Here is a 71,553-nt window from a genome sequence, read left to right on the forward strand (position 1 = left end):
CCATGGTCACAGAACCGAGGACTGTCGCCCGTTGAGAGAAGAGGTAGCCCGGTTACTAAAGAACGGTCATCTCCGAGATCTGCTGAGTGAACGAGCCAAAAGTCATTACAAGGAAAGGGAAGCGCATCAAAGGGCCGAGCCGATGGAACCCCAGCATACAATCAACATGATAGTTGGGGGTGTCGATGACCCTCGGGGGCCGGTAATGAAACGGACCAAAATTTCTATTGTTCGTAAAAAGCGCACCCGAGATCACTTATCCGGGGGCTCTATCTCCTTCGATAACGAGGATGCAGAGGGCATCATTCAACCTCACAATGATGCGCTGATAATTTCTATACTTGTCTTTAAAACTAAGGTTAAACATATTTTGATTGACCCAGTTAGCTCGGCCAACATCATCCGGCGGAGAGTGGTCGAACAGCTAGGGATGCTCGATCAGATCGTACCGGTAACCCGGGTACTCAGCGGGTTCAATATGGCAAGCGTAACCACAAAAGGGGAGATCTCATTGCCTGTAAACGTCGATGGCACCATTCAACAGACGGTGTTCTACGTGATCGAAGGGGACATGAAGTATAACGCATTGCTGGACAGACCTTGGATACACAGTATGAGGGTCGTGCCCTCAAGGCTGCACCAGTTGCTGAAATTCCCCACCCCGGAAGGGGTTAAAACCATCCGTGGTGAACAGCCCGCTGCAAGGGAAATGTTCGCAGTAGAGGAAGCGACGCCTCAGCCCGTAGAATCGGTTCAGAAGGAAAAAGGTGTAACCGGAGGAGAGCGCGCCCAATAGCAATCAAAGTACATCGGGTCGGATCCAGTGCATGAAGAAGATGATTTCGAGGTACCAAGATCGTTCGTCATGCCGGATGACTCGGATGCAAGAAAGTTGACTATAGAGGAGCTGGAGCAGATCATCCTGTTCGAGTACCTACCGGACAGAAAGGTATACCTGGGCACGGGGCTTACCCCGGAACTCAGGAGCAAGTTAATTAAATTTCTTCGAGCTAACGCCGATTGCTTCGCATGGTCGCATATAGATATGACAGGTATATCACCAGAAGTGGCAGCTCACAAGCTCAGCTTGGACGGGAAGTTCCCCCCGGTGAAGCAAAAAAGAAGGCCCATGGCAGAGGCAAAACACGCCTTCGTAAAAGACGAGGTAACAAAGCTTTTAAAAATAGGTTCTATCCTGGAGGTGAAATACCCGGATTGGCTTGCTAATGTGGTAGTGGTACCCAAAAAAGGTAATAAATTTCGAATGTGTGTCGATTATAAAGATTTAAATAAGGCGTGCCCGAAGGATTTATTTTCGTTGCCACACATCGATAGAATGATCGATGCGACGGTCGGGCATGAAATGTTAAGTTTTCTCGATGCCAACTCCGGGTATAACCAAATTCGGATGCACCCAGAGGATCAAGAGAAAACATCCTTCATCACCCGATATGGGTCTTACTGTTATAATGTCATGCCTTTCGAACTAAAAAATGCCAGAGCAACTTACCAACGCCTAGTTAATGGAATGTTCGAAGAACAAATAGGAAAAACAATAGAAGTTTAAATTGACGATATGGTTGTTTAAGTCCCTGGACACTGAGGACCATTTTAAGCATTTGCAGGAGACCTTCAACGTGCTCCGCAAGTATAACCCGGAAAAGTGCGCCTTCGGCATGCGGTCCGGTAAATTTTTGGGTTTCATAGTGTCAAACCGGGGTATTGAAATCAACCCGGACAAAATCAAGGTCATTGAGGATATCGAGGTAGTGAATAACGTCAAAGGAGTACAGAGGCTCACCGGAAGGATAGCGGCGTTGAGTCGCTTCATATCGAGGTCCTCGGACAAGAGTCATCGTTTCTTCTCCTTACTGAGGAAGAAGAACGACTTCGTTTGGACACCGGAGTGCCAAGAAGCTCTACAGGAATTGAAAAGGTGCTTGTCTAGCCCCCCATTGCTGCACACACCGAAGGCAGACGAGCCGCCCTTTCTCTACCTTGCTGTCTCCGAGATAACTGTAAGCGGCATCTTGGTCCGAGAAGAATCAGGTACACAATTCCCTATCTATTACGTGAGTAGAATTTTGGGGGATGCGGAAACCCGTTATCCCCATTTGGAAAAATTGGCATTGGCATTGGTGAGCACTTCTAGAAAACTCAAACCTTATTTTCAATGCCACCCAATATGCGTAGTAACTACTTACCCTCTTAAAAACATCATGCATAAATCGGAATTATCAGGCAGATTTAACGAAATGGGTTGTAGAAATTAGCGGCTATGATATTGAGTACAAACCTCGAACGGCCATCAAGTCCCAGATCCTGGCCGACTTCGCGGCAAACTTTGCCCCGGCTATGGTTCCCGAGGTCGAGAAAGAACTTGTGATGACCTCGGGAAAGGTCCCGGGCGTTTGGTCTCTACACACGGATGGAGCCTCAAACCTTAAAGGTTTCGGGCTAGGGATCGTCCTTAGGACCCCGGCCGGGGATGTAATTCGACAGTCCATTAGAACTGCTAAACTGACTAACAACGAAGCCGAGTATGAGGCTATGATTGCAGGTTTGGAGTTGGCTCAAAGTATGGGGGCCGAGATCATCGAAGCACAGTGCGATTCACTTTTGGTCGCAAACAGGTGAACGGTGTCTTCGAGGTCAAGGACGAACGGATGCAGAGGTACCTCGAGAAAACCCAAGTGGTACTTCATCAATTTAAGGAATGGACCATGCAGCACATACCGAGGGAGCATAACAACGAGGCCGATGCATTAGCAAATTTGGGGTCCTCGGTCGACTGAGAGGAAATCAACCCCGGGGCAACGGTGCACCTGTCAAACACGGCCATAGAAAACAGACACGCCGAGATAAATACAATGGGTTTAAATTGGGATTGGCGCAACAGGTACATCGATTACTTGCGTGACGGTAAGCTCCCAAGCGACCCTAAAGAATCACGGTCGCTGAGGACCAAGGCTGCCCGTTTATGCTTAGTAGACGGCCAATTGTATCGACGGTCCTTCCTCAGCCCCCTGCTAAATATTTGGGCCCCGGTGAAACGGAATATGTGATGAGAGAGGTACATGAAGGAACTTGTGGCAACCACTCCGGTGCGGAAGCTCTGGTCCGAAAGATCATCAAGGTCGGTTATTACTGGAACCGGATAGACGAAGACTCTAAAAATTTTATCCGAAAATGTGACGGGTGTCAGAAACATGCTCCGATGATTCACCAGCCCGGAGAGTTGCTGCATTCAGTGGTCTCGCCTTGGCCTTTCATGAAGTAGGGAATGGACATTGTGGGCGCGTTACCCTGGGCACCAGGTAAGGCCCGTTTTATTTTATTTATGACTGACTATTTCTCTAAATGGGTTGAAGCACAGGCCTTTGAAAAAATCAGAGAAAATGAAGTCATCGACTTCATATGGGATCACATCATCTGCCGTTTCGGCATCCCTGCCGAGATAACATGTGATAATGGTCCTCAGTTCGTGGGTGGCAAGGTCAACGATTTTCTCGAGGGATTGAAGATCAAAAAAATCATGTCAACCCCGTATCACCCGTGTGCAAACGGACAGGCAGAATCCACAAACAAGACGATAATCCAAAATCTGAGAAAAAGACTTGAAGCATCGAAGCACCATTGGAGAGAAATATTGCCGGAGGTCCTGTGGGCTTACAGAACCACGGCCAAATCAAGCATAGGGAACACCCCTTTCTCATTGGTTTACGGGGCCGAAGCCCTTATCCCTGTGGAAGTTGGCGAACCAACTCTCCGGTTCAGGTATACCACTGAGGAATCAAACGAGGAAGCCATGGCCGTAAAACTCGACCTTACGGATGAACTACGCGAAAGCGCATTAGTCCGTATTGCAGCCCAGAAACAAAGAATGGAGAGATACTACAATCGAAGAGCCAATTTTTGACACTTCCAAGTCGGGGACTTGGTGTTTCGAAAAGTTACCTTGCACACCAAGAATCCCAACGAGGGGAAATTAGGTCTAAATTGGGAAGGCCCATATAGGATAACTGGGATAACGGGCAAAGGGTCGTACCAGTTGGAGTCCATGGACGGGCAACGGTTGCGTAATAACTGGAATGTGGCTCATCTGAAAAGATATTATTGCTAAGGTATGTACCTCCCCTGTTCTCCTATTAACCTTTCTCTTTTACAGGAAATCGAGAACGGGATAAAGTTAGAGTTTAGGCCTGAAAACACGTGTTGCACTTTTTTCCTTAGTACGGTTTTGTCCCAAAATGGGTTTTCCGACAAGGTTTTTAATGAGGCAACAAGTACAACATGTTACCTGACAAAAATAAGGGACGAGCGCCCAGATCGAGGCCACGCCCTCCGACTGGGGACTTAATAGCACTCACCCGACCTTGGAGCCCGGATAAGTGCTAGGGGAGTACTATGCCCACATCGAAGATCACCTCGGGTAAAAGAAGACGAAGAAACTCAACACTTGCTACGGCAAAACTAAGGCCCGGTCATCGGCCATAGCCCTCGATGTAAGGACCAAACGATCATAATGAATCGTGTCCCATTTAGCATTTGCTACGGCAAAACTAAGGCCCGGCCATCGGCCATAGCCCTCGATCTAAGGACCAAACGATCATAATGAATCGTGTCCCATTTTATACTTGCTACGGCAAAGGCAAAAGGAATTAAAATTCTCATATGGACAAACATTTTTGCAAACACAAAGTTATCAAAAGTTTGGATAACGAAATCTCGGGTGTCTTTCTATTAAATGGACTTTACCCCGATAATAACCGCCGTATTTCGGCATTGCCTCATTCACACACTCTATACCGGGTACTGTGGTCGAAATTCGACAAAGGCAACAAGGTCACAATGATCCGAGCCAAAATTTGATAAACTTCCCCAAACGGGGACTGCTACGTCGAAAATTGGGCCAAGGTCGAAAAAATACCGACCCTAAAGGAAATGCCTATCGTAATTCAGAGACGTCTGAACTTATGAAACATCGGATAAGTCCTACGGGCACGATGATTTAACGAATACGAGTCTACTTGTTCTAACGAAGCATCGGATAAGTCCTACGGGCACGGTGAACTAACGACTACGAGTCGACTTGTCCTAAACCGGACCAACGATTGTGGCAAAAATAATAGCAAACATTCAAACGAAGAGATAGAAAAAAGATGCACTTTTCATTTATAAAAAGGATATTTTTACATAAAAAACAAGAGTCCTACAAAGGCAAAAGAAGTAAAGAGACAAAAGCCAAATATAGGCCAAAAACTACCCGGAACGGCTAGAGCCGGAATGTTCGGACACCGTCCGCTCAAAATCATCAGAATCATAACCGAGGGCATCCTTAGCCTCTCTCTCGATTCTCTTGGTCTCGGCAATGAGGGCTGGAAGATCAGAAAAGCCATGCTCGGCTTGCTCAAGAGTGATCCTCCGAGACTTCCATTTCTCGTACTCAGCGACAATAGTGATCTGAGCCTCGGCGACCTCCACGCTCCTCAGAGCTTCATCCAATTCGGCCTCGGCTTGGGATAGAATTTCCTCAAGGGAATACCGAGCCTCTTTAACAACATTCTGCATTTGGAGGGCCGACTCCAACTCGGTCTTAAGAGCGTCATTGGCATCGACCGTTTCCCTAAGCTCGGTCTTCAAATCATCACACATCCAGGACCTCGTCTCCGCCTTCTCTTCAAAAACCCTTGCAAGCTCTTCGTATCAGGCGCACTCTGATTCGAGTAGCCGATTCCTCTCAGCCAATCCCGAAGCATCGGACTTCACCAGATCTAGCTCCCCCCGGAGTTCGGTGAATGTGATTTCGAGCTCGCCAAGCCTCGAAGAAATTTGAGCATTTTCTCGGCTAAGGCCGATCTTGTCAGCTTCAAGACTCCGATTATATTCGGTCATAGCGGCCAGCTCGGTCTTTAATTGACGGTTTTCGGTATTAGCCGCGTCGAGCTCAGGGCGGAGATTGGAAAGGGCGATCGCTCGGGACAACTCCTCCTTCTCCCGAAGAAGATGCACATACTTCTCCGTTTCACGGCCTTAGGCATCCAATTGGCCCTTAAGATCGTCCATCTCTTGGTGGGCACAAATGAAGGCTTCGTTGGCGAGCACCACACTCTGCAAAATAAAGCAAGTTTAAAGTTAACGGCAAAATTGAACGGAGCAAGGTTAGGGTTGTCAGCAAAGCTATACAAAGACGGCCAAGAATCTTACCCGGTTGGCCGCGTGCATACTCTCGTTGATAAGGCACTGCCAAGAGACCCCGGTCATCTTCCGCTTGTCCGAATTCGAAACAAGAGGCCTCAGATAGCTGGCCATACCCACGGGGCGGGAAAGAAAATTGCAGTCTTCGGGGACAGTAACCACAGCCGATCTTGTTCTCCTCGGCTCCACGCTTGGGGCCGGAAAGATATGCACCAAGCCATCCCTGGTCCCAGATTCGGAGGTCCGGCTGGCCGACCTCGTGGCCCGAGGGATCGTAAGATGTTCGAATCCTACGGCTTCACCGGTAGCAGGAAGAGTGCCCGAGAACATATCCTCGAATTCGTCAGGCCTCGGAACCGGAGTCGAAGAACTTGGAACAGCATCAGTATCCTCAGTAAAGCTCGGGGGCCCCATGGTAGCAGCAGGCTCGTGCTCGAGCGCCGGATGAATATCAGTGGGGACTTTGACTTCGGGGACCGGCTCAGTCCTTTGGCCGGTTCCAGCAGCGGCCGCCTCCCCGGGCCTTCTTGTCCTTTGAAGAGGAATCTCTTCAGAGGAAGTTTCACCTGAAATGTCGACGAAATCAATCGACCTTAAAGGAGCTGGAGAAAGGATTCCTTCAGTACCTGTGTGAGTAGCCGGAACTAAAATTCCTTCACCGGCGGGAGGAAGAGGTACAACGGCGACAGACTCCTCTGGGATCGGGGCCACGGAAGGTTCGGCATCGACTCTCCGAACTATGATGTCGGGCTCTGTTTCGTCCCGTAAGGTCCGAGTGACGCTTCTTGCCCTTTTCTTCTTCGAATGTTGCCCTTTATCCGTGGGTTTTTCCTCTTAGCAACAGCAAGGGCTCGAGATGCCCCCGCTGAATCAAACTCGGGTGCTAACGTTGTGGGTTCAGTTTTTGACCCCGGCCTGGGATCCACCGAGTGTTTAGGAAAACCTGAAAATTAAAGATACAATGAGTACGGATAGCAGAGGACGTAATGAATATGGGCAGAAACAAAGTACTACCGTGGTTTTGGGCAACCCATCGGTCGCGTGATAGGTGGGCCCACGTCCGGTTGTCATGGTCATACTGGCTGAGCAGGGCTGTGACCCATTCGTTCAGATTACGAACAACCGGAGGCATGTACCCATTGGCTGACAAAAATGAGGAGAACGGTGAGAAAGTGAGATAGGAATTTGACGAAAGCAATCACTTGAAAGTTCGGAACTTACGCTTGTTGTTCCATGTCTCCGGGAAGGGCAAGTGACTGGCCGGAATAATGTCCTCGGTCTTCACCCGGACGTATCGCTCCAGCCAACCCCTATCTCTGTCTTCATCCATTTTTTGGAATAAGAGGTTTCGGCTACGCTTGGCCAGTTTTATTACGCCACCCCGGAATAGCCTCGGGGAGTATAGGCGTATCAGATGGGCCAGCGTGAACTCCTTCTCGGCGTTGTTGGCCAACAACCGAAGACACGTTACGACCGTTCAAACAATCGGGCCGATCTGAGCCAACGTCACGCCATAAGTCCGGCACATGTCGCGAATGACCGGATCCACCGGAGGGTCGAGTTTGAGAGTGAAAGGATATGTGTACACGTACAAAAATCCTTCCCGATGGTCAGTAACAGATTCATCTGGTTCGGGGGCGAAAACCCAAACTGAACGGGTGTCCCACCCGCAGTCAGCCCCGACTATGTCGAGCCTCTCCTCAGTAATAGATGAGGGGTATCACCTCACATCAAATCCCCTATCGACCACCGAGGAAGGTTTTTCAACCTTGAGATCCTTGTTGAAGTTGGGCTTGGCAGGTATAAAATCCGAGGCAGTGGGCTCAAAAGCGTTTTTTGTTTTGACCGGAGATGCAGGCTCGGTCTCGGAGATGAAACCGATGGAACATCGTGGGAAGTGGTTTCAGACATTTTGGAAAATAAGAAAGGAAGAGGATTCAGCAGAAAAACTCAAGAAGATTGAGAGAACTGGTGATTCGAGAAGTGGCAAAGTGCAAAGCAACACTTAAACAAGAACAATTAGCAGGAATGATGACAAAGTTGCCCCTTTTCACGTAGTGTATGCAACAAGTCAGCGACGGATTGGCTGTAGAAGACAACTAGATATGGTGATGAAGAGGAAATGCAATGAAGAGTGAAAAATGAAGAAGAAATGGATCGTGAAAGCGTTGGAGTGAAGGGGAAAGGAGCCTTATATAGGCATTGGGCTGTGACGGTAACGGTTCCCCAGCCAACTAAGGGATGCCACGTGTCCCCCGTAATTAATGAGAAACGACTCGAAGCGACGTGCGTGCGGCGGTTGTCAGAACCGGTCATTCGGGATAAGACACGTGGCCGATAAAGGAGGAACGTGACGCAACCGTTCCCGCCAAAATGAGAAGATAACGACGAAGCCAATTGAGTCACCGGTTTCATGATTCATCCACTTCCCGTTACTCCGATAGATCATTGGTCCGGAAAGTGTGGGAACTATCTATATACGGTAAAAACCGGATATAAGTCAAACCGGAGGAACGAGGAACCGAAGGGAGAAGAGGACGAGAGCATACATGAGGATTTTAGTTCCGAACCAGAGGAACGCTTGGACCGGAGCTAAGCAAAGGCGTTATTTGGTCCGGTTTCTTCATCACCAAACCGGTCGAGGTCGTTGGTCCGATTATCCGTGGTCATAGGTCCGGTAAAGCCGTTGCGCGTGAGCCACGCGTCAGTAGCGTCCTGTCATGGTCAACTACCAACCATACGTGTGTCAGACCGTACGGCCAACCTAATCCCACCAAATCCGTTCAGAGTTGTCCTTGTTACTATTTGTTAATGACTTATATTGTACAAAGCCCATAGAGGGAGCATTATAAATAAAGCAGATCTCCCTCCTTGGGAGGGGTTGGATTATTCATCTTCAAGAGCACTTGTAACATCAAAGCATATATATATTCTTTCTCTCTCCAAGATTTGATTTGGTCACAGTGATCATTTGCGTTTTCACTGTATTTCCTCAAACAAGTGTTGCATGCCATTTAATAAGCATTAATACTCTTCATCAATTGCATTGCTACATAACGTCTATACACCCTATTCCCTACGATATACATTGAGATCCAAGCACATATCCTACACCCGCGTACAAATTCAATTGGTTTTCCAAATTCGGAGTAAACAGTGTCATCAAATACGTCACAACTAACGAGATAACATCTCTATATATACACAACACCATTCATTTGAATGGCCTCAGTTGTCTTCAACACATTATAATGTATAATTTCACAAACTGAAACAAAAAAAAAAAAAAAAAAAAAACCGTCTCTTACTGATTTTTTCATAGCTTAATTACATCAAATCAGGATTACGTTGTCATCTTTTTCCTCATTAAAAGTGAAACCGCTTGATGATTATGATGATCAATTGGACAATACTGAGACGGTTGATAATAGTCAAATATTATCAATTTGACTAGTTCAAAAACTAATTACTAATCAAATATTATCAATTTAGGGAACAGTTCATCCAATAAAAAAGGTAATGAGATTTGCATGCTCGATTCAAAATATTAACCAAAAAAAAAAAATCTAGTTCAAAAACTAATTACTAGTCAAATATTATCAATTTAGGGAACAGTTCATCCAATAGAAACGGTAATGAGATCTCGATTCAAAATGTTAACAAAAAAAAAATCTAGTTCAAAAACTAATTACTAGTCAAATATTATCAATTTAGGGAACAGTTCATCCAATAGAAACGGTAATGAGATTTGCATGCTCGATTCAAAATGTTAACAAAAAAAATCTAGTTCAAAAACTAATTACTAGTCAACTATTATCAATTTAGGGAACAGTTCATCCAATAGAAACTGTAATGAGATTTGCATGCTCGATTCAAAATATTAACAAAAAAAAAAATCTAGTTCAAAAACTAATTACTAGTCAAATATTATCAATTTAGGGAACAGTTCATCCAATAGAAACGGTAATGAGATTTGCATGCTCGATTCAAAATGTTGACAAAAAAAAAAATCTAGTTCAAAAACTAATTACTAGTCAAATATTATCAATTTAGGGAACAGTTCATCCAATAGAAACGGTAATGAGATTTGCATGCTCGATTCAAAAAACCTTGGAATTAATTTGCATACTGATAATGTAGAAAATTTTACAAAGTCATATCATTTACTATGATAATTCTCCCTTTGTCTTTTTAGCTTGTCCTCTCATTTTAAAATTTAAAAAGATATGTTAAAAAACTCAAAAATCACATAATTCTCTTAATTACACCTCTTAATTCTCTTGAAATTTCTTTTTTCTTTTTCCAATTCTGAGTTGTTTTATGATTTTATGGTACAATTTAAATATACTAACAGTTGTTTTGACTGCCAAACTGTACGTGAGAATTAATATATATATATATATATCCTCTTAATTCTCTTAAATATTCTCTTCTTTCTTTATTTTTTTCTTTTTCCAATTTTGAGCTGATGTTTTGGTAAAATTTGAATAAACTTATATAGTTAATATTATGCGCGGATACGTATACTAGCATATAAAATAGGAGAGGTGCAACCAACGTGATTAAGCTAAGTGACAAGCTAATAACAAGTCACTTGGCTATTTTAGAACAATCAAATACTCCTATAAGTTATGTAATAATATTAAATTTAAATTAAAAAAATATTTCGAGCTAAAAATATATATCACCTAAAGTTGATTAGTGATGAATTTAAATTGTAGTTAAATCTTTCAAAGCATTCCGAAATTAAGCTCTTTTTGACTGGAGCTCTATTTTCAAGAATTCGCTTTAATTATACGAAGTTGTTTATTCATAATATAATTTATTGTATATTTTTTTTTAATTTCAAATGCTAATAAATCTTGTACTCTAAGAAGTTACTAGTTAAAAGTACAAAGACAAACATTTCGAGTGAAGTATGAAAAATAACTCATCCCCTATTTTTTTTTAATCACTAGTGTACTCAGCCGCGCATCGCGCGGTATCATAAATCATTTTAATACAATTAAATTTTTAGTAATTATATTTCTGTTTCATTTTCTCTTAATTTTAATAAAATTCTTTAGCAGAAAAAAGAAATGTGAGAAATGTCGAATTTTTCTATTTAATTTAAACTATTAATAAGTGAAACTTTCCATGGACGACGAAGGGTACACTTGGTATTTCACATTAATTTACCTGGTACGGGGTACTCTTGTAAGTCCCCACTTGTGTCCTCAGTACTGAAGTTTTCCGTATCATTCCTTTGTTTTCTTCTTTTGGCATTTTCCCTGCTTTCCCTTTCGGTTTTCCCATATTTCTTCACCCCCAATTAATCTATTATTTCCCCCAATTTCACTCTACTTTAAAATCTATTGCTCTCTGCTATTCTTTCACTTTATCTTGTCCTTATCGCATTGTGGTTCAATTTGCTTTCCTGTGGTTGCTTCGACTATTTTAAATTTGTTGTAAGTTTCTTTCTAAACTGTCTCTCTTACTTGGTGCATGTATTGATTTGGACATGCATGTATCTATAATTCACTGTTGTTGACAGTGGCGGACCCAGGATTTTGAGTTCGGGGTGCTTGATAATAATAGAGAAGAAAAAATAATCTAGCATTTAAAAAAAAAAAATTCCTAGTGAGATTTGAACTCTTGACCGTTTAGTAACAAAGCCTCTAGCACCCTCCCCTAACCAAATTACCTATTAGACTTATCACTTCATGGGTGCTCTATTAACTATTTATATTTGTTTCTTTTATATTTTTTATACAACTATACATTCCGTGACTGAGTTCAATGGGGGCTGGAGCACCCAAAATTTGCTAGTGGGTCCGCCCCTGGTTGTTGGCTAATGTTAGCATATGATTCTGAAACGTTTCTTCATCTTCCAAAGTTATTAATGATTTGTTCTCTATTCTTGGTGTCTTGATTTTAATTTTAGTGTCTTTGATATATTTTGGCTACACATTTCCTTTTTTCGTAGGATGTGTAAATGCATGTGATATCTGTTCCATAGTTTTTGTTTAATCTGTAATTTCTTGGTCAGTTCCTTTACACTTCTCTTCTAAATCTACATGTATGATTACAGCATAGGAGTACCCTGATGCTCATAAAGTGTTTGATATAATCTTTTGTAGGAAATAAGATTTTCCATGACATGCTCCTTCCGAAACAAACATTATTTAATTTCTAGATTTGAGTTTGTTGGGTTTTTTTATATTGGTGAATGGGAAATGATGGGATGAAAAGTAAAGGGAATATAAAAGGTCCTTTTTTGCTTTGGAAAATGTAAAAGGTTCCTTGTGCTTTGGTTAAAGCATCTGTCCCACATAGGAAAAAGAGAGAAAAAGAGAGGTGTACATATTACATTACACCTTCTCTAGTTGCTAAAAGGGTTGAGGGGGAAAGGACCCCACGCGCCGTCGTCGTCGCTCGCTCGGCTTTGGATTTGGATTTGGAATCAAATGATCTGATTGATTGATAATCTTTTTGGACCAAAATTATTATTTATTAATTAATTAATTATTTCCAGATTCTGACCCGTTAGTGACCCGGATCCGCGTGTCTGACCCGCGACCCGTTTCTCCCCGGATTAATTTAAATTTCCCTCCGTTTTTTTAAAACGTATATTTTCTGAAAGGTTGCAAACCTTTCTGAAAAGGTGCAAACCTTTTCCCAACCAGTGCGTTAATGGCTATAAATTCCAGTTAATATTCAGATTATTACTTACGAATTTTTCTGAAATCCTCTATTCTTCTACTCTTCTTACAAGTTTTCTTTTCTGTGTGATATACTGCCATTGAGTGGTTCGCCGCTACCAGAATTTGGAGTACTACTATTTTGGTAAGATAATCGTTCTATTCTGGGAGGGGATATTCCATCAACCTCGAGTACTGTGAGGGGAATAATTTCCTTAAGGACACACTTTGAACTAAGTGGGCTCGATTATGTTCTGAATATATTTTTTTTTCTAACACTGTTTCTGTTCATTTGTCCATTTTCTGTAATTTACTGGTTTTTAGTTTTTACAGATTGTGTAATCTGCTTTTACTAAGTGTTTTATAGATTCAGAAACTTTATTTAGACTTATACAGATTATTTTTAAACAACAGAGTTTCATTAATCCTTGCAATTTAACATTCCTCTAACAGGTTGCAGCATTGAAGCAGCTAACGAAATGGACCTGATCAATTCTTATACTGGAGATATAAGACTAATGATATAATAGCTTTATTATTACTTATGCAACAGTTGCAGATGAATCCAATAAGTAAAATGATTTATAAATATTCTTTCCTTTCCTTGAGGGTCGTGTGAAACAGTGAAAGCACTGCAACCTTTAAGAGTCCGCCTGGTAAGGAATAAAGTATAAAGCCATTGCTCTCCACATGTAACATGTCAATCATGTTATAACGTAAATATCAAACTACATTCGACTTCCTATTAAGTCTTCTCATTTTTAATTTAACTATTTGCAAGAGGATTATTTGAAAGGAGATAAAGAAATTTAAATCATATAAAGAAATTTAAATCGTAACCAGATTGTTGCTGTAGCAAGTGATCGAGTCAAAAGGAAAATACAAGCTCCGTGTAATATTCCTCCTTTTTATATTTCAGGTAGGCAATTTTTTCTTTTTTCAATGTCTGAAGACCTCTATGTTTTGCATGTCTCCCTTTTACTTTTGGTTTATGCTGTTGAGTAGTATTTGCATTTTGTGTAAGTTCACAGTAATGTAGTTTATGAGCAATAGTAGCCTGGTGAAAGACATTTAGTCCTTATAATTTTTTCCCTGTAAAAATATGAAATATAAGACTGTAACTCAAAGGCGGACCAGGATTTGAGAATAGTGGGGGTACTACTATTCTGTGGCTACAAAATGTCGGGAAAAACATTTTGTGTGGATACTGAAGTGGGGAATCGACTTCTAGCACTGGTAAATCAAACTTGAGTTGATTGTGGGGCAAGGGAAGATCAATTCTTACAGTGTTTCTCTTATCTTTAACAGGCATGAGAGGTCTCTCATGCATGTTAGTTTTGCAGTTTTGGACCTAAGGTGCACTTTTCCATTCTAATTTTCTGCAAATACTTGATAATATTGTGTAACACATCAAACTCTCTTTATTTAGCACCAAAGTCATTTTAATGCTTAAGCAAGATATCTTGCTTGGGTTCTTCCTGTAATTGGCAGGTTTTAATACCTTTCTCAAGGAGTTTAGAAAGAAATTAAAGAGGAAGCTCAGTATAATGCATGCAGGTAAATGATAGATCTTCCAAGTGAAGGCTCTGTCTCATGGAAGATGAGAGTATTTGCTAGTCAAATAACAATACTGTTCTGAAGATGCCCGATAATTGGCGACTCTTTGGTCTTGAACCTTTCTGGTAGTGTTACCATAAATTTACTCTCTTTAAGAAGAGATGTGAAAGCTTGCTTTTGGTTTGACATTTCTATGTTACTGTATTTGAGACATGAAAATCTAAAAGAAAAAGAAAGGGGGGTACATAGTTAGCTTGGTTAAGGCGTGTCTTAATGCTCGAACAATAATTCTGGTGAATGCATTACTGTAGATGAAAAAATGATTTATTTATTGACAAAAAGTTTAGAGAATGCTAGCTGTGCAGTTGGACAACGAATGTTGGAACTCCTCTGAGTACTATTTTACTTTTAGCTCAAGTATAATTGGTAAATATAAAATCTGTTTTGAGACTTGCACTTATATTATATGAATCAAAATCAAATCTTACCTTTCATGTCCAATGTAGTGAAAAATACAAGAAATGGTGTTGATGTGTTCATATGTAGCAGTTAGACGAGATTTCAATCAATGAAGCTGATTTTGGTTGCTGAAGGCCTTTTTGGGTTAGCTCTGTTGGAAGATCATATTAAAAATGTTAATGTTAATTTGAAGGAATAAAAATCTGGAGCCTACATTAACGTGTAGATCTTACTGTTGGGCCCGTGCAACGGTGAGAAATGTTGAATTTAAATATAATTTTTGTATACAAAAACCAAAAAAGATGCTTGATTATTCCATCAATTAATATTCAGAAGACAATTATATCAAGGAACAAATGTTATAATCCGAAAATTTATAGAAGATATGTAAGACTTGCAATTTTCCATTAGTAGTTCTTGCGATGAATTAACATCGTCAAGTTTTCTAATTTAAAATGTTCTTAATATCTTAAGTTTTTTTTGTTCTTATTTTTAACATTTAAATTCGTAAGTTCAATGAAGTCACCTATGACCTCCCGAAGCGCGGGCGAATAGCCTAGTATATATATTAAAGCTAGGCATAGGAGAGGTGGAGTGGCACCTCTATGATCAAGAAAGCCATTTATTATTTTTTTCATTTTTTTGCCTTTAATGTTCATTTTTCCTGTCAAATAATGGAGGTGGACTAAGTAAAAATGGAAGGTTTTAGGTGATGAGGCTCCTAGCCCAAAAAAAAAAAAAAAAATAGAAATGAGCGAGATCTAGTGGTCCATGAAAACCTAAAATGGTTTCTTCTCTTGAAAAACTATAAATAAAAAACTTCAAATACGTTTTATTGTTTAACGCGTAACAAAGTCAACATTAAATCTAGTGATTTTCTCTACACTAAGCACCTTTTTTGTATAAGTCTAAACTGCTTTTGTTTAAGAAGTAACGTATTTCATAGAACTAAATTAACTACTTTATAATACTGTATGTATGTTATATTGTGGTCTAAATGCCACACAAGTATAAGGAGTTGGACATTAGTTTCCTCAACCAAAGTTCCTGGCTTTGGAACATAAGTGTGATTCCACCGCACAGCAATTCAATGAAGACATTTCATATGAATAGCAGGGAACCGGCACAAGTAACCCGAAGTTGTCCAGGGGTTAACTCTCATGAAATGAACCCGTTGAACACGAAACCAGAATTTCTGGCAGCTGACATGTATATATTTCACTTCTCCACCACATCATCACTCAGCAGGGTGCTTGTCTCACTTCGGAATAGTCCAAGGTTAATAGGACCCTATAAGCACAGGTGTGTAACTGAAATTTCGGGACAAGTTTGATTGGGTTACTGATGCCATTTCCTGAATCACACTTATGTCACCCCATGCTCCAATACACTAAAAGGAAAGAATTGCAGTTGCAACTGCTCTCTCTATTCCAATTCATATGGCATTTTTCATATATTTTGGAACGTTCCAAAATTTTGATCTCATTCTATTTCTCTAGAACTTTCAATAAACCGAATTCAGTAAACTATTTCAAATTTCAAAATTTATATTAGACTAGCTCTTCAATTATTGCTGTAGCATTTTCTTCTACTTATATAAGTCCCACGTCTTTAAACTCCATGATTACACAAATAGCACCAGATGTTTTTATGATTTCATATACAATGCAATGCTTGAGAAACTCCTATAATGAACATCCCAATTGCTAGAAAAATAAGTCCACGAAAATATTCATATGTATTGAACAGAATGTTTATCGCTATATACCTTCTTAAATCATTCACTGTTAAGGTTCTATCACTGCAATTTAAATTGATTCCTCAGTATAGACATCCATCCTAAGAACCATCTAACAGCACAGACTCACTTCCGAGAGACTGACGATAAACTAATTATTGGTCCCAATGCCATAGAAACTTGAGATACTTGATAGAGAAATGAAAATTGTGGATATCAGTTGTAGGGAAAATCCCCTAAACATGATTATACTTCGGTAACAAAATGATACAATCAATAAATACCAATTAAACACCCAAGCCAAAATGTAGTGTCAAAATCTATTGGTAGGGTTATGTGATTAAATTTAATACCATTTAATTAGGGGCAGTTTAGTTAAATTATATTTTTTTCTAGGAGTTAGTATTTTTTTAATGAGTGTATAGATGGCTAAGTAAACACTCTTTTTTATTCAAAGGGAGTACTTATGTTTAAGCTAAAATGACAAAAATAAATCAAAAGTCATAGGTTAGAATTTCTAACTTAAGCTCATCCAAACGGGCTCATAGTATGTTTTACCGTAGTTAATTCCTTGTTAAAAAATGGTTAATACAATGTTTCATTTTTATAGGCATATGTCATAACCATAATATAGTAAATAGACACTTGTTTTTTTGTGCAACTAAACCATCCAACTTTGAGAATGCATATCTAGACACCTCAAATCGTTCTGTGACACATAAATTCTAAAGGTGTCTAGATCATTTTGCAAGTGGAGTGTTCAACTGATACAGTGGAGCCAAATTGAGGTGTTTAACTTATGATTTTATAAATTGAGGTGTTTACAGGGGTGGCTCAACATAGCCTGGGGTCTAAAGCTAAGTTTTAACTAGGGGCATCAAAACTTATTTGACAAAATTTATGTAAACTTCTATATGAAGTTATTTTTCCAAAATTTTGAGATACAAACTTACTAATTATTTCTAATGAATTCGTTTTAATATTTCATTGCATCGGGCGATATGTTCAACCCATTAAATATACCTTTGTTAGGACTTAGAAAGTGAACTCGTTATAAATAGAAAAAATAAATAGATGTATATAGAGGAGGAAAAATCAAAACTAAAGGAAGAAGTAAATGCACAAAAAATGTATATTTTCTGCGTTCATTTTAGTTGTCATGTTTGTGTTTGTTTTATGCCTCTAAAGAAAACATTAATTACAACGATAGTTTGACTACAATACCCTTATTTTGTCCTTTGATCTCAATATAATACTACTCTTCTTTTCACCATTTTAATCTCTCTTCACATTTATTAGAGTAAGGGTAAAAGTGAAAACATAATAATTACTTGTGTCTTGATTTTAAAATATTAAGTATTTTAAACCAATTATTTTTAGTAATCATGACAAATAAATTGAACCGGAAGGAATAGCAATTTGCTCACTTATTTGAACTTCAACCAACTTCAAGAAAAAATATGAACAACTTCAAAACGTTTTATTAATATTAAATATTTACATATATTCTAATGCATATCATTATATCATATATAGTTGATTGTAAATTTTGGGGCCCTCAAAATGTGGAGGCCTAAAGCCATGGCTGTAGTTGCCTTGCCATCTAGCCGGCTCTGGATGTTTAGAGACCAAGTTTAAGTGTTTATGCATTATGATTTTTTTTTATAATTGTGTGTCCAGGTCAATTATGTACACCTCGAATAATACAATACGACATTATTAAATGATTAAATAAGATTAAATTTATGTAAAGTACAAATCTTTTTTTTAATAGTTGTGAGTGTTTGGGCTATGCATGTACTGAGTAACTCTGCCATGAGCAAATATGTATTTGAAGGCATCATTGGAGAGGAGATCTGTGATTTTGTTGGGGTAGGGATTTATGGGAGGAGAAGTAAAGGGTTGCTTGGGGATACAGTGTATCGCGTACGGCATGTGGAAGGAGTTTTGATTGAAGAAATAAATAACTGGGAAGTTAATGAAGGGGGGAGGTGCCATATATTTGTGAGTTGTTCCTTGTCAAAAAATGGTTAATACAATGCGTCATTTATGTATTAAAAGATATTACACCTCAACTATCAACGGTTCCCTTTTCCAACTTGAAAACACTAAAACCATCAGGTAAGAAAGGGAACAATAGATAATTAAAGTGTGTTTTAATACATACACGGTAATAGTTCAGGTTGAAAAAGAATATTGGCTCCATCATACAAATGGGAATCAAGACCTCCAACGAATCTTCTCACTCTTGCCCTCATATCGGGTAACATGTGTGGGGCATGCTTCGCCAGGCTAACGAACTCCAAATAGTATTCTTGAACTGGCCTGCCATTTTGTTTGAGCTTCAGGAATTGTTCAGCCTTAGCCTCTCTGACCTCTACTGGCATAAAGTGGTCTAGGAATGCACTAGCAAACTCATCCCATGTGGCATCAGGCGCATTCTCACCTCGGGACAATTCCCAAGATTCATACCACGTGTTAGCAATGCTCTGAAGCTGATGAGCTCCAAAAGTAGCTGCTTCGGTTTCGGTAACTGTCATAATCCTGAAAATCTTTTGGAGAGCATCAATGTAGTCCTGAGGGTCTTCATCTTTCTTCGTCCCCGTGAATACTGGGGGATTCATTCTGAGAAAATCCTTCGTCTTAGAAGACTCTCCATTACCTCCTGAACTTGACCCAGATTCCTGACGTTGGGCCTGAGCTGCTACCAGCTGGGTGAGCATGTTGATAGCACTCCTAACATCCCTGTCTGAAGCACTAGGAGGTGTAACGGTAGGGGCGGTTGGAGTTGTTGCCTGAGTCGGAACAGTATCTTCGTGAGCTACTTCAGCGGCAGCCCTTTGGCTGGTGGCTGTGTTTTTCTTCTTGTAAGTTCTTTTGTAAGGCATTTTCTGAAAACACGTACACGCACGAATTAGGAAGCCATCCTAAAAATACTGCTCTAACTGCACGATCTAGAATATGAAAGAAATGAGACAATCCTGAATGTCTTGGTGGTCAACTGTTTATATGTGTGGGGCCCTCACACATATAAAAGAGACCCCACTGGACACGGTTTCATAGACTCCCTAAAGACACTTGAACCTAAGCTCTGATACCAAGCTTTGTCACGCCCCGAACCATGGCCTGGACGTAACACGTCACTCGGTGCCTGACTGCATGTGACCGAGCGAACCACATGGCTTGCTGAACTATCATGAGGCATACATGAGCGGAAATATAACTTGAATGCATAATGAGCCTTTATAAAACATGGTAAGTCATAATACTTAATAAAATACTTGTTTAAACATGAGTGAGCCAAAATGGCTATACGACTCCAAATGTCTGACATGACATAACTGACTTGTCTAGTCTATGAAACCTCTATCATGATCTGACTCGAAAACATACTTACTGGGACAAGGCCCCCAGCATACCTTTAATGCATAACTAATCATAAAACAAAAGTTTACTAAACCCCGAATGAGATGGGGCTCACCAATAAGCTGATACGAATGTTGTCCTACTGAGTAGACGGGTCGTCCTGTATATCAGTACCTGCATCGTGAAATGCAGGCCCCCGGGCAATAAAAGGGGACGCCAGCACATTGAATGTACTGGTATGTAAAACAACTGAATGAAATAACATGGGACATGAAATAACATGATAAGAACTGAAACTGAAAACCTGGACATGAACATGAGCATGAGTACATAAACATGAAATTGAAACAGAAACTGAGTACTGGAACTGAACATGAACATGAGTACTGTAAGCATGAGATAATCTGTAATACCGACATGATCCACCACGGGGAGAAACGTGGAGTCTGATCTCTGCCCGATCAGCTAAGCTATCTTGTACCTTGCCGGGGCACGAGACATGAATCTGACATAAATGGATCCAAATCCCTCAATGGGGAAAATATGAAGGAATCGTCCTATCTGGGCGGAGCGATCCTTATCCTACGTTGGCATACGTAGTTTCAGGCTATCTGAGCCTTCTCGGTATTAATACAACTCCCGAACATGAAAATAAAATAGTTGGCTAAGAAGCCCATGACTTTCGTGAATTAACTTGTACTTGTCTTATAATCATGATTTCACGAAATAACTTGTAAACATGGTTTCATGAAATAGTTTGTAAACATGTTCTTGATTTATGGGTAATACAATAGTTCATAATCATATATTTGTAATTGACTTGAAAACATGCTTGTAACTTGCAAAATAAAATCATAAAGTTTCATATGAACATGATGAGAACGCATGAGGAAGAATTCATGATTCATGGATTAAGCTAGGGTTCCTAATAACCGTAATGGAAGATTAGGAATACAACAACAATATAGATACAAAATTCATGTACATAAATACTTAAATACGAGCTACCAATATGTTGGGTTTAATGCCCTAAGATTTGAACTTCATGGATATCAAGGAAACGAAGCATGGGGAAGAACATAGAGATTCCCTCATGTGGATGAAAGTTCTACATACCTTAGTTGTTCCAAAACTTGAATTAAAGACTTGGATTTTGAAGAAGATTTCCTAAATCTTGATTCTTGAATCTTGAGATGGGTTTTCTTGAAAACCCTAGATTAGGAATGATGATTTCTTGTTTAGATTACAAGGATATATGTTAGAATTGAGTTGGAATAATTAGAATGGACTTACCTTGGTGTTCTTGATGTTGGAGGAGAGTAGGAGGTCGTTCTAGGGTTTGAGGGAGTGAAAAATAATGGGTTGAACTGATATGGACAGATATATAGTGTTCTGTGAAAGTGCAAATTACGACCTGAACAGTGCTGGTCGTAAATTCAGTTTACGGGCCGTAAATTGATTTACGGTCCGTATTTTGATTTACGGACTGCACTGTCTATCTTCAGTAAAATGGTCATAACTCTTTGCACAGATGTCCGTTTGACCCCCGTAAGATACCGTTGGAAAGGTATTTCAATGCTCTACAACTTTCATCAAGGAAGTTTTCCCAAATTCCAAATACGGTTTTAAATACGGGCCGTAAAGTGAAATACGGTCCGTATTTAATCCTATGACCTAAAAATGTCAAATTCCAGAATGTTCAGAAATTCTTGGTTTCAGTTCACGACTTGGTTTACGGCCCGTAAACTGAAATACGACCACTGTTCATGGACGTAAACCACCATATCACAACTGAACGGAAAAATTTCAATTCCCACATTCTTTATCTGATTTTCTAAGTCTAGGATCGTGGTCAAAACTTTCGTTAAAGGTACGGGGTGTTACATTTGTCATGAGGATGAATAACTCTATTGTGAGAAATAAATCACCTAGTGGATAACTGTGTAGAAGAAAAGATCATCTAATATTTTTGGGTAGGTTAGAATTTGAACCTAAAACTTCAGAATTCTATACTCAATTCATTCACTGTTTCGTTCATTCTTTTATCACTTAATATATATTTTTACTTTAATTCAAAATTTGTAAAGTTAAATTATTTAATTTGCAATAAAAGGCAAATGCATTAAGTATTTATCCTATTTATTTGTTGCTTTAGCTAAACAAAATTTGGTCCATGATACTTCTTGTTTTAGGAATGCAAAATAATATTACGCAATCATTTTTCTTATAAATTCAGCTGTGGCTCCAAGAAGGCTTATAACTATTAGTTGTGCAATGAATAAATAAGAGTGATTTAATCAATCAAGAGCATTTAGATACCACAAGAGGATGAGGATACAGAAAACCATATATTGACTAATCAAATAGATATTCAGCCACCAAAAGAATGCTAGAAGAGAAGAACAGAGGCCCTGAACATAGTTGAACAGAACTACAAAAAATTTCCTCACACGTCACTTGAGCAGTGCATAGATAAGCAGAAGTATCAGTAAAATTTCCTACACGATACTCTTATCTTACATCTATAAACAAAATTTTGATGCAAACATCACACAAACAAAGCATATAGATCCAAGACAATGTCTAGCACCAGCCAATCAAATCCTCAAATAGACCTTGTCCGATGAATGCACTACACCCCACAATTCTCCAGTGTAAACTTTTGTCCACGGCCTCCAGATTAAGCACCTAAATCAGGAGAATTTGAAGAGGATGACTGTCTCACAAAATGTAGAGCTAAATTTTAAATGGTTGATATTGAATTGGGTTTTAAAAGCCTGTCCATATTATAAAAGAAAATGTCAGAAGAACATTCATAGAGTGCTTATGCATTTCTGAAACTCCTGTCCTTCTCATAGTCAAAGGCCACGATTTAAGATTGTCATTTTTCAGTTGCATTACATATGCAGATATAGCAAACTGTTAATCAATTCAGAATTTTACTTTAGTTAGATATAGTTTAACTTCAGCGAAAAGAATTTCACTTCATTGTTCATCAACATAATTAAAGCCCATGACCAAAAAACAAAAAACATAATTAAAGGTAGAACAGGCAGCTTCCTTACCTTTTGCTATTTCTTCTGGAGAAAGAGCACTTTGGATGTATCACGATTTGCAACAATAAATAATGATGCTCCTGATATCCTCTGACAAGTAGACACGAAAGAGTTAAGGACACTGAACTTATGCATACTGTAAAATCATTTCCAACGGTAAATCTGAACTTTGCACCTTTTTTATTTGAACACAAATTTGTTGTACGGATACACAATCTCGTAAGAAATGATATTTCATCCATATGACAATAATTGTAATCAGTATTTTCAGCACTAATCAAGTGACAGGTTCACTTAAGGAGGCGTTCGAAACGTTGAATAACTTCTCAAGAGAAAGGAAAAGGGAAACAAAGCAATAGACCAACTAAAAATATCAGCTTTAAAGCACATGATCTGCAAATTCAATAAAGGACCAACATCAAGCAAGAAATATTTCAAGTTTTCAACAATAATTGTTAACATGAAGATCATAGTGGATTTAGGCATAATATTTTGAAGGTATTGATTGCTTAATGCTAAGGGCAGCCTGCAAAAGACTATCTGAAAACTCATCCCTTTCTTGACTCATATTTGCACTAATATATGAAATGGCGTAGATTTGCAGCATGGAACATAAATATGTATTGTGTTGTGTGTACCATCTTGCTCAGCCCATTCTGTATCATTACTTATAAAAGTACGCCACCAAACAAGTTTTAAGGAGTAAAAGTTAGCATCCTTACTTTGACACAAAAGTTGTTAATACTGTATGTAAAATTTATCGTCTCCCTCTTCCTCTGCCCATTCCACGACCTCTTCCCCTTCCTCTCCCCCGGCCTCGGGAACCCGATCCCTGAAAACATGATCTCTCAGGCTTCAGTTTCAAGGACTAGATCCCTCTTCTCTTTTCAGTTCGTGTTTCCCTCTCGCCTTCATCTTCCACATACTTCGCTGAGCTTATGGAAACAAAGGAAACTTCTCTTGAACCTCCGGGCCCCACCCTGATATTGTTCATATCACGAGAAGCTCGGTCATTCGACAAAGCTGCAACCCTTTCACCCAGTGGAAGAGCATCTTCCTTTGTAAGTGAAACATGGTTCCTGAATGCATCTGCATGCCTCTCATCCTTGACTTCATGCCTTCTGAAATTTTAAAGAATAGTGAGACATACAGCTATATTAATTACATAATTTACAGCAGTTAAAAAAAAGGTGTCTAGTCTCATAAGAAAATTTATTTCATATTACTGTTTCAATCCTCGGAAAGAAAGAAAAATAGATATGTGAAATCAACTTGATCTGCACAATTTGTATAAACCCATGCTAAAACTTGTCTATGTAAGAAACACCAGAGGTTGAACATGCCGATTATCATGAGCCAACTGCTATATCTTGAACTTCACTTGTAACGTGGTGCATAACAGCTTGTAGTCTAAACATGGCATGAATTAGGAGGGGCATTCTTTGACTTCTTACCTCGGAACTTTGGACTTCTTTCTAGAATTGTTTTCATTTACTTGTTCATCTTCAGATGCATCAGAATCACTAGGCTCCTCACCGCCCATCACAGGTTCAAAATGTTCCTCCACTAAAGATGGTTGCTTTAAGGAAGGCATAGGATGCAATGCCCGATACTCGTGAGAATTTTCATCAATTTCGAAGTCCTGTAGGAAAACCAAAGAACATCAAAAAGTTGAAGGATGTTGGAATCTGGCAGAAACTTTTATTGAAAAGAATGCAATTGTTTTATTAGAAGAGGGACATCTAAAAAGTACTTCAGATAAATTCAGGAAATACATTCTTTGTTGGGAATGCTTGATCATCATTACAAGAAATTATTCTGATGATGATATTAATTTTTAACCAAATTATTCTGATGATATTCTGGACTGGTTCTTAAACATCAGGAAGTGAATATGATTCTTAGAAAAATTTTGCATACCCCAATTTCAAATATGCTCTTGAAACGTTCATCTTTCATTATGTCACTGGTCAGTCCTTTCTTCTTCTTTGATGTCTTCTTCGCATCAACGCCATCAACATCCTCCTTCAAATTGTCAGCTTCTTCATCCTCAAGACTGTTAGCCAGAGTGCGATTAACTTTAGGAAGCTTCCTCTTAATCTGCAAAGAGATACAGAATGTAAGATAGAGTTCTGAAAAAAAGTAGAAATTTTCTTTCAAAGAGACATACATGTGGAGTTCTAGTTATGTTAGAAACCTGTCTACCCCTTTTCATTCAGTTCAATGAGCACATAACTTTGATTGCAGCGAAACAGTAAAAGTAAATGTCACAAGCAGAAACTACTACTGATATACTTGTAGACTGTAGTGCCTTATTGACAGACATGTAACAGCTGTCTGATTTTGAATCTTTAATAATATGATGCAGAAAGGATAACCTTTCCAATCATCTGCTGACACAATCTTCAAGAGTAAAACTCAAAATTCTCTGGCATCCGGTATTTACTGCTGATTGGCATATGAATTATCGTGGCAACTTCAAAGATCCTAACTAGAGCACAAGAAAATCCCACAGCATCGCACAAAAGAATCCATAGCCCAAACCCCGAACTTAACTTGTCTCTCTTACAAAGATGGCTGGTGAATCCATTAGGACTTCTAGCTGTCTTAGTTCCCATTAGAAGAATTTCCACCGATACAAGCAAAAAATCATAATAAATTTAGTTCGCCAAATTACACAGCCACATATTGGATGATCCACTAGTTTTGAATATTAATCTTGTCCAGATACCAGCATACAAATCCAGATGCCTCACAGAACTTTTAACCTGCTGTTTCCATTTTTTTTCCCCTTTTATTCTTTCGCAAAAGTAGCTCTTAATGTCTCTTATTTAAAGTAAAAAGTCACAAGCCCATTAGAACATAGAAGTAGTCTTCTCTTTTCTTCCCGTCTATATAGCATCCTCCCAATCCCCAACCTCACCCAAACCGACGGCTGTTACGGCCCATGCCGTCTTCGACCACAAGACCTATCTCATCCTAACAATGACTTGTTCTCTCGCCTCTCTTCCCTATTCCAGTCATTGCATTAACCCCTTCCTTTATGATTTTTGTTAGCTCTCAGATTCAGCGATCTTTTCCTTTTTTTTTTTTTTCCTTCTTCTCTTGTAACAAATTATAAAAGGGAAGGGATGGAAAACACAGTGGGAATTTGAGCCTAACACCACTCACTAAGTGAGCTATAACACCAATCCCAAAGCCATCCATCTTCAACGAAACAAGACTCAAGTTGGGCATAATCTTTAAAAACCTTGAGCAACTTGAGTCATATTATCTTACCTTTTCTTTCTGACGGGTTTCATGGTCAACTAGTGAAAGTCTATATTTTTCTTGGCAAGGTTTTCAGGATCTACCTCAACTTTTAGTTGAATTTAGGTGATGCAAATTTGTTTCTGATGCTAGCCTATCGAGGCTTTTGAGTCGATGAGTGTGGTAAACCAATACACCCATAACTTTCGTGACATTGGGTGCGAATCATATTAATTTTTAGAAATTTTTCAGCTATATGCTTAAGGAAGTGGGTCCTCACACCGGCTGCGAAAAGCTACATCCCCTCGTGAGTAAACCATATCATTTTAGCTCAAAACCGAGCTGAACTATGAGTAATATGGAGAGCCTGGTTTCGTAAGGCTAGCATCAAAACAAATTGCAACACCTAAAAACTAAAAGTTGAAGTAGATCCTGAAAACCCTGCCAAGAAAAATAGACTTTCACTAGTTGATCATGAAACCCTTGAGAAAGACCGGGTAAGAGTGTGACTCAAGTTGCTCAAAGTTCTATTATAGAGAAACTGAAATTCCCTTTCACCGAACTGATTAGTAATCCAATCGACAAACACACTTGCTGCTTCCTATGTTAGTGTTTTCTCTCTTTCTTGAGTTAGTTTCATGCAAGTTAAATAACAAAAATCTCCAGCTTCGGAGACAATTAGACTATACTTGTAAAAGGAGACTGCTACTTTTAGGCCATTGAATATTTCTTCACTGTTGCAACTTACGTTTTGCACCGCCTACCTGTTACCAACTTACGTTTTGCACCGCCTACCTGTTACCAATATTTCTAAGTAAAAAGGTTCAAACTTTAGTCCTTTCAAGCGTTCATTATGGATTGTTTTATCGCAAGTATCTTCGAGTTTGAAACTAGTTTTGGTTATTTCCCCTAGAAATGTAATTTTGTTGCGTTTGTTATCTCACAGTCTCATGTTGTCCAATCTTGTTTAGGACTGCGGTGAAGTAACTGCCAAGGGTGTCACTTCTCTTATGAATTGTCAAGCACTTGAAGATCTTTTACTACGTCATAATGTGAGTCTTCTACTACTGGATGTCCTTCACTTCTGTAGATCAAATAAAAATCAAATGGAGGATACATAATACTGGACAATAAATTGCAATGGGCACATTAATATAATACAAACTTCATCTGATTCCTCTTTTCTTTTTTGTTCTATACATGAGGATTTCTAGGAAGTTTGAGAGAATCCAATCACACTATTTAAGACCGTACAAATTCGGGGAATTATTTAGTGTGGCTGAATTGACGTCGGTGCCATGATTTTATTATTATGTGAAGTACCTACAGATGCTCTCTTTGAAAGGGTTTTGAAGACGAAGTCATTCATAAATTAAATGTTGTTACTAAACTGAAGCTCTTTTGAATGATAGGACCTTGGAATTGACAGAAATTTTATTATCCATGCCGCTTCAAGGGTAAGCATAGATAATTTTTGTTTATCTCTTCAAGACGTGAACCCTGATGTTTCTCGATAATACTTTTTAATGCAATTAGATGCCACTGCTTCGGAAGGTAGCAGTTGATGTTTGCGATGCAAAGGATGGTGACTTTGATCTTCCGGATGTAAGACCTCTGATGCGCTCTTCTATTGCTTTCTTTAATGTGCAGATTCAGACCCCACTTGTTCAACTTTCTCTTTTTTAATGTTATCTTTGCAGCTGCAATAGTTGTATTACTGTTTAGCTTCTTGCATAAAACTATGAGTAAAGTGAACTATGAGTAAAGTTTCAAGTGAATCTTCTTTTCTGTGTCGACAGTAGTGCTTGGGTGTCGCTCTATGTATTCTATCACCTCATATTCTGGTATTTGCCTCCATATAAGTATTGCCAAGAAGTCATTAATAATCTGGACAACCTCTATATTGTCGTCCTGATATTTGTATATCTGGTTCAGTTTCCTGATAGGAACTTCTTACGCATAGTGAAGATAGCAAGATGCAATTTAAAAAGGCGAACTTTAGATTCCTCGAAATCTGGGCCTTGTACAACTCCTGTGCACGCGGAGACTTTGATACTGACATGGGACAGTAAGAAACTCTCAAGGACTGTTGTCAAGGAAAGATTATAGCATTTGACAGTGAAAAATGTTAATGGTGACTTGAATATACGCACATTTACTGGTACAATGATGCAATGTTTTCCAAATTGAAGGGGTCAAGTCGGATTGCTGGGCTTGAGTAGATCAGTGCATGAAGATATAAGATTTTGAGCTCAAAGATCTCTGATGCAATACTTAGGTATTCTTGGTCTGTTGTAACCTTTTTATTATGTGCAACTTAAACCGGCAAGGCCAGGGATAGGTAATGGTAAGGGAGGTTCAATTGAATCACCTTTGTTGTTAGAATATTGTGGAGACAGAACAAAAGTAAACTTTTTCGATTATCTATAGACTCTTAAATCCCCTTGACATAAGAGAAGATTTTGTAGGTAAAAAGGTTCAAAAGTTGCATTAAGTCATAAGTTCAAACTCAACCTGGTACTTTATTTGAATTTCCTCGTATAAACTTCTTGCTCTGTCATTGTGTTAATGACTTTCAAACTCGCCTCAATCTCTATGGCTCCTTTTTTTATTTTTTGGTCGGGGCTTACTTTAACCCGCCATTTCCTGACCTTAGTTCATATTCACTTAATCAATACTCTTTAAAGGTTAATTGAGAAAGTCATTTAACTTATATTATTTATGGAATTCCATGAAGAAAAAAAATAGGCGGAATGAGAGGAAACTGCCAGCCTTATTTCTCTACGTAGCTTGTTTGCCTTCCCACCACTTTTTTACAACATTTCTTTGTGCAAAGCTGCTCCCCTCGTGTCGGTGCTCACGTTTTAATTTTTTCCAGCGCTTAGTTAACCGGCTTATTTTTTGGAATATATATTTAGAACTGAAACTTGTAAATATAACTCAAGAGCATACTTGCATAACATGCTTTAGGGTACGCAAAACACATAAATATGCATGTACTGATGTACGGAAGTGTGTGGGGGAATATGTCTACTAAGTAGATTAACAAATTTAAACGATGCTTCCTGGCTGTTGCTATTTTTTGGATTTTTGTACTGTCAGAAATGATACTATCCCGCAGAAGAAATAAAAGTTAAAAGAGTAACAAAAGAAATAAAAAAGCACGAGTTTAAGTATCCGTCCTGATCAACTCAGTTCTCTAGGAGCAAACCATCAGCAGCATAGTAGGCTACCATCTGAGCATACTTTGCATAATATTATTATATGATAACATGAGCACCGTCTCCATATCAGTATCACTCATCCATATCAATCAACTCAAGTCTGTTATCCATGCAAGACTCATGTAAGACATTTCATACAAATGGTATGTTATGTTACCCCATACTGCAATACACTAAAAACAAGAACCTGAGTCACTAATACTTCATCAATCGCCTTCTTTCTCTCTCTCTCTTTTTGAACAAGGCTCTGGCGTTCCTAAACTTATACAGCGTACATTAAGTGATTTAACATAACTCAACCTATAAGACAGCTATCAAAAATTCAAACTTACTAAACCATTAAAGGTTATGAGATGTGTACAACACTAACTTTTCAACTGGAGTATTACCTTCTTTTTTATTTTATTTTTTTGAAACCGAACTGGAGTATTACTCCTCCCTACCTTCCAAGGTGGGGGTAAGGTCTGCGTACACTTTACCCTCCCCAGACCTCACGTTGCGGGATCCAACTAGGTATGTTGTTGTTGTTGTTGTTGAACTGGAGTATTACTATTATCACTAATATATATACAAGTCAAATAAATATATGAGACGGAAGGCTTGACTGTCACAATTTCATACATAATGCAAAGTGCATGAGAAACTCCTAAGCGGAACATGCCCCACTGCTCGGAAAAATATGTGTTACAAAAAAAGAATCTGAACAGAATATTATCACCATATCGGTACCTTCTCAAAAGGTCCACAGCTAGAGTTCTATCTATGCAATTTATACTGATTCCAAATATAAACATCCATCCTAAGAAGCATGTAAGTGCCGACACTGAGGCAGAAAAAGAAAGAGTTGGAACCCCTTACAACTCGTTTTCTAGAGTAATGAAAAGAAGCTAATCATTGGTCCGATGTCACAAACATATTTGCAGTTAATAAAATCATATATGTAGCATACGAAAAAATCAAATACGTAACACTGGTATAAACAGGTGGTATCTTTCACCTGGATAATGATTTTTTGAGTATGATAGCATGAGAGGAGTCACCATTCAATCAAAAAGCAAAACATGTGCAATATACCTCACATAATTTTTCTACTCAGTATACGACTAGTGTCACAGGTGCACTATTCTTCTACTCAGTTTGCAACTAGTGTCAACATTAAATGAAGAACTCGAGACTACACTTCAAGATAATGTCTGGAGAGCATCCCAGGCTTTTATCATTTTTGTGGGAGGCGCAAAGCTTGACCGAGTGATGGCGGAGAGCATGACTTAATCTCAAGTCTTCTAGATCGAAGTGCCTGGGAATATGCCAATGAAAGTTAAAGTCCCCGACCTTCTTTAGATTACGTTTTCCACGTGAAATGGTCAGAAATTGAATACTAGGGTCTTAATCTTTTCAAATGAACCCTCCACCACTACATAGACCCTCAACTTGAAGCCAAATTCATCACCAATACAAGGGATAGTTAACCACCATAAGTCATTCTAATCATACGCAATTGCAGGTCCTATTTGGCACCATGAAATCATTGAATGACAAAATCAGAAACATCAGCCCATTTAAAAAAATAATAATAATAATTAAAAATTAAAAATAAAAACCTGCAGCAGTGCCCCCCCCCCCCCCCCCCCCTCCACCTCTTCCCCAAAAGTAACTATTTTTTTTTTTGGTAAAGTAATAAAATTTCATTAGTAAAGCATCAAGAAGATGCAAGGTTACAGATAGGTGAGAAGCTGCTTCAAACAGAAACATGAAGCAGACTCAGCAAAAGTAACTATTAGTTATGGCAGTTGAACAATCATCTAGCAAAACAATAACTGTCTATAAGGAAAAATTACGAAACAAACAGCAGAAGTCAAGTTCTTTTTTTTTAAAAAAAATAAGGTAAGGTTTAGTTCTTATTTTTGATACATAACAACGATGGATGAGATAGTAAGCACAACTTTCTACCCAACGATTTCTTCTTCTCTTATGATTTATCAAGTTACAGGGGGGAGACCAAAAAAAGGAGAGTAGATTGGCTGGTTTTTCCAGTCAAGTATAGTTCATAATCCCATTTTCGAATATGAATTTGAATTTGAATAGATTCTCTTTATTATTCTAAATATAGCTTTTTTATCTTCCACCTTATCTCCACAGCTTTGGGCGACCCCCTCCTCTCTTTTTTCCTTTCAAGCATGGACTAACTTACCGAACTGGCTTTAGTAAAGTAGAAGTCATTAGCGGTCAACTGTTCATAGTCAGCAGTGGAAGAGGGCGTAGCTTTGATTGCTCAAGTCGCCCTCTCATGGTTGAATGTGAAAAAGAATTGCTTTTGTTTAGCGACAATCTTATAAGGATGATGCAGCCCCTGTGCCTTATCAATAATTAATAAGGGAGACCGGGCTAAAGGTTTAGTTCCTATTTAGAACCACTCAAATCCAGTTATCCTTTTAAATGTTAAACTTCTGTAATTGCGGCAATGCCAAGATGTGGGTGAAAAGTATTTGATGGAGGTGGACTAAGTAAAAATGGAAGGCTTTAGGTGATGAGGCTCCCAGACAAAAAAAAAAAAATAGAAAAAGAGCGAGATCTAGTGGTCCGTGAAAAACCTAAAATGGTTTCCTCTCTTGAAAAACTATAAATAAACAAGTTGAAATATGTTTTATTGTTCAATGCGTAACAAAGTCAATATTAAATCTAGTGATTTTCTCTACACTAAGCACCTTTTTTGTATAAGTCTAAACTGCTTTTTTTTTAAGCAGTAACGTATTTCATAGAACTAAATTAACTACTTTATAATACTATATGTATTTCATAACGTGGTCTAAATACCAAACAAGTATCAGGAGTTGCACATTAGTTTCCTCAACCAAAGTTCCTGGATTTGGAACATGAGTGTGATTCCACCGCACTGCAATTCAATGAAGACACTTCATATGAATGGCAGGGAACCAGCACAAGTAACCCGAAGTTATCCCAGGTTTGTTGTTAGACACTTGCATTTTGCAGGGTTAACTTTCATGAAATGAACCCGTTAAACAAGAAACCAGAATCTCTGGCACGCAGTGATCTGCATGGGCTGACATGTATATAATTCACTTCTCCACCACATCATCACTCAGCAGGGTGCTTGTTTCAGTTTGGAATAGTCCAAGGTTAATAGGACCCTATGAAGCACAGGTGTGTAACTGAAAATTCGGGACAAGTTTGATGGGGTACTTATGCCATTTCCTGAATCATCCTTATTTCACCCCATGCTCCAATACACTAAAAGGAAAGAATTGCAGTCGCAACTGCTCTCTCCATTCCAATTCATATGGCATTTTTCACATATTTTGGAACATTCCAAAATTTTGATCTCAATGAATTTCTCTAGAACTTTCAATAAACCGAATTCAGTAAACTATTTCAAATTTCAAAATTTATACTAGACTAACTTTTCAATCGTTTCTGTAGCATTTTGTTCTACTATCACTAACTTATATAAGTCACACGTCTTTAAACTCCATGATTAGACAAATAGCACCAGATGTTAATGATTTCATATACAATGCAATGCTTGAGAAACTCCTATAATGAACATGCCCAATTGCTAAAAATAAGTCCACGAAAATATGCATATGTATTGAACAGAATGTTTATCGCTATATACCTTCTTAAACCATTCACTGTTAAGGGTCTATCACTGCAATTTAAATTGATTCCTCAGTATAGACATCCATCCTAAGAACCATCTAACAGCAGAGACTCACTTCCGAGAGGGTGACAAAAAACTAATTATTGGTCTTGAGATATTTGATAGAGAAATGAAAATTGTGGATATCAGTTGTAGGGAAAAATCCCTTAAACATGATTATACTTCAGTAACAAAATGATACAATCAATAAATACCAATTAAACAGCCAAGCCAAAATGTAGTGTCAAAATCTATTGGTAGGACATATATAGCACATTGGCAGATTATTCACAAGTAACCAACCTTGAAAATATAATGACCTTCAGTCTATAGCAAACACGACTGCAAGTAATTCAAACCTCTATCACAATGCATATGGTGATGTTCTAGCAGCCATATTAGCAACTTGAGCTTGCATCTGAGCAGCCCTAACCTTGGACGCTGTAGCGCGATGAAAGAACTGCTCGCGCGACAACAACCTTACGTTCCTCAAGTACTGATCAAACGGTATTGCCCCGCCTTGTATAGCTTTATCCAACGAATAAATCACATCCTCTAACGCCAAATCCGACGCCGTAGAATCCAACATCTGCTTAGAAAGAACATCACACGGCTCAAACGCCGTATCCACATCAACATTCCCTAAATTCTTCAATTTCCCTTCGTTTTCCCTCAACCACCCTTCCAACACATCACTATTCATCAAAACCATCTGTAATTGCTGCTCCAACCCTTCTTTCTCATCCAACATTCCCTTTAACCCGTGTTTCAGTTCCTCTTCGCGTTGCTTCAACACTCCTTGCGCATTAAACAACCCCTCCATATCCGTCTCTCGCGCTTCCCTCAACCCGATTATATCCCTATGTAAACTCCCAACTAGCTTATCTATCGCGTTCCTCTTATAAACCTCCGACGGATCATCCATTACCCGCCCCGTCCCACCACCACCACCACTCCCATACGGCGATTGCGGAAATGCCCGTGGAGGTATCGCGGGCCGGATCGACCCGCCAAGCGAAAAACTCGTACTTGGGGGTGGATGTGTGCTAGGGCTAGGGCTCGGGTTAGGGTTTGACGGTCGTTTCGCGTATAAAGGCGGGTCCCTACCAAAAAAATGACTCAAATTCCTAGCTAATTCAACAAGATTCGAACTTGGGTATACCCAATTTTGCAAATAAGGAATACCCACAACACCAGATGGGTTAACAAAGGGGTGGGCATGTTTAATAACCATATCTCGGGTCGGGTTAACAAAAACCAAAGGTGGATGACGTGGATAAGATTCCATTAACCAAATAATAACAGGGATATTATAAGTAACTTGTTGATATACCATAGGGATAGTACCTTCAGCTTGTAATAGATTTACTGTTCTACCATCGTTATGTGTGAAAGTAGCGGTTTTAGGTTGAAGTGAAGGGTAACTATCGAGTAATTGAAGAAGGTGTTGACGGATTAACCATTTGACATCTTCGATGTAAGGGAGGGATGATGGGCCACGTTGGGAGAGAACAGTGGAGAGGAATTGTTGTGGGTATTGGCTTGAATTTGGAGGCATCATTTGGACAGGATTTTCAAGAGGAGGAAGAAAAGGGATTTATGGGAGGAGAAGCAAAGGGTTGCTTCGAGATGTAGTGTACCGCGTACGGCGTGACGGAGGATTTTTTGTTTTGAAGAAATAACTGGGAAATTAACCAAGGGGGTATACGTGGCATAAGAGCAGTGTTTTTAAACCAAAATAACTTTCGAGGGCTTTTATAGTGTTCGGGTAAAATAGCACGTTAAAAAGAGTGTTGACTTTCACTTATTAAATCAAGAAAGAATTCATTTTCATTTTCCATATTTACCTCTATTAAGGGATATATGGTCAAATTTAATATCATTTAATTAGGGGTAATTTAGTTAAATTATATTTTTTTCTAAGAATTAGTATTTTCTTGAGAGGTGTACAAATGGCTAAGTAGACACTTGTTTTGATCCAGAGGGAGTACTTATTTTTAAGCTAAAATGACAAAAATAAGTCATAAGCTTCTGTAAATATCTTTGTTTATTTTAATAAAATCCAATAGCATCAGGTTGATTGGCTTTGCTAAAAAAAAGAGTCATAAGCTAGAATTACTAATTTTTAAGCTCATCCAAATGGGCTCAAAGTATGTTTTACCGTAGTTAATTCCTTGTTAAAAAATGGTTAATACAATGTGTCATTTTTTATAGGCATAAGTCATAACCATAATATAGTAAATAGACACTTTTTTTGTGCAACTAAACCATTCAACTTTGAGAATGCATATTTAGACACCTTAACTGTTCTGTGGCACATAAATTTTAAAGATGTCTATATCATTTTGCAGGTTGGTGCTTTCAACTAATACAGTGGAGCTAAGTTGAGGTGTTTAGCTGATCATTTAATAAGTTGAGGTGTTTAGAGACCAAATTTAAGTGATTGTCTATGTATTATCATTTTTTATATATATTGTGTGTCCAGGTCTATTATGTGCAGCTCGAATAATACAATAAAACGTTATTAAATGGTTAAATAATATTAAATTTATGTAAAGTACAAATCTTTTTTTATAGTTACTGAGAAAATCTGCCATGAGAAAAATAAGTATTTGGAGGCATCATTGGAGAGGAGATCGGCGATTTTGTTGAGGTGGGGATTTATGGGAGGAGAAGAAAAGGGTTGCTTAGGGAGATAGCGTACCGCATAGGAGTTTTGATTGAAGAAATAAGAGAAAAGACATTTTTTAGCCCCTGAACTTGGTACGAAAATTCAGTTTGGAAACTAAACTTAACTTCTATTTATTTACCTCCCTTAACAACTTACGTTTTAATTATTTTCCCCCTCTAGTGGCCCAGACCAGTTGAGGGCTGGATAGTGTTAGAAACGCGCGAGCTAATTGGTCCACGTCATTATTTAATTCCCCAACTTATTTTTACCCGTCCCCACATAAAAAACCTGACCCATCCCCAATTAACCCGATCCATGCCAAACAAAAGACCCAACCACGGTTCCAATCGACACTTTTCCCCTTTCCACTACACAACCAAACCTCCACAAACCGATCATTGCAAAGTTAAAAATCCAAAATATACGTAAATCTTGTCGTTTCTGAATGTTATTGAAGATTAGTTAGCCACAAAGGTACACGATTCTTGTTGTTCTCGTTAGGGTTTATCTAGATTTCGATTTTACTGTTTTTCAGTTGCAAAAATTTTATCTTTAACTTCGTTTTCTTTTTTTTTTTTTCTTTTTTTTTTTTTGGTGTAATTGGTAACTGACTCTTGTAATTTTTCATTTGTTTTTAATTTTAGGTTTTGTGAAGAAAATGGGCGATGTGTTTGTGACTTTGAGGTTTAACCACGGAGGTAATTTAGAACAAACCCCTCGTATTAAGTATGTTGGAGGTAGTGTGACAGATTATTTTGATGTTGATCTTGATAAATTCTCTTATTTTGAGCTTGTTTACTATGTTAAAGAAATCGGTTATAATATTTCATCTTGTTGTGTATTTATTAGACCACCTAAATGACGATTTGTAGTAGAAGTTAAAGTGATAGGGACATTATTGGTATTGCACCTCAATTAAAAAACAGAGATATTGTTGTAATTTTTGTGACTCATCTTGTTGAGGAACCTATTGTGGTCCCCCCCCTGCTCTTCCACCTATTACCCCTGTGGGTGGGGAATCTTTTACTACTTTTGATAACCCCACATGTGAAGATATAAATGAAAAGGTTGGGGCAGGTGAGGGTAGTCAAACATTTGGGGGTAGTGAAGGCTTAGGGTTTGAAGAGGCTGCTGGTCTTGATGAACCCTTGGGTGGGACTGAGGCTGCTACTGCAGCTGATGATGATAATGATTCTGACTTAGAAAGTGAGAGTGAATCTGAGGAGTCTGACAATGTAGTGGTAGAGGAAGGTGAAGAAGAAGAATTTGATAGTGATGTCCATGAGGAGCATAGGAATCTAAGGAAAGATAGGGTGGCTCTAAAATCAAAAAAGAAGAAAGAAAAGGCTAAGAGATCTGAAGGGATAGATTTAGGGGTCAAATGGTGTAGCTATGGGACATGATGAATATTTATCTAGGAGTAAGAGTACATTTGAAGGAAAATTGGGTGGGGATGAGCCATTTTACTACTCAGATGAACCTGTTAGCTTTGAAATAGAGACTGATGATGAAGTTGATGACGAAGATGTGGTTGAAAAGCCTACCAAAAAGTCAAGGAGACCAAAAAGAATTAGAAATAGGGTTATTTTTTATCCTAAGTGTAAAGAAATAGTTTGGGAGACTGGTCTTGGATTTGAAAGTGCTAAACAGTTTAGGAAAGCACTTACTAGGTATGCAGTTCAAGAACATGTAGAGTTGGATAAATATGTCAATGAATCAACTAGGGTGAGGGTAAAGTGTACTGCTGGATGTCCATGGTTATTGTTTGCCAGTTTTGATTCTAGAACAAATGATTTTGTTGTGAAGAATTATAATCCTGTTCACAAGTGCAATGGCACAACAAAGAACAAGTTGGTAAATTCTTTGTATATTTCAGAAAGGTACAGGGACAGAATTATTTCTGAACCTGGCATTAGAATTTTTTAGCGTCAAAATTTGGTAAGAAAGGAATTAGAGGTGTATATTGGTAGGATTGTGGAAAGGAAAGCCAGAAGCATTGTTTTGCAACAAATCATGGGTGACAATGTAGAGGAGTTCAAAAGAATTTTGGATTATAGGGATGAGCTTTTAAGGACTAATCCAGGTAGCACATGTGTGGTTAGGCTGAGTGAAGAAACTTTTGAAGGTGGAGTCAAAAGGTTTCAGTCCTTTTATATATGTTTTGATGCCATGAAGAAGGCATTCAAGGCTAGTTGTAGGAGGGCAATTGGGTTGGATGGGTGTTTTTTAAAAGGTGTTAGTAAAGGGCAAATGCTTGTGGCTGTTTGTAAATATGGGAACAACCAGATGCTACCACTGGCTTGGGCAGTGGTTGAAGTTGAGAATGCTTTTACTTGGAGATGGTTTGTCAACATTCTAAGGCATGATCTTGAGCTTGGAGATGAGACTGGTTTGACAACTCTTTCAGATATGCAAAAGGTAATGTATTCTTGGTTATTGATTTCTGAATTTTTTTCATTCTCTTTAACTTATGTTGCTCTACTGTCACCTAATTTTTTTTTACATGTTATTGTAGGGTCTGGATATAGCCATTAAGGATCTGCTGCCAAATGCAGAACAAAGAATATGTGCAAGACATGTGCTTGCCATTTTTTCCAAAAAATGGAAAGGCATAGAGATTAGAAACTGCTTCTGGAGATGTGCTAAGTCCACATATGAGAAGGAGTTGCAAAAAAATTTGGATTATATGGAGAAGTTAGGTGATGGAATAAATGGAGATTTGTTGTATTACAACATAGATAGGTGGTCCAAGGTCTACTTTAAATACCTCAGCTGTTGTGATAGTGTTGACAACAACATGGCCGAAAGTTTTAATTCCTGGATTTTGGGGCCAAGCCACAAGACCATTATCACAATGCTTGAGGAAATTAGAGTCAAAATGATGAGAAGGGTAGGACAACTAAGAGAGTTTTCTGAGACTTGGATAACAAACATCAGCCCAATGGCTTTGAAGGTATTGCAAGAGAACACATCAAAGTCAATGAAGTGTACTGTTGAATGGAATGGTGAATATGGCTTTGAGGTCAAGGACAGCTGGGGTAATAAATTCATAGTAAATCTGAACAGTAATACCTGCACTTGTAAATCTTGGATGCTGAAAGGTATTCCCTGCTGTCATGCCATAGCTGCACTTCATTTCAGAAAATTGGAACCTATTCACTATGTTGCACATTAGTACACTAAGGACACTTACCTCAAAACATACAACTCATTCATTCAATCAGTTACTAATATGGCAATGTGGCCAAAGTCAACCAATCCTCCTGTCCTCCCACCTGATATTAAAAAGCTGCCAGGTAGGCCAAGGAAGTGTAGAAGAAAGAAGCAGACAGAAAACAAGACAGGGAAGCTGTCAAAAAGAGGTGTTGAGATGACCTGCAGCTTGTGCCATGCAAAGGGTCACAATAAGAAGGGTTGTCCTATGAATCCACAATCTGTCAGGGGCAAAGGAAGGGGCAAGGGGGAGAGGGACAAGTACTAGTTCAACAAGGTCAAGTGTTGGTTCCTCTACAGTACCAAGTAATTCCCAACCAAGTAGAGGAAGGGGAAGACCAAGAGGTTCTGCCAAACAGGTAAAAACATTCCTTGTTATTTACTACTTGATTAAATATTACAGTCTTATATTTAGTCTAACTACTTAAATATGAATTAGGCCATGGCTGCTGCATTTCAATTTGGAAGGGGTACAAGACAGTCGTCTACATCACAGGTATTACTTTGCTTGTTAAAATATTACAGTCTTATATTTCAATTTGCATTTTACAATTCTAAGTGTTTGACACCTTAAATGTGACTTAGGCTTCTGATGCAAGTGCATCAGTTACTGGAAAAGGGGCACCCTTTTAGAGGCCAAGAGTTGTGGGAATAGGAGTGCTTCAGACCCAAAGTGGTTTCAAAATTGTCAATGTAAGTTTGCAACCTCATTAACCATTTACTGCAAACAATCTAGCTTAATGGAGATCTATTTTATTAATGCAGCCTGGAATGACAAATCAGTCTGCAACCATGCCTATGAATTCAGCAGTAGTCACTGGTAGTCTTGGACATCACAAACCAAGACTAGGAGGACTAAAATGGAAAAGGAGTCCAGCTATAACACAACAAGGTCTTCAACAAATGAGTGACAAAAGAGAATGAAAACAAGGGCTAAAGCTGCTGAGTTGAACTCTTTAAGTCAAACAAGTTCATCAACTGCCCAGAAATGAAATGGAAAAATGAAGTTGAATTAGTTTAGTCCTGTATGTGCAGGTTTTAATGTTGTTTTTGTGAAACAATTATGGTACATTTGTCAATTCTGTTTTTGTGAAACATATTAAGCAGCTGTGACTGCAATTTTGCCCTGTATTGACATTCTATTCTTGCAATATTAAGCAGCTGTGACTTCAATTTTGCTGTATATTTCCTGGTTTTTTGACAATTCAGTCTTGCAATGTTGTGTATGACATTAAATGCATAGAGAAGCTGCCCAGCTGTGGCTGCAATGTTGTGTACAACACTAAATGCAGTAAACTTTTCTGAGCAGTGTGTACACATCTGAGCAGTGTACGTTAGGCAGTGTACAGATTTGAGCAGTCAAACACATTGAATGGATGCAAGTAAATGCATTGTACAGATTTGAGCAGTCAAACACATTGAAACTGAGTTAGTAAATGATGGTAGTTGGTACTTGGGAGTGATGGTCAAAACCAAGAATCCGAGACATCATTAACTATATGAGCAGTGTGTACACTAACACTATAACTCAACTCAATTATAAATAGACATTCTTTCCATCTCACTTTCACTCAACTCAAATAACTCTTAACAAATATAGTGATATTAAAGAGGCAGCCTTCATCTAAGATGGATGACATGGAAATGGCCGCATCTTTTGACAAAGAATTGACGAAATCGTAAAAAAGACAATTTCGTAAGTGTTGTCGTACTATATATTTTCCATTGTTCTTTTACCTCTTTTGGTAATAACATGTTTTTTTTTGCAGATCCTTCCAACTGACATACTGAAATTTCTTCCAAACACCGACAAGGACGCTGTTGTTCATTACGACGATCATGAGTATAATATGAAATACAAGGTTGGCGTATACAAGCGCCTCGTTCAAGGCTGGAAAGCCTTCATTGATGATGCCGGATTAGGGATAGGAGATGTGTTGTGTTTTAAGGCATGTTTAGATGAGAACCGCATAGTGTTTTTTGTTCATGTAAAGGAGGATCCGGAGATCGTAATGATAGATTAGGTCTCCAGATTCTCTATTTAAAGTAATTTATAAAATTTCTTGACTTTTGCTATCATTTTCAAGGTAATACATTCCATAACAACAAAATTCTTCAACAAGAACATAAAGTTCTTCCATGACATTTACATTACAACAAGAGCTTGAAGTTTTTACATTTCCTACTACACGATTACAACATACAACAACATAAATTCAGTTGATTAAGGAAGCCGCCAAAAAGCCAATAAATATTCCCCACGGAATCAAAAGCAACATCCTTGTATTTGCAAGTTTCTCCTCCAAGTTTAGAACTTTTTTCAAGTCAAAATGTTGTTTACTCTTCAAGCCAATTAATTCCTCCTTCATTTTGTTCACTTTAATTAGATGTCTAGCCTCAATGACAATTAATTCTTCTTGCAATTTGTCTCTTTCGATTATATCCGTATCTGTCTCTCGCGCTTCCCTCAACCCGATTATATCCCTATGTAAACTCCCAACTAGCTTATATATCGTGTTCTTCTTATACACCACTGACGGATCATCCATTACCCGCCCCGTCCCACCACCACCACCACCACTCCCATACGGCGATTGCGGAAATGCCCGTGGAGGTATCACGGGCCGGATCGACCCGCCGACCGAAAAACTCGTACTTGGGGGTGGATGTATGCTAGGGTTAGGGTTTGTCGGTCGTTTTGCGTATAAAGGCGGGTCCCTACCAAAAAAATGACTCAAATTCCTAGCTAATTCAACAAGATTTGAACTTGGGTAAACCCAATTTTGCAAATAAGGAATACCCACAACACCAGATGGGTTAACAAAGGGGTGGGCATGTTTAATAACTATATCTCGGGTCGGGTTAACAAAAACCAAAGGTGGATGACGTGGATAAGATTCCATTAACCAAATAATAACAGGGATATTATAAGTAACTTGTTGATATACCATAGGGATAGTACCTTCAGCTTGTAATAGATTTACTGTTCTACCATCGTTATGTGTGAAAGTAGCGGTTTTAGGTTGAAGTGAAGGGTAACTATCGAGTAATTGAAGAAGGTGTTGACGGATTAACCATTTGACATCTTCGATGTAAGGGAGGGATGATGGGCCACGTTGGGAGAGAACAGTGGAGAGGAACTGTTGAGGGTATTGGGTTGAATTTGGAGGCATCATTTGGAGAGGATTTTCAAGAGGGATCTGTGTGAAGGAATTTATGGGAGGAGAAGAAAAGGGTTGCTTAGGGAGATAGCGTACCGCATAGGAGTTTTGTTTGAAGAAATAACTGTGAGGTCAACGAAGGGGAGAGGTGTTATATATGTTTGAGTTGATGCCTCATCAAAAAATGGTTAATACACTCCCAAACATGTTGGTGGTGTTCGGGTCAATTTACGTGCACCTGAATTAATAAATTGTGATATTATTAGATGATTATTACGTCAGATTAAATTCATGGGTCATTTGCATAAAATTCCTTATCTCAGGGGTCTTCAATTTTTGTTCCTCAAATTTGTAGTTTTTAATTTTTAGCCTCTATCAAAAAATTGGATTTTGGACCTAATTTAATTCTAAAAGCTAGCTTACGAGGGGAGGATTTTCCAAGTCCATATACGGAGACCAATTATCAATTTCATATCCGATGTAGGATTCTTAAATACTCCCCGCACGTTCAGACCTCGTTAACTGGAGTGTGGAGAATATAATATGGCGGCCCAACATCAGTTACAAAGAATTGAGATGAGCTTAGCTCTAATACCATGTAAAGAATGAATTTTTGGTGCGGTATAAGTTAAGATTTTCTCAGCAAAGTTACATTTAGCATCGACATATGCATTATAACATCCTACAAGTTATGCCGGACACGGTAAAACTTTCAACACTCAACATAACCGGAAAAATACTACGCAACTTATGCTACGTAACATAATTCCTATAGAACTTGTGTTGAGCGATGCAAAAATTCAATTTCTAAAAACGGAAAAAGGCCTAAAATACCCTCGAACTATTGAAAATGGAGCAAAAATACCCTCCATCCACCTTTCAGCCCCCAAATATCCTTATCATCCACCTATTGGGTCTAAAATACCCTTATCACCACCTATTGGGTCTAAAATACCCTTATCACTAACAGAATCTTTTTATTAAACACGTGTCATTTTTCTATTGGTTGGATTATAAAATTAATTAAACTAATTAACTTTTACAATATTGACCAGATAGTGCCCCCCACCCCCCGACCCCCCCCCCCCCCCCGTGAAATTTTTTTTTTTTTGAAAAAAAAGTAGACATTTTTTTTTGCACCCCACCCCGCACCCCTACCCCCCCCCCCGACGCAAAAAAAATTAATATTTTTGAAAAAAAAAGTTTTGACGTTTTTTTTTGGGTTTTTTTATCTGGGAGGGGAGGGGGCGTAGGGTGCGGGGTGGAAAAAAAAGTCAACTTTTTTTTTCAGCTGGGAGGGGGGGGGGGGGGAGGTGTAGGGTGCGGGATGGGGTGCAAAAAAAATATTGTTACGCTTCTCAACTTCCTAGTAAAAAGCACAAGTACTGTGAAATGTCTTGATAAATTAAAATGTCTAATGTAATTGAGTTACCAAAAAAAAAAAAAATATCTCACCCTAAAAAACATGGTATATTTTGAACCAAAAATCTAAAAGGCACAAGTGTAGACTATAATATTTTTTTTGCACCCCACCCCGCACCCTACACCTCCCCCGCACCCCCCCCCCCACCCCCCAAAAATCTAAAAGGCACAAGTTGACTTTTTTTCCACTCCGCACCCTCCCCCTACGCCCCCTCCCCTCCCAGCTAAAAAACCCCCCCAAAAAAGTCAAAACTTTTTTTTTCAAAAATATTAATTTTTTTTGCGTCGGGGGGGGGGGGGGGGGGTAGGGGTGCGGGGTGCAAAAAAAAATGTCTACTTTTTTTTCAAAAAAAAAAAATTCACCGGGGGGTGGGGGGGTCGGGGGGTAGGGGGTGGGGGGTGGGGGCACTTGGGTTATCTGGTCAATTAGTTTAATTAATTTTATAAGCCAACCAATAAAAAAATGCCACGTGTTTGACCAGAATATTCTATTAGCAATAGGGGTATTTTAGACCCAATAGGTGGATGGTAAGGGTATTTGGGGGCTGAAAGGTGGATGGAGGGTATTTTTGCTCCATTTTCAATAGTTCGAGGGTATTTTAGGCCCTTTTCCGTTCTAAAAATAAAAATGTGACAGAACTTACTCCAAGCGAAGCATGGAATTAAATGAGAAGTAGGAGCAAAATTAAAGACCACATATATAAGGGATAAAAATTAAAGACCACATATATAAGGGACAAAAAATAAAGACCAGTACGTTTGAAGGGCAATCCGTATAAAAAAGGTAGTATTATCTTTTTATGATAATTGTAGGTATTATTCAGGTTAGACATCAACATAGATATTGAATAACTCGGTGATGAGAAAAAAACCACCCACTAGTATTTTTAACTAGGTTAAAATATAACCTGAAACATTCATGGTTCTCAACTCATATCATTGATCATTAACACAACCTTGAATTATGTAAGTAATACAGTATATCTTTCGTACGAAAATCTATCACTTAATATATATTTTAGTTTTAATTTTTCATTTCTAAAGTTAAATTGTTATTTTTGAGATAAAAATCCAACGCATTCAGTATTTATGCTTTTTATTTGTTGGTTTAGCTAAAACAAATTTGGTCCATAATACTTGTTGCTTTAGGAAGGCAAAACAATATTACGCAACCATTTTCTTTTTTATAAATTCACCTGCTGTTCCAAAAAGGCGTATAATTGTTTGTTACTTTTATAATGATGAATAGATAAGAGAAGTCTATTAAATAAGTATAATTAACATTATTAACTAATTTTCTTAATATGTGCGCGAAAACTATATGCTGTCACAAAATAAAAAAGGATGAGGGAGATGAAGTTCTGACAGTCTTTTGATATGAAGGGTAGGTAAAACCATCTTCATCCTTAAATATTTTAGTAAGAAAGAGAGAGAACAAAACAAAAAACAGAAAACTGTCATAATCTGATAAAAAAATCGTAGAGTAAATTAACTCAAATAGTAAACCTCATGATTTGTCGTAAAAGGCATTCTACTTTATAATATGCTTGGCCCCTGAATACATTAACACAACACAAATAATATGCTATATGCATTATGATTTTGCTTTCAAATAATTAGCAGAAATATGATCTCGCATCACGAGTTTCTTAAACTAATCCCTTCACTCCCTCCCTTGAATATATCAACTCTAAGAGTGAGAGTTAGCGTTAATGTTCGTCTACCCTGAGTTATCGACATACACTATAATGTTTGTCTTCTGAAAGTACCATAAATAAATTTTATCAACTCATAAACTGAACTTCTCATGAAGGTCATTTGATTCTCCAGTGCATTTTGCAAAGTTCAGACCCAAATCAAATAACTAAACAAAATGCAAAGAGCAACAACCTTTTTTCTCTATATCGAATGAAGGACCTCTTAAATAAACTAGAAGAACCATTCACATTTTATCAACGAAAGAGAGCCTTCTCATTTTCTTTCTTTTTTGCAAATTTCCTGGTCAATAGGATTCGACAGGATCTAGTTTAATATAAATGATTGTTCTGGTAAAACAGAAAGGTCCAAGAATTTTAATCAATCAAGAGATCATTTAGATTCCGCAAGTAAAGAGGATGAGGATACAGAAGGGGTATCGATTAATCAAATAGATATTAAGCCACCAAAAGAATACTAGAAGAAAAGAACAGAGGCCCTGAACATAGTTGGACAGAACTACAAGAATTTTCCTCACACGTCAATTGAGCAGTGCACAGATATTCTATCTTACATCTCTATAAACAAAATTTTGATGCAAACATCACACAAACAAAGCATATAGATCCAAGACACAATGTCTTGTACCAACCTATCAACTGCTCACATAGACCTTGTCCGATGTATGCACTACATCCCATAATTCTCCAGTGTAAACTTTTTGTCAACGGCCTCCAGATTAAGCACCTAAATCAGAAGAATTTGAAGAGGATGACTATCTCACAAAAATGTAGAGCTAAATTTTAAATGGTTGATATTGAATTGGGTTTTAAAAGCCTGTCCATATTGTAAAAGAAAATGTCAAGAAGAACATTCATATAGTGCTTATGCATTTCTGAAACTCGAGTCTCTCTCATAGTCAAAGGCCACGATTTAAGATTGCCATTTTTCAGTTGCATTACAGATGCAGATATAGCGAACTGTTAATCAGTTCAGAATTTTACTTTAGTTAGACATAGTTTAACTTCCGGAAACAGCCTCCCTACCTAAGGTGGGGGTAAAGTCTGCGTACACTCTACCCTCCCCAGACCCCACGTTGTGGGATTCACTGGGTATGTTGTTGTTAGACATAGTTTAACTTCAGCGAAAAGAATTTCACTTCATTGTTCATCAACATAATTAAAGGCCAAGACCAAAAAACATAATTCAAGGTTAGAACAGGCAGCTTCCTTACTTTTTGCTATTTCTTCTGGAGAAAGAGCACTTTGGATGTATCACGATTTGCAACAATAAATAATGATGCTCCTGATAGCCTCTGACAAGTAGACAAGAAAGAGTTAAAGGACACTGAACATATGCAGACTGTAAAATCATTTCCAACGGTAAATCTGAACTTTGCACATTTCTTATTTGAACACAATTCTGTTAATACGGATACACAATCTCGTAAGAAATGAAATTTCATCTATACGACAATAATTGTAAACAGTATTTTCAGCAATAATCAAGTGACAGGTTCACTTAAGGAGGTGTTCGTTGAATAACTTCTCAAGAGAAAGGAAAAGGGAAACAAAGCCATAGACCAACTAAAAATGTCAGCTTTAAAGCACATGATCTGCAAATTCAATAAAGGACCAACATCAAGCAAGAAATATTTCAAGTTTTCAACAATAATTGTTAACATGAAGGTCATAGTGGATTTAGGCATAATATTTTGAAGGTATTGATTGCTTAATGCTAAGGGCAGCCTGCAAAAGACTATCTGAAAACTCATCCCTTTCTTGACTCATATTTGCACTAATGTATGAAATGGCATAGATTTGCAGCATGGAACATAAATATGTATTGTGTTGTGTGTACCATCTTGCTCAGCCCATTCTGTATCATTACTTATAAAAGTACGCCATCAAACAAGTTTTAAGGAGTAAAAGTTAGCATCCTTACTTTGACACAAAAGTAGTTGTTAATACTGTATGTAAAATTTATCGTCTCCCTCTTCCTCTGCCCATTCCACGACCTCTTCCTCTTCCCCTTCCTCTCCCCCGGCCTCGGGAACCCGATCCCTGAAAACCTGATCTCTCAGGCTTCAGTTTCAAGGACTGGATCCCTCTTCTCTTTTCAGTTCGTGTTTCCCTCTCTCCATCATCTTCCACATACTTCGCTGAACTTCTGGAAACAAAGGAAACTTCTCTTGAACCTCCGGGCCCCACCTTGATATTGTTCATATCACGAGAAGCTCGGTCATTCGACAAAGCTGCAACCCTTTCACCCAGTGGAAGAGCATCTTCCTTTGTAAGTGAAACATGGTTCCTGAATGCTTCTGCATGCCTCTCATCCTTGACTTCATACATTCTGAAATTTTAAAGAATAGTGAGACATACAGCTATATTAATTATTTACAGCAGTAAAAAAAAGGTTTCAGGATACGGTCTGGTCTCATAAGAAAATTTATTTCATATTACTGTTTCAATCCTCAGCAAGAAAGAAAAGAAAGATATGTGAAGTCAACTTGATCTGCAAAATTTGTATAAACCCATGCAAAAACTTGTCTATGTAAGAAACACCAGAAGTTAAACATGCCGATTATCATGAGTCAACTGCTATTTCTTGAACTTCACTTGTAGCGTGGTGCATAACAACTTGTAGTTTAAACATGGCATGAATTAGGAGGGCATTCTTTGACTTCTTACCTCGGAACTTTGGACTTCTTTCTAGAATTTTTTTCATTTACTTGTTCATCTTCTGATGCTGCAGACGCATCAGAATCACTAGGCTCCTCACCGCCCATCACTGGCTCAAAATGCTCCTCCACTAAAGATGGTTTCTTTAAGGAAGGCATAGGGTGCAATGCCCGATACTCGTGAGAATTTTCATCAATTTCGAAGTCCTGTAGGAAAACCAAAGTACATCAAAAAGTTGAAGGATGTTGGAATCTGGCAGGGGACATCTAAAAAGTACTTCAGATAAATTCAGGAAATACATTCTTTGTTGAGAATGCTTGATCATCATTACAAGAAATTATTCTGATGATGTGATTAATTTTTAACCAAATTATTCTGATGATATTCTGGACTGGTTCTTAAACATCAGGAAGTGAGTATGATTCTTAGAAAAGAATATGTATACCCTAATTTCAAACATGCTCTTGAAACGTTCATCTTTCATTATGTCACTGGTCAGTCCTTTCTTCTTCTTTGCTGTCTTCTTCGAATCAACACCATCAACATCCTCCTTCAAATTGTCAGCTTCTTCATTCTCAAGAGTTTCAGCCAGATTGCGATTAACTTTAGGAAGCTTCCTCTTAATCTGCAAAGAGATACAGAATGTAAGATAGAATTCTGAAAAAAGGTAGAAATTTTCTTTCAAAGAGACATACATGTGGGGTTCTAGTTAGGTCAGAAACCTGTCTACCCCTTTTCATTCAGTTCAATGAGCACACAACGTTGATTGCAGCGAAACAGTAAATGTCACAAGCAGAAACTACTGCTGATATACTTTTAGACTGTAGTGCCTTATTGACAGATATGTAACAGCTGTCTGATTTTGAATCTTTAATAATATGATGCAGAAAGGATAATCTTTCTAATCATCTGCTGACACAATCTTCAAGAGTAAAACTCAAAATTCTCTGGCATCCGGTATTTACACGATGCCAGCTGATCGGCATATGAATTATCGTGGCAACTTCAAAGATCCTAACTAGAGCACAAGAAAATCCCACAGCATAGCACAAAAGAATACATAGCCGAAACTCCAAACTTAAATTGTCTCTCTTACAAAGATGGCTGGTGAATGTGACCAAGTCATTGGGACTTCTACCTGTCTTAGTTCCCATTAGAAGAATATCCACCAATACAGACAAAAAAATAACTATAAATTTAGTTCGCCAAATTACGCAGACACCTATTGGATGATCCACTAGTTTTCAATATTAATCTTGTCCAGACTACTAGCGTACAAATCCAGATGCCTCACAGAACTTTTAAGCTGCTGTTTCTTTGTTTTCTTTTATTCTTTCGCAAAAGTAGCTCTTAATGTCTGTTACAAGTCTCAAAAAAAAAAAAAAAGTAGCTCTTAATGTCTCTTATTTAAAGTAAAAAGTCACAAGCCCATTAGAACATAGAAGTAGTCGTCTCTTTTCTTCCCAGCTATATAGCATCCTCCCAATCCCCAACCTCACCCAACCCGGCAGCCGTTACGGCCCGTGCCGTCTTCGACCACAAGACCTATCTCATCCTAACAATGACTTGTTCTCTCGCCTCTCTTCCCTATTCCAGTCATTGCATTAACCCCCTCCTTTATGATTTTTGTTAGCTCTCAGATTCAGCGATCTTTTCCTCTTTTTTTTTTTTTCTTGTAACAAATTATAAAGGGAAGGGATGGAAAACAAAGTGAGAATTTGAGCCTTCCACCACTCACTAAGTCAGCTATAACACCAATCCCAAAGCCAGACACCTTCAACAAAACAAGACTCAAGTTGGGCATAATTTTTAAAAACTTTGAGCAACTTGAGTCACATTATCTTTCTGAAGGGTTTCATGGTCAACTAGTGAAAGTCTATATTTTTCTTGGCAGGGTTTTCACGATCAACTTCAACTTTTAGTTGATTTAGGTGATGCAAATTTGTTTTTGCTGCTAGCCTATCCAGGCTTTTGAGTCGATGAGTGTGGTATCCCAATACACCCATAACTTTCGTGACATTGGGTGCGAATCATATTATTTTTTAGAAGTTTTTCAGCTATATGCTTAAGGAAGTGGGTCCTCGCGCCGGCTGCGAAAAACTACATCCCCTCGTGAGTAAGCCATATCATATTAGCTCAAAACCGAGCTGAACTAAGAGTAATAAGGAGAGCCTGCTTTCAAATTTTTTTTTTTTTTTTAAAAAGGCTAGCATCAAAACAAATTTGCATCACCTAAAATTCAACTAAAAGTTGAAGTAGATCTTGAAAGCCCTGCCAAGAAAAATATAGACTTTCACTAGTTGGCCATGAAACCCTTGAGAAAGACAGGGTAAGATAATGTGACTCAAGTTGCTTAAAGTTCTATCATAGAGAAACTGAAATTCCCTTTTACCGAACTAATCAGTAAACCAATCGACAAACACACTTGCTGATTCCTATGTTAGTGTTTTCTCTCCTTCTTGAGTTAGTTTCATGCAAGTTAAATAACAAAGATCTCCAGCTTCGGAGACAATTAGACCATACTTGCAAAAGGAGACTGCTCAGTCTACAATGACAGCTAAAGGATCGAGAAAAAAGTGCAAGCGCCAGAACTCCTACTCAAGTTTTCTTTGTTTTTTCCTCTTTTTCCAACTGAGGATTGGGGTGCTGGGATAAGCGAAGGTGGAAAAAGAGGGTCAGTGAAAAAGCACGCTAAGCCAAGGCCTCCAAAGTTTTTTCCTTTTCATTCTGTTGACAGAAAATTAGCTGTTTCCGCTTTCACTTCGAGATACCAACCCTCCCCTTTACCACTTTCCACTTAGATGCCGGATTTGGTTCAACAGTCAAGTTCCAAACCTGTGAGTTGTGATGTGGGCTTAAACCCTTTTTTTCCTTTTTTTCCTTTTAAAGGCCCATGCTGCAACAGAAAGTTCTTTTACCATGCACCAAGAATCTCTATTCATGATGGACTCAGTGATTTATCACCCCCTCCAACAAGATGTATGGCCCGCAACATAAAAATTATTGACTTGCAAAGAATATCAAACAGGTTAAATATGCAATGTGGCTAGAATATTTTAGCTTTTAATGTCTAACCGCTGGTACAAATAACATGAAACTGTATTCTTACCCATTCGTTTTAATATGTTGTTATTACTGGAAAATCTCAGGAAAGGGAAATACCCAAAGGCCAAATAATAAATTAAAATGACGGAACAAGAAACATGTTCCGTTTGATGCTAGTGCAAAAAGTAGTGAATGCAAAAAGACATGGGGCATGTATACACTTGCAAAAAAAAGTCAATTCCAGACATTATGGAACTAACCGTGATACGACCATCACGCTCTTTTTCGAATTTTTCCTTCTTCCGCTGCTCTATATACTCATCATAAGCAAATGGATTTGACAACGTTTGTGCCTGGAAGAGCAAAGCATCAACATGCATATAAGTTCAATCACAAGGCCAATCATTTAAAGCTAGTAGACAAAATTGTTCTGATTATCACCTTTTTATACAGCCGATAATCGATGAAGTAACCATGCATATAAGCTCTTAGAAGGTTGGTTCCAATCAAATTGGTCAAATTCAACTTTTCCAGATCTTCCTTTGTCAAAAATTTATAATCATCATAAATAGTTGTTTGGGGTTGCTCCTCAAGCTCTTCCTGCAAATACATCAAATTAGAATCACCATCTTTTCTGCCAGGAGAAGGTAACAAAACAAGGAGCACAATCACACCGTCAGGTTTTCAAGGTAAGAGCACCACTTGGGTGCAGGTCCCAGAGAAGGTATGAAATATGAAGGTATTTGACTGGAGTCAAGACCCAACAACATCAATCCACTGCCAGTGAATGCACACAAATCATTGATTCTCCCACCCGTCGGTTCAATGCTTGTCATGCCTTCTCCCTGTAAGAGTTTTCAGGACCAAAAGTGAAACTTAGATTAAACTAAGTTCAGAAACATAAGCAACTGATGATGTATATTTAGTGTTCACCGCCTCATACGTAAACATTATTGTCGGACTATGGCAGATAATTACGAATATTTGTTGTATGATATACTGACGCAGGTCAAAAGAGGCACAAAAACAGGTAACCTGGATTTCAGGGTGCAAAAGGCTGTTATTAGACATAGTTTGTGCGTTGTGTGGTGTAGACCTGTTGTTTCTCAAAAACAATAACCACAATAATATATATTAAACATAGCTTTCTTTTGATTGTGATGATACACCTAAGAGATCTAATTTATATCTTCACTATTTTCCCAGCACAAATCCTAGAAAATCTAAGAACGAATCATTTATGTTCTATTATTAGCGTCTTCTCAAGTTACATGGCACTTAAACATCCCTAGGTCATTAATCTGTCAAAAAATCGTATCAACCCAATTCATAGCTTAGATCTAAAGAAATATGAGCGCTCTAAAAACTGCTTCAAACTTCTAGTTCATCAAAGGAGGGCCATTTGGCCCCAAGAAGAACAAAGTCACGTTAAGAGAACAATGTCCTCTCAGTATAAGACTGCTCTTAAGGGAAACTTGAAGTTTGAAGGATTCAGCAGATTAAAACAACTGATAATAATCAATATGCTAAATTATATAACAAACATTTTTCATAAAAGGAATTTCAGCCTTTGTCATCTCCTTCCCGTTTTCTTTCTTTCCCAATAAACGTTCCTCCTTTTCCTTTTTTCCTATATCTGCAAGACACCCTTGCACCTGAATATTAACCTTATACACAGACCAGCCAAAGTACTCTTGATTCCTTTGCTGAATCACTTCAGTAATAACTTCACACACAGCAAAAAACAGCAGAAAAAACAAAGGTCAAAGTATCAACCATCGAGTACTGCACTCTAGTGTTCAAACATATAAATACAATAAATTGAACTGATCTTCTCTCAAATAACAAATTACTAATTGAAATGACAAATATCATTAAAGAGGATCAAAGCCTTGCATACCGTCTCAGGGTCCCAAATCCTAACAATGTGGCTGTCAGTAGTTATTAACTTTGTTCGTTCAGTGTTTAGCGTTTTATGCCACTTGATGTTCAGTATCGGGCTCCCATACCTATAAAATATTGTCACAATGCATAAGCAATAGAGAACAAGAATCACTTTAAATGGTATTATTGGCCAAATCAACTTACATATGATCCTTTATCCGCATAGGTTGAGAAGATCGCAAATCATAAATCAGAACCTGCACAGTACAAAGATATTTTTAAACATCTTGATCACAGAAGACACAACTACAATTACGCCTCAGTTCCAAACAAGTTGGGGTCATATATACAAATCCTCATTTCCCATGGTTCTCCATTTAAAATCATTTCAGGACCAACATTATGCACAATAAAAATAAAACCTTTGCAGAAAACTCTGCAATGCAAATATATGCTTGCTAACAAGGTAACTGTTTTTTTTTACTCAAAAGACAATATATCTATTCTTCAATAAGACAATAACTACTGTTTGATGCCCTCAAATGACAATATTTTGTCACCAACCAACAAATCCAGTTTCCTTTTAGCCATCTTGATTGATGATGACCAAGCAAGACTCCTGTTGGAGTGGGCTTAAATGAAACCATAACTTCTTTTTTATTTTCTATTCTCTGTTTTATGTGAATCAAAAAACAGAACAGAAATTTTAGAAACCTCTCTCTACACTCCCTTCATGTGGTGTAACAACTCTTCAAGTTAATAATGTCTTATACTTCAAAAAACACCAGTAAGCCAACTTTGTGGGCATCCCGTAGCTATCTGCAAAAAAAATCACATTGAAGATGCGATCCTTTTAAGTATGATACGTTTTTTATTCACACGTGGTGGTTTTAAGGTAGTCATATATCAAGATTGTCTAAAGTACTCATTCCTACTTAGTTTCATGTCAATTTTCGTATTACTTGGATTAAAATATACTCTTAAGACTACAAAAGTTGCCTGTTGTCCAAGTCATCTTAGTTTCCAACTTGGTGATGCTTAGGACACATAAAGAATTCTCATAATCAAAATGTAGGTAAATTTCCCACCTCCTAAGATTTCTTAATAATAAGAAAGTTTAGTGTAATCTATACAGTGTCAAGTAAAATAACAAAAAAGACCAAACTCCCGAAATGACAATCAAAAATGATTTTTCACATTCACCATATTCATCATAAAGTATAGCAAACCTCTAAACTGCATTTCCTTCTATTATACCTTTCCATCACTACTTCCAACTGCCATGAGGTAACCTCCATCTCCCTCGAACTCTATCGCGGTAACCTCCTGCAATTTATGCATATCATTAGCAATCACTGAAAAAAAATCTGGTTTTTCAACTACTAAAGCAGAGAATTACCTGGTCCCCATCCCCAGCAGGCGCAACAGCATTTATCCTGCCAACTGAAGATCTTGCTCTCATGTCAAAGCATTCGAGAGCACCATCCTCGCCTCCACAAGCAACTAATCCATGGACCTTGCTAAAGTGCAGAAGAAAAGACACCAAAAATTACGGAAGAAACAACTAGACTGAAGGCATAGCAAAGCTAAAAAGCCCAAAAGGAAATCTTTTTTTAAAAAAGGGAAACAACAACAACAACATACCCAGTGGAATCCCACAAGTGGGGTCTAGGGAGTGTACGCAGACCTTACCCCTACCTTGGGAGGCTGTTTCCGAAAGACTTTATAAGGAAAAAAAAAAAAAGGGGGGGGGGGGGGGGGGGGAATGGATTTAAAAACACCAGTAAGGTAAGGAAAGTAAAATCAGCTTCTAACCTCCGTGAAACCACATTAAGTGCTGGAGATCGTGTGCTCAGTGAGGAAAGGAAGCGTCCCTGTTAATCGGTTACGATAACCTCAGTAAGCCATACAAGCAAAACATCAACGCTACACATCGAAGAAAGCAAGAGGCAAGAGAAAAACCTGCTCCAAATTTATTCTGTAGAGATCTGGTGATGAGGCCGCGCAAAGCAAATCACAAGACCAGCAATCATAATCAATATCCCTTCCCATCCTAAATAAACATGAGAATCTTAAGCTGACAGTCAAAGATGATACAGTTCATACAGAAAACAAGTAACAGTAAATTTCATAACAGAAAGGAAAGGGCCATGAAATGCCTACTGCAATGCACTAGAGCAGTTGGGGCTCTGATATATCACCAAAGGGAGTAAACTTTTTTATTTTTATAATCAGTAAAAAGATTGCTAGTGAAAATAACACCGGGAATTAACTTTCTTCCAAAACCTAGCAGTATATGAGGAGTTTCAGGATTAACTGAATTTCTACGAAGGGATGCAATTTTTTATGGCTTTAAATCACAGAAGACCTTTCTTTCTTCGGTAGAATTATTACAGATACATTCATAGATGATATTTATTCTCCGATTCAGTCCAGTGGCATCTAAGATTTCAAGTGGGACAAGTTTAGCCGTTGAATAGCATATCTAGAACATTAGAGGGTTCAGCAAGCTAATAATAGTTACGCATTGACTCCTAACTCAACCTGTTGTCATTGTGCAGGTGCAAATGTGCTAGAGGAAACAAATAGTCCTTCTGGCAGTTCAATGTTTTGTTGATATTCTTGATAGATAACATACATTGTTTTCTAAATCTTGCATTTCATCGGTATAGTAAAACACAGACAGCATATGGAGCACATAAGGAGAAAGCAAGTGTAAGTGTGACCTTGGAATCCGCAATTTGTAGTGACTTCCATATTTTGCATGGAGGCAAACAGAACGATCAGCACAAAGAAATGCTATTTTTGAGTAGTCATCACCTAAGACCTACATAAGATATCAAGCATGAATTATACATCAGTATAGATTTCCCACACTAATTAGAGAATAAATATGCAACATAACGTGTTTCTGGCCTCTAGAAAGCAAAAGAAAAAAAGAACAAGCAACATTTACTATCGGAGCACAAACAATAGAAAGAGCATTAGCACTGCTCATAAAAAGACGTAACACTAATAAAAATCAATTTTGTTATTTTGAGTGGTGTAGGAAGTGTGCAGCCTTCAATGAAATAGAGCGGGAAAGCAGTCAGTACTTGAAAGTTAACAATCTCTGACACCAAATGCCTTTCAAACTTCAATGACAGCTCCCGCAGCTCATACACTTTAACTTGTGGTGGGTAGATACCTGAAAAATTAATGTTATCGTCAACTGATAGAAAATAAAGGAAATACCAGGCAGCTAAATGAATCTACTCATCTAATACATGTTCACAAGGAGTCTTTAGTTTGTTAGAGAATTGCATGCCAGTAGCAATGTAGAGAGAATCTGGTGTCAAAGAACCAATATTATTGAATGCGACGGGCCTAAATGGAGCAACATTAACAGTGATGATTCATATAGTTGACCCTATCTTGGGATTGAGGCATTGCTGTTGCTGTTGACTTATCTAATACATGTCTCAGAAGAATAGAGGCGCAGAACAATGTAACAACAGTAATTGTTTACTTCCTGTGTAGAACTTTTCATATAAGAAAGTTATTTGTTCAGGTTAAACATGAATAAATCTCGACCAACACAGGAAAAAGATGAATCTCAATGCTTCGTTCAAAAACCAATAAAATGAACCAATATGTTTATACCCCAACCTGCTCTAAATCTAAAAATAATAGTCACATATTGAGTTTACATACAAATAACTTATACAACACAGCAGAATAAATATGCATGAATATCAAATTGAATAGTAACACTGTATAGTGGCGCCTTTATTCTGCAACTCGGAAGTAGTTACTTCTCAATAACCTAGGAAAAGATCATTTAACAAACAAAAGAAAAAAAAATTAAGGAGACAAAAGTTTTCCAGTATATCAAGTGATGATACAAAAGAAAGGAAGGATGTCTCGAACTGCAAAAAATCACCTGAGGCGATGAGATACTCCCCGTCAGGGGTCACTTTAATTCTTGTTGTTGCAGTTTCAAATCTCAAATCTTGAATCAGATCCACTCTTGTCATATAACCTGCCAAAAGAGAGAAATATATCTTTTATAGCATAACCACAATATCCTACAATACCAAATATGTAGGAATGAGCAACATTGATCTAGGATTCATATAGCCGGCCCTAATTACACAAGCTATGAAATTGGATTTTACCCGTCCCATCCATTCATATAGAGGAACTCCTTAAAGATGTCCATCAACAAAATAATGTTGGTCCAATTTCAGAAATTCTTTTCTATAACAAAAACTGAACCTTTACATTTTCGAACATATTTATACAACATGACTTCACCAAATATTAACATCAAATTAAATCTACATTTGCATATCGTTCGGAAGAAAAACATATAAAAGGTAAATAATCAATCATCACAGACAACCATATGATATAACACCAAGTATCCAATACCCCATGCATATAGATTACTACCCAATTGAAAAAACAATCTTATTACACTATCAGAGCTTCTTCTTTTTGCTTCAAAGATTGAAACTTTCCTTTTCCAGACATAATGATGCTGCTATTTTTTACCAAATGTTATTCCAAAAAAGAAAAGATAACTGAATCAAGGGGGTAATGCATACCTGGATCTTTACGAAGGGCTCTTTGCTTCTTAGGAGGAATCCATGTAGCCACAGAACGATGTTGGCCAGCGACAGTATACATCTTCACTCCATTTATGGCAGTGGACTTCAAGTTTCCCCCTTGGTACGCCATAGTGATTTAATTGGCAGCCAAAGTAATGCCCTTTTTCAAGAAGTGATAAATCCAAGTCAGAGACAGTGATGGGGTGCCCATAATTCAAGAGGAAGATCTTTGTTATTTAGATTTTCAAAAAGAATGATTTTTACTTATTAAAAACTAGGATTGTTATTGAAACTTTCTACAATTACAATAGGAATCAAATAAGAACATATATTAGCTTGTTAAAACAGCCAGGAAGAATATATCAGAGACAATTGCTAAACTGGGATTCTAAACAAGTGAGCAAATATAATAAGCAGTGCTAATTCCACAATATATTCCTGGTACATTAGCCAAGACAAGGACACTTTAATTTCCAACTAATAGAAAATCAATTTAGGTTCAATCAACCTCCTTTATATCTTTTTATCGAAAAAAAATTTAGACTGACACCGTTTTAAAACTTCATCTTAATAGCACTTGGCCATATATTTTGGATGAGATTTTATCTTCAAACTATTTTGAAGTTCCCAAAAAAAAGTTTCACTTCCACTCAGAAAACTTGAAAGTTTTTTCAAAGTAAAATGCATGTCCAAACACAAATACAAGTTCGAAAAACTCAAAGTTTCAAAATCTATGGCCAATCAATACTTTTAGTTCAAGTAGCGTCCTTTTTTTCTTTCCTTAGTAATATTGCATTAACTGGTGCTCAACAACAACAACATACCTTGGCGGATAGAGAAGCTGCTACCAGAAACTTACGGTGGTGGCTGCACAGCAGTGGCTGTCTGGTAGGGCGGCAGAGGTTAAAAAAATTGTTTGTTAGAAATTACAAAGGTTTTTAAAGTCGGCTGACTTCTTCTTTTGAGTTTGGACAGGGTAGAGGAAAGGGTTTTGGGAAAGAATAAGTTATTAGTTAGTAGGTAAAATGACAAAAGTGGTCCTTATGTTTGAAACTATACGGCCAATGCCCTAGCGCACGATAATATATATATATATATATATAAAAAGTATATATTATGTTCAAAATATGATTAATATAACATTGTATTTTGTGCTCCGTATTTAAAATTTTATTATATTAATGTTTGCTATGAACACAAAATCGGCAAATTTATTAATATTTTTTAAAAGAGAAGACTTGTTTAAAAGGAATATATTTTCTTATCTTTGAGATATTCTAATTCAAATTGTTAAATTAATTTTACATGTTTAAAAAGAAACAAAGTAGAAATTGATTTTTTATTTAAACGAAGAAATACTATTTTTTAATTTTTAGTAAATATTTTCGGTTTAGCTTATTTTACTTGTCCTGTTATCTTTTGCATGGTTTTTTAAGAAAACGTCGATTAGAATTATAATTTGACTAATTTACCTTATTCATTATTTGATCTGCATTTGATATATATATTTTTTTACGACAGTAATTTCTTTTCACATTTATTAGAGTAAGAATAAAAATAAAAAAGTAATTAAATTCTATCTTATTTTCAAATATAAATATTTTAAGTATATTTATCTTAGCAAACATAACAAATAAATGACATGGCGGAATAGCAAATACAACAATTTAATATTTAGATTAGATCTCAGACTAATATAAAAAATAAATAAAAAATTGTATGGTTTGACTACTTAACCTTTTGAAGAAAAGTCATTTCATGGATTGACACGCACGTGGTAATGAATTCATCATTATTGACTTAATGAGATACATTGGAAATTACATGAATATTGTTTGATTTTTTAATAGGGGTGCACTTTTTTTTTTTTGGACATTATTAATTTGCACTATTTTTATGCATATATATATATATATATATTATATATATATATATATATATATATATATATATACTATGCTCAAAACACGATTAATATAACACTGTAGTTTGTACTCCGTATCTAAAACTCTATTATATTAGTGTTTACTACGAATACAAAGTCTGCACTTTTTTTTTACATTATTTTTTTTAATATGGGGTTCACTTTTTTTTTTTTGATATTACTTGATTTTGTTAATATGGGGTCCACTTTTTTTTACCGTGAGTTTGGAGATGGTGGGATCCACTTTTTTTTTTATATTGCTTGATGTCGTTTAGTATGGGGCCCAGCCTTTATGGGTGCACTTTTTTTTTTGACATTATTAGTTTGTACTATTTTATGCATATAATATATATACATATACTATGTTCAAAACACGATTACTATAACATTGTAGTTTGTGCTCCGTATCTAAAACTTTATTATATTAGTGTTTGCTACGAATATAAAGTCTGCACTTTTTTTTAACATTATATTTTTTTTAATATGGGGTTCACTTTTTTTTATATATTGCTTGGTTTTGATAATATGGGGTCCACTTTTTTTTTCCCATGAGTTTGAAGATGCTGAGTTCCATTTTTTTTCTTGCTTTTTTTTTATTGCTCGGTGTTATTTAGTATGGGGCCCACCCCCTCCCTTTTTTTTTTTAAGGGACAACGGACGACGAAGCATGGGTCTAAACCCATTCACTTTTTTTTTTATATTGATTGATTTTGTCAGTATGGGATACTATGTTCAAAACACGATTAATATAACACTGTAGTTTGTGCTCCGTATCTAAAACTTTATTATATTAGTGTTTGCTACGAATACAAAGTCTGCACTCTTTTTTTGACATTGTTTGTTTTATTAATATGGGATTCACTTTTTTTTTTATATTGCTTGATTTTGTTAATATGGAATCCACTTTTTTTTTTCCCGTGAGTTTGGAGATGGTGGGCTTCACTTTATTTACTTATTATTTTTTTAAAATATTGGTTGTTTTTTTTTTTTTTAATATTGGTTGGTGTTTAATATGGGGACCACACTTTTTTTTTTAAATGCCTAATTGGTTGGTGTTTTTTTGAATTTTTTAATATTGGTTCGTGTTTAATATGGGGAACACTTTTTTTTTAAAGTATTTTAAGTATGTTGTTGTACAATAATTTCATTTGCTTCCACTAATGGGTTGATAGGCATGTGGCAATAAATCCATCATTATTGATTTAATTGTTTGATTTTCTAAGCACTTTTGTATTTTAAGTATGTTGTTGTACAATAATTTCATTTGCTCTCTCTAATGGGTTGATACGCATGTGGCAATGAATCCATCAGGCTATATGGGCCCACAATTTTTAAAAATTGGAAAACGGATATATATATATATATATATATATATATATATATATATATATAAGTATTTTAAGTATGTTGCTGTACAATAATTTCATTTGCTGCCACTAATGGGTTGATACGCATGTGGCAATAAATCCATCACTATTGATTTAATTGTTTGATTTTCTAAGCATTTTTGTATTTTAAGTATGTTGTTGTACAATAATTTCATTTGCTCCCTCTAATGGTTGATACGCATGTGGCAATGAATCTATCATTATTGATTTAATTGTTTGATTTTCTAAGCACTTTTTTTTAACATTGTTTGTTTTTTTAATATGGGATTCACTTTTTTTTTAATATTGCTTGATTTTGTTAATATGGGATCCACTTTTTTTTCCCGTGAGTTTGGATGTGGTGGGTTCCACTTTTTTTCTTCTCTTTTTTTTATTACTGGTTGGTGTTTAATGTGGGCCCACATTTTTTTTTAAAATATTAGTAGTTGTTTAAAATATGTGGGCCACAATTTTTTTTTTTTAAATATTAGTAGTTGTTTTTAAATATTAGTAGTAGTTTAAAATATGTGGGCCCACAATTATTATTTTTAAATATTAGTAGTTGTTTAAAATATGTGGGCCCACAAACGGACGACGAAAAAGTGCCCAAACCCACCTTTCTATATAGTAGTAATAAGTCGAAAATAATTCCTTAAATGTAGTCTGAGTAGTTTTTGATACTTTTATTTTGTCAAAAAAAACAAATCCTATTAATCTCTGTCAAATATTCAACAAAATTATGTACAGCTTTTGCAATTTCGACTTGTCTTGTTCTATTTCTGGCGTTTAAGTAAGTATTAGTTGTAATTTTTTGCTTTTTTACCTATTTGCACTTTTTAGAATTTGACAGCACTTTTTTGGTACTTCCGATAAAATATTAAACTGCTAAATCTAATAGCCAGGGATTGCGGAAAAAAAATTAAAGATCCTCATTTTTTGGAGAAACTTAGAGGGTAAAAACTTGTGGTGAGGGTCTTCCGAAAACAGCGTCTTTATCTCCCAAGATAAAGGTAAGATTTGCGTACATTTTACTCTTCTCAAACCCTACTTTGTGAAATTTCACATAATATGTTGTGGTTAAAGGGTCAAATCTGATTATGAATATATTAAAGTAACTATTTTAACATATGTCCAAACACAGGGGATAATTTTTGTCATTTGTTTAACTTAGTATTATACTAAATGAAAAGGGCAAAAGAGAAAATGATAGAATATTTAAAGGAAGTGGACAAAATAATTAGAGCAAATGGGGGGATAGATAGATTGTTCTACTTTCAAACAAAGATCTCGGGCTCGAACATCAATTTTGGCTAGCGCTTCCCCTTCAGATGAATCCAACGCAGCAAGAATCGTGAATGGTCGAATAGTCTGTTTTTAATATCATATGGATAAACAAAAAAAATACACACTCTCTTGTTTCTATTTGAGTATCTTGTTTTTCTTTTGGTCATTTCAAAGACAATTTCTATATTTAGTGAACTTTTAATTCCAACATTTTTATTTTACCGCTAACAACATTTTCCTGCTTGAATGACATGACATCTTTAAGATTTTGAGATTGAAAGGGAATTTTGTCATGTTACTCACATTATTTTTAAGACGCCAAAATTCAAGTATCTTATCTATAATATTACATTTTGCGATCAATCTATCTAAAACACATAAAAGTAAACGTACGAGAATGATATGTTGTTTCTTTGTACATACAAATATACATAGTTTTGTACGAGACTATTTATTAGACATATTGGCCTCGTTTGGTTTTGGAATTTCCCCGCCAAATTTCCTTCAAACAAATAAAATGAAAAATGTTACTCCCTCTATTTCAATTTATGTGATACTTTTCGCTTCCCGATATTCAAACTGTAAGAATTTTGACCAATATTTTAATTGAGATGTATTTTTACTGAATTGATATGAAAAGTTGCAACTTATAGTATTTTTCATGCAGTTTTCAAATCTAATTCAATTTAACTTCAAAATTTAATCAAATTAACTCTTTAGAAGTGAAAAGTATCACATAAATTGAGTTGGAGAAAGTACATGACAAGACTGTGACATGCAAATCGTGACATAATGATATTCACTCCATGTACCATTCAACATATTTGTCATAGTGAATTACTTCCAAACCTATTAGATTGTCATAATTTTAAAGGTATAAACAAATATATTTATGGTATGCAAGTCATGAAAACATATACAACTTTTAAACTTAATATATAGTTATCCCCTGAACAAAAGTTAAGATTCATTGTACAAAAGTTAATTTCGGCTAAAAAATTAGAGTTATCGTTTTTCTCTTATTAATGAAAATATTCTTCTATAATTATTAAACACAAAATAATAACTTTTTCTTATGAAACATTTTTTAAAAAGGTTTAACACATAGCTAACTCCTTAAACTTGTCAGAATATTCCATTTAGACACTTAAATTAAGTGTCGTTGCAATTGAACACCTCAACTTCTAATAAAGTGTTCAATTAGATACTTTCCGTTTAAATTTCAATTTTCTTTTTTGCGTGTTTTTTCATTCGTTTATTAGATAGTTAAGTTAATCCTATAAAATATATCATCTCCTTTAATTCACCAAACTCAAGTATAAAATATCAGGGGTTTTACAGCTTATTGAGACAAATGCATATAATTAAAGGAAATGACATATTTTATGTGGTTAACTAACTACATAATATACAAATGAAAACATACATTTTTTTTCTTGCAAAATTTGACCCGAAATGGTCCCAATTGAAACATTTTATTAAAAGCTGAGGTGTTCAATTGGATCATGACTTAATTCGAGGGTCTAAATGGAATATCTTGACAATTCTAAGGGCTGAGTATATATAATCAAAAGAAAAGAGCCAAAAATACCCCTAAAGTATGAGAAATGGCTCACAGATACTTTCCATTCACCTATTAGTCTAAAAATACCCTCAACCTATTTTTTTTTGCTCAAGAATACCCCCTCAAACTAATACCTTAAACTTGATGGGTTATTTCCAATTTAATAACCACATGACTTATTATGATTGTCCACATATATTATTTAATTTAAGAAGTAAACACACCATCTTTTAAACCCAATTGATTTTGTCAAACCTTAACATGATTGATCATGAGTTGTGGCCATTTCCCAAAGTGTAGAGAAACTAACAATTTAGTAATTCCCAGTGGCACAAGTTTATGCTAAGGTGCCGTCATTTCCATTCTAACCCTAATAAATTGCAATATTATGCTAAGGTGCCTTCATGTAATCATGTCCATTCTGACCCTAATAAATTGCAATTCCTCCAGCATCTTGGTCACTGATGTTAGAATTAACAGGGGAAATAGGCGGAAGGAACTAGCTGGTTAAGTGCCATTCTCAACTAGTTCTTTTCTTTGATTTTCAATGAGTTAGGAACAATGTGTTCGTGTTGCACTTTATGCTTCAGAACCATTGAATTTTATATGAGATGCACGTACCCTGTTATCCATTGTTCTTGGTGTATTGTTGTTCAGATAAATTAATTTGTGTAATGCACATAATGTGGGTTTAGATTAAAAGAAACGGGTTAAGATTAAACGAGTCAGCAGGTTTAGCTTTAAAAAGAGTAGGTTAACTTTTTAAACTAAATAATATATGCGGCCTGTCATAATAAGCCACGTGTTTTTTATAAAAAAAAAAAAAAATTGAAAAAAGCCATCGAACTTAGGGTATTAGTTTGAAGGGTATTCTGGAGCCAACAAAATAAGTTAGGGATATTTTTAGACCAATAAGTGGATAGAAGGTATTTGTGAGTCATCTTCGTAGTTGAAGGTATTTTTTTCCCTTTTCCATATAACCAAAGGAAAAGGGTCAAATTTACCCTCCAAGTATGGTTTATAGTTTAAATTTGTCATAATCAAGGAAAAAAGGGTCAAATTTACCCTTCAAGTATAGTTTATAGTTTAAATTTGTCCTCCGTCAAAGTTTGGGATCAAATTTGCCCTCCCCATTAGGATACTTGATAAACTTGCCCTTACATGGATGGAAGTCTGACTTGGACTCCACAACACAAAAAAACTAGCCACATCGGATCCGCATAGGCTTCACGTAGACTCTCAAACCCAATTCTCTTTTAACCCGTTTCCCAATCCCAATTCTCTTAACCCGTCTAGACTATTGCTGACACTAAGACACCATGTAGTAATGTGAAAAGACGGAGTTTTAATCGCATCGAGGTACACACGTAATGCATGTGATAAAATAGGAGGCATGTAAGAAAAATTCTACAGCAGCAACAACAAATGTTTAATACGACCAAGGATTCGTTGTTCTCTCCAGAAACATAGAATTTATCTGACTAGCAAAGCTTTCTTGAACATGACATCTATCGTAGGTGAACTTTGACGGAGCTAACTTAACTCATTGTTGTCGTGTCATGCCCCGAACCATGGCTTGGGCGTAACACGGCACTCGGTGTCTGACTGCATGTGACCGAGCGAACCACATGGCTTGTTGAATCACCATGAGGCATACATGAGCGGACATACAACATGAGACTCCATGGGCTTTAAGAAAACACGTGAAGTCATAGTAATTTACAAGGTACATGTTTAAAAACATGAACACGGATAATATCATAACTGAACCAACATGGCTAACCGACTCTGAAAGTTTGACATAACATACTGACTTGTCTAGTTTATGAAACCTCTATCATGAGTTTGACTGGAAATCATACTTGCTGGGACAAGGCCCCCAGCATACCTTTAATGCATAAATGACATAAAATAACAACTGATTAAACCCCGAAGAGAATGGGGCTCACCCAAAAGCTGATACGAGAGTTGTCCTACTGAGCAGATGCATCGTCCTGTAAATCAGCACCTGCATCGTGAAATGCAGGCCCCCAAGGCAATAAACGGGGATGTCAGTACTTTGAATATATTGGCATGTAAACACATGAGAGAATAAGTAAGCACACAATACCTAGCCATGAGATGGAAACTGAAACTGAACATGAGTAATGTAAGCATGAAATAATTTGTAACTGAGATGAAAACATGATAGTAACTGTAATACCAATATGAACCACCACGGGGAGACACATGGAGTCTGATGTCGGCCTGATTAGCTAAGCCATCTCATACCTTGCCAGGGTACGGACATACATGACATGAATGGATCCAAAATCCCTCAATAGGGAAAACATGAAGTAATCATCCTAACTAGGCGGAGCGATCCTTATCCTACGTTGGCATACATAGTTTCAGGCTATCTGAGCCTTCTCGGTATTATTACAACTCCCGAACATGAAAGATAACTGAAGTCATGATTTCTGATTCTTAACATGAACATGGATACATGACAATAAATACATATATACAAGATTTTCATAGAAATAAGCATAAAATCTCATATCTTGTGTTATAAAACCCATGGGATGCAAGTTATGGGTTTTTTTTCATAGATTACGGACTGAGTCTCAATCACCAAAACAGTAAATTAAGACTAATCAAATGGAATTATAACTGACAATATAGTATATCATGGTTCAAATGTCTAGGGTTTATCATGAATATACCTAGAACCCTAAACCTGGTGTGTGTAATCCTGGAATATGGAAACATAGGGAAGAACAAGGATGTTGCCACGCGTGGATAGCGTCTACATGCCTTAATTGCTCCAAGACTTGAATTAAAGACTTGAACTTTGACGAAGATTTCCAAAATTTTGAATCTTGGACCTTGAGATGGGTTTTCTTGAAAACCCTAGGTTAGAAACAATGATTTATTGTTTAAATTACAAGAATGTATGTTAGAATTGACTTGGAATGATTAGAGTAGGCTTACGTTGGTGTTCTTGATGATGAGAGAGGGTAGGAGGTCGTTCTAGGGCTTGAAGGAATGAAACTTGTGAAATAAAACTGAAATTCTCGTCTTTTAATTGACTCACTCGCGGCACTGTTACGGTCCGTGTTACGGTCCGTAACACTAGACCATAACATGGCCAAAATTCCAATGAGCTTTTAAGTTTTGAGGTTGGGTTAGGGTCACCTGTTACGGGCCATAACACGTGTTACGGTCCGTAACGATGAACCGTCCTTTGGTCCAAAAGTTACGAGACAGTGATTTTCAAGCATACCCGTTACAGAATGACGGTCCGTAACACATGTTACAGTCCGTCCCTTGTGGCGTAACACTAGGTTTTCTGAACTGAAATATATTTTCGATTCCAACACTCTCCTTCTTGGATTTCTAACCTCCTAAGTCATGAATATGGTTTAGTACGGAATTTACAAGGTGTTACATGTCGCCTCCTTGTCAGAACCTCTCAAAAACTATTCAAGAGAACTGAAAATGAATTTTCGTTGAAGAGAACAGGATTTTCAAAGCTAAACTGCACAAATTTATTTTGTTATCTTGTTATCACTTTTGCAGGATCATAGCTTTTCTGATCTTATTTTCGGTATATGTTTAGGAATGTATTATGATAAAAAATGTTTTCCTCTGTTAAGAAATGCTCTGAAGAGTTCATGAAGAAACCTTCACTATGACAAAACAAATGCTGCAGGGGCATTTTTTTTTTTCAAAAGAGAATTGAGATTGGGAGTCTACGTGAAGCTTATATGGATCCGACGTGACTAATTTTTTTGTGTTGTGAAATTCAAGTCAGACTTCCATCCATATAAGGGCAAATTTATCAAGTATCCTAATGAGAAGGGCAAATTTGATCCCAAATTTTGATGGATAAGATAAATTTAATCCCAAACTTTGACGGAGGATAAATTTTAACTATAAATCATACTTAGAGGGTAAGTTTAACCCTCCTTATAATCTAACATACAAAAATGCATATTAGGGGAGCATATGGGAAACATATTACTCCCTCCGTTTTAATTTATATGAAACCATTTGATTAAGCACAACATTTAAGAAAGAGGGAAGACTTTTGAAATTTGTGGTTCAAAATAAGCATTAAAAATTTGTGTGACTATAAATCATTCATAAAGCGAATTTATTTCTAAATTAGAAAAGAAATCATTTATTTTGGTACGGATTAAAAAAAAAATAGGTTGAAACAAATTGAAACGGGAGACTGTAATAGCTTATATCTCTATTCTCCCGCTTATAATAAACTTTTATACAGTTGCCGACCCTAAATTACTCTCTCTTCCAAAACCCTCATCCTAAAACCCTAGAGTTTTCTCTCTACCTTTTTCCAAACTAACAATGAAATTTTGGGGTAAATACTATCTCTCAATTTATTTGCCTTTTTCTCTGTTTATCGTTTCATTATTTTGATAATCTGTATTGCTCAATCACTGTTTCGTTTATATTTTGTTTTTTTGGTCCTTAATGTTTGATGTTATTCATTGATAATTTTTTTCTGCTTTTGATGTTTATGAGACATGTATTCGGTATTTGATGACTGAATGTCCATATTTGAATTTGGTACAAATATATGCACATTTTAATCCTTATCTGTCTGAGAGCACATTCAAGTTATGTTAAAGTTATTTTGTGATAGATTCCGGGACTAACAGTATTTTTCATCATTGACAATCAAATAGCTAGAAAATGTTTGTGCTGTAGTGCAATGCTCTCTGCTTATATATGATATGCTACACTATGCTTTGGCATTGAAGTGGGTAGGTACATTATCCTGTTTTTTTTTTTTTTTTTTTTTGGGTAACCTATGGTTGTTTAGTTGTAACCTAAGTTGTGCAGATTCATCACTTTCGGTGCCGCACCGTGTTGGATTCTCCAAAACTACACTACTTCTAGAGTCCGAGCAACATAGGTTTTAATAATAAAAAAGATGGTTCTTTGGTGTTGACCATAGATTCTGTCATCACTCTGTCCTTTTGGGTTCATTTTTCATGCCTCTATATAAGAGGGTATGGGAGGTATTTGATTTAGTTCTTTCGGAATCAGGGATTCTCTTGGAAACTCTGAAATGATGTCTCAAGTCTTCGCATGCTATTCTTTGATGACCATGTGTCTTCTTGATATTATTATAGCTCAAGAACCTGGACATCAGCAGTTCTTTTGGATTTCATATGCAATTTGAATGTACCTTTGTGCCTCTACTTTTCTGTAATAACTGTATCGTAAAAATATCTTTCTTTTACGTGTGTTCTGCTTTGATACTTCATCCATAGTGCGTTTGTTTCCCTCTTTATATTGGAATTATACGGGGAAACTGTTCTAAATTTGCTTACATTTAGGTGCGGAGGTGAAAAGTGGACAACCTTTATCTGTACAGCCTGGAGATGACATGGTTTTGCATCTTTCACAGGTATTTTAAGTTGTCACTCGAATTTGGTTGGCAAATTCATTTGCAATAGCTTGTACTTTGTAGGCATCTCTTTTTAGTATTCTATCAATGTATTCTTTTTTCCAGGCATCTCTTGGTGAGGCGAAAAATGTTAAGGGATCAGAACCTGTATGCTTGTCTGTGACTATTGATGGAAAGAAGCTTGTTCTTGGAACACTCATCTCAGACAAGCTGCCTCAACAACAGTTTGACCTGGTGTTTGATAAAGAGTTTGAGCTATCACACAACTGGAAAAATGGTAGTGTCTACTTTTTTGGATACAAGGCTGCCAACCCATTCGAGGAATATCCTTTTTATTGTATGTTAACTTCTATCTCTTGTTGAAATGGACTTCACTATATTCCTACAAGTCCCTTCCCTTGCATTAAAAGGAGGTATATTTTTCAAATTCTTTTTTTCCTTGACTACATTTCTGTGTGACACTGAGGAGAATGAAGAAGAAGATGGTAAGTAAAAATCTTCTTTGTTTGAGCATATTTAAGCTTCAATGGATTAGGCAATGGTGTAATTGATATTTTAATGTGTGCAGAGTCTGATGAGGAAATACCCCTTACTATTGCAAACGAAGGTACAGAAATATCTATTATTAAGTCGTCCTCTTCAATCTACCATTCTTTTTAGTTCTAAAGTATTGCCTTCATGTCTAACAGGAAAGCCTGAAGCTAAGGCTACTGCAAAGGATTCTGCTTCAGCTAAGCAGAAGGTGAAGATTGCGGAACCTAGTAAAGGTGCTAAGGCGGATGGTGGAGATGACAGCAGTGATGGTGATGATTTGTCTGATGATGAAGATGATTCTGAGATGGGGGAGGTATGATCGTTTAATATATGCTCAATGCTTTATAGTATTGTCATTAATATCTTATCATGAAAGGTTCTTAGATGTCTAGGGCAAGCACAAAAATCAGCTTGTAACTGTTTGAGCTTTTTCAACAATTTCCAGTCGTTTGACTTTGTTCTTCAACTGTGGTACTTTAGTGATCATCAAAATGTCATTCTTTAAGATTTTGAGCTTCGTCAGCTTCACTAAAGTTGCTTTTGGACTTGGGTTTCGGAATAATATGATTTGCATTTGGTATTCAGAACAATGTGTGTGTTTTGATTTGGTTTAAAAGAACTGTGTTGAAAACAAATTTTCGATAAGGGTGTGGGAAAACAATTGTTTGACAAAGATAGTGTGGGAAAACAATTATTTGACAAAGATGTCACTCGGACATTAAATTGACAGATAATTGTTTTTGCCAAGATAACAGCAATCAAACTAATTATCAGATTGTTTATGTCTTGAATGCTATGTTGCTGTTTAAAATGCAGGACCCTGCATCTGAGTTGAGCTAATTCATCTTATGGTCCATGCAACTAATCTAACTTGTTCCTTTAGGGGTCTGAAGCATTAACCACAATGCACGGGGAGTTTCTTCTGTGTAATATATTTTCTATTGTTCTGTATTACTGAGTATTCTATCTATTCAGGATGAAGATGATAGTGATGAAGATCAATCTGATGAGAGCGAGGAGACACCAAAGAAGGTAGCTCGTAGTTATTGGCCTCTTCTCTTTTCTCCTGAATTTCTTGAGCAGGCAGGTGGGTTAACACTACTTGGTTCAATTTTGTTTTTAGGCTGAACCGAGCAAGAAAAGGCCTGCAGATTCAGCTACAAAATCACCTGCTCCTGATAAAAAGGCAAAATTTGTAACTCCTCAAAAGACTGGTAATTTTTTGTCCTTGGGTTAAGCTTTCACTTAATGTTGGATATGGATTGTCTAATTTTGGACTGTGGTGTTTTCCTTTTGATTTGCGTGACAAAAATTAGACCACATACTTAATTTGAGTGTTGATTCCTTGGGAATAAAAAAACTTGTTCTAATCTTCATTATTTGAAAATGATATGAAATGCTTGCAAAAGCAAGGGGCTCATTTTTTGCATCTCTACTCAAGTTAAATATGGCATTAAGTTATCTTGTTCCTGAGTATTTTCTTTTGGGCGATTTAGATGGTAAGAAAAGTGCTGTCCATGTGGCAACCCCTCACCCCTCGAAACAGGCCGGTAAGACACCTGGAAACAAGCCAAACCAGGCTCCAAAATCTGGCGGATCTCTTGCCTGCAAGACATGCAACCGGTAACTTATAATGCAGCTTTAATTATGTTAGAAGCATTAGGTTCCCTCGATTCATGTATTACTCCTTGCAGGACTTTTGGTTCTGAAAATGCTCTGGAATCTCACTCGAAAGCTAAGCACAGTGCTGGAAAGTAAATAGGAGTAGAAACGTGTATCTCGAGATTTGGTTTCGTTTTGTCAAACGTTGGAGGGAATGATAATCAGAAGAGAGTGTTAGCTTTAGAATATCTTTTGCTGGTTGACCCTAATGTAAAGCAAGCGTTAGGTCCAATTTTGCTACTTTTAT

General features: G+C 37.1%; 6 protein-coding genes and 1 long non-coding RNA gene across 8 annotated transcripts in view; 3 read left to right on the top strand and 4 right to left on the bottom strand.

Moving 5' to 3' along the window:
- The first annotated feature begins 11,446 nt into the window (after window positions 1–11,446).
- LOC132605364 (uncharacterized) lies at window positions 11,447–15,130 on the top strand. Its single transcript, XR_009569158.1, has 3 exons — window positions 11,447–11,645; window positions 13,332–13,797; window positions 14,942–15,130. It is a non-coding gene; the product is annotated as an uncharacterized LOC132605364 (long non-coding RNA).
- Window positions 15,131–22,383: 7,253 nt separating this feature from the next.
- Window positions 22,384–25,269, bottom strand: LOC132608238 (uncharacterized). The gene is made up of 4 exons (XM_060322294.1): window positions 25,252–25,269; window positions 24,975–25,154; window positions 24,509–24,696; window positions 22,384–24,175 (listed from the first exon to the last, which is right to left on the bottom strand). Exons 1-4 carry the CDS (start codon window positions 25,267–25,269, stop codon window positions 23,923–23,925), a joined length of 639 nt encoding a protein of 212 aa, XP_060178277.1. The 3' UTR covers window positions 22,384–23,922.
- An 8,008-nt stretch (window positions 25,270–33,277) lies between these two features.
- On the bottom strand, window positions 33,278–34,841 carry LOC132606964 (protein ELC-like). Its single transcript, XM_060320688.1, has one exon. The coding sequence runs from the start codon at window positions 34,744–34,746 to the stop codon at window positions 33,550–33,552; it is 1,197 nt and encodes a 398-aa protein (XP_060176671.1). The 5' UTR covers window positions 34,747–34,841; the 3' UTR covers window positions 33,278–33,549.
- A 1,007-nt stretch (window positions 34,842–35,848) lies between these two features.
- LOC132608239 (uncharacterized) lies at window positions 35,849–39,031 on the top strand. Its single transcript, XM_060322295.1, has 6 exons — window positions 35,849–35,867; window positions 36,501–36,671; window positions 36,820–37,240; window positions 37,344–37,736; window positions 37,827–38,274; window positions 38,372–39,031. The coding sequence occupies exons 1-6, from the start codon at window positions 35,849–35,851 to the stop codon at window positions 39,029–39,031; spliced, it is 2,112 nt and encodes a 703-aa protein (XP_060178278.1).
- A 2,254-nt stretch (window positions 39,032–41,285) lies between these two features.
- Window positions 41,286–42,292, bottom strand: LOC132608240 (protein ELC-like). Its single transcript, XM_060322296.1, has one exon. The coding sequence runs from the start codon at window positions 42,243–42,245 to the stop codon at window positions 41,286–41,288; it is 960 nt and encodes a 319-aa protein (XP_060178279.1). The 5' UTR covers window positions 42,246–42,292.
- A 3,481-nt stretch (window positions 42,293–45,773) lies between these two features.
- Window positions 45,774–58,558, bottom strand: LOC132606965 (uncharacterized). 2 transcript variants are annotated; one of them, XM_060320690.1, is made up of 19 exons: window positions 58,409–58,558; window positions 57,547–57,709; window positions 56,880–56,978; window positions 56,053–56,144; window positions 55,684–55,784; window positions 54,920–55,010; window positions 54,773–54,831; window positions 54,357–54,477; window positions 54,215–54,283; window positions 53,162–53,214; window positions 52,974–53,082; window positions 51,748–51,918; window positions 51,515–51,673; window positions 51,334–51,426; window positions 48,474–48,653; window positions 48,038–48,234; window positions 47,292–47,699; window positions 46,582–46,662; window positions 45,774–46,094 (listed from the first exon to the last, which is right to left on the bottom strand). In XM_060320690.1, exons 2-17 carry the CDS (start codon window positions 57,677–57,679, stop codon window positions 47,330–47,332), a joined length of 2,097 nt encoding a protein of 698 aa, XP_060176673.1. In that variant the 5' UTR covers window positions 57,680–57,709; window positions 58,409–58,558; the 3' UTR covers window positions 45,774–46,094; window positions 46,582–46,662; window positions 47,292–47,329. The 2 variants fall into 2 exon arrangements, with proteins under 2 accessions (XP_060176673.1, XP_060176672.1); XM_060320689.1 differs by having other exon boundaries at window positions 58,374–58,554.
- A 9,350-nt stretch (window positions 58,559–67,908) lies between these two features.
- The window catches only part of LOC132606966 (histone deacetylase HDT1-like), a 3,738-nt gene continuing 93 nt past the window's right edge, over window positions 67,909–71,553 (top strand). The window contains exons 1-10 of the mRNA XM_060320691.1: window positions 67,909–68,054; window positions 69,040–69,110; window positions 69,216–69,433; window positions 69,573–69,595; window positions 69,679–69,717; window positions 69,800–69,957; window positions 70,620–70,676; window positions 70,768–70,858; window positions 71,141–71,267; window positions 71,339–71,553. The exon at window positions 71,339–71,553 is cut by the window's right edge and continues 93 nt beyond it. Coding sequence (XP_060176674.1) covers window positions 68,042–68,054; window positions 69,040–69,110; window positions 69,216–69,433; window positions 69,573–69,595; window positions 69,679–69,717; window positions 69,800–69,957; window positions 70,620–70,676; window positions 70,768–70,858; window positions 71,141–71,267; window positions 71,339–71,402 — 861 coding nt within the window. The 5' untranslated portion in view covers window positions 67,909–68,041 and the 3' untranslated portion in view covers window positions 71,403–71,553. The remainder of the gene's footprint in view (window positions 68,055–69,039; window positions 69,111–69,215; window positions 69,434–69,572; window positions 69,596–69,678; window positions 69,718–69,799; window positions 69,958–70,619; window positions 70,677–70,767; window positions 70,859–71,140; window positions 71,268–71,338) is intronic.

Source organism: Lycium barbarum, chromosome 8, assembly GCF_019175385.1.
Source record: "Lycium barbarum isolate Lr01 chromosome 8, ASM1917538v2, whole genome shotgun sequence".
NCBI classification, from domain to species: domain Eukaryota; kingdom Viridiplantae; phylum Streptophyta; class Magnoliopsida; order Solanales; family Solanaceae; genus Lycium; species Lycium barbarum.

What these genes read in the sequence shown, in the direction of transcription:
- LOC132606965 (XM_060320690.1), bottom strand. Translation starts at nt 57,679, where the DNA reads ATGGCGTACCAAGGGGGAAACTTGAAGTCCACTGCCATAAATGGAGTG. An exon ending in GGATTTGGGACCCTGAGACG is followed by an intron (nt 51,919 to 52,973) that starts GTATGCAAGGCT and finishes AAACTCTTACAG; the next exon opens with GGAGAAGGCATGACAAGCAT. An exon ending in CTTACCTTGAAAACCTGACG is followed by an intron (nt 51,674 to 51,747) that starts GTGTGATTGTGC and finishes ATGTATTTGCAG; the next exon opens with GAAGAGCTTGAGGAGCAACC.
- LOC132608239 (XM_060322295.1), top strand. An exon ending in TTACTATGTTAAAGAAATCG is followed by an intron (nt 36,672 to 36,819) that starts GTTATAATATTT and finishes CATCTTGTTGAG; the next exon opens with GAACCTATTGTGGTCCCCCC. An exon ending in TCTTTGTATATTTCAGAAAG is followed by an intron (nt 37,737 to 37,826) that starts GTACAGGGACAG and finishes GTATATTGGTAG; the next exon opens with GATTGTGGAAAGGAAAGCCA.
- LOC132608238 (XM_060322294.1), bottom strand. An exon ending in AGAGCATATTTGAAATTGGG is followed by an intron (nt 24,697 to 24,974) that starts GTATGCAAAATT and finishes GTTTTCCTACAG; the next exon opens with GACTTCGAAATTGATGAAAA. An exon ending in AAGAAGTCCAAAGTTCCGAG is followed by an intron (nt 24,176 to 24,508) that starts GTAAGAAGTCAA and finishes TTAAAATTTCAG; the next exon opens with AAGGCATGAAGTCAAGGATG.
- LOC132608240 (XM_060322296.1), bottom strand. Translation starts at nt 42,245, where the DNA reads ATGATGCCTCCAAATTCAACCCAATACCCTCAACAGTTCCTCTCCACT.
- LOC132606964 (XM_060320688.1), bottom strand. Translation starts at nt 34,746, where the DNA reads ATGATGCCTCCAAATTCAAGCCAATACCCACAACAATTCCTCTCCACT.